At 46.3% G+C, this 72,089-nt stretch overlaps 1 protein-coding gene across 1 annotated transcript in view; it reads right to left on the reverse strand.

The window, feature by feature from the left end:
• Window positions 1–1,347, reverse strand: part of LOC141059018 (uncharacterized) — a 3,703-nt gene extending 2,356 nt beyond the window's left edge. The window contains exons 1-2 of the mRNA XM_073555226.1: window positions 1,288–1,347; window positions 803–968 (exon numbers count right to left, since the gene is read on the reverse strand). Of these exons, the coding sequence (XP_073411327.1) occupies window positions 803–968; window positions 1,288–1,347 (226 nt within the window). The remainder of the gene's footprint in view (window positions 1–802; window positions 969–1,287) is intronic.
• Window positions 1,348–72,089: the final 70,742 nt, after the last annotated feature.

Raw genomic sequence — 72,089 nt, forward strand, 5'->3', positions numbered from 1 at the left:
TAAACCCACATGTATCATCAGGATCAAGAGTGAACCATAAAAAAGACACCGCATTCAATACACAATGTGTACACTATTGAACCTGAGGAAGCATGTGTGTTTACTGCAAGCAGATCTCTTGCAGTAAACCCACATGGATCATCAGGATCAAGAGTGAACCATAAAAAAGAGACAGCATTCAATACACAATGTGTACACTATTGAACCTGAGGACACGTGTGTTTACTGCAAGCAGATCTCTTGCAGTAAACGCACATGTATCATCAGGATCAAGAGTGAACCATAAAAAAGAGACAGCATTCAATACACAATGCGTACACTATTGAACCTGAGGACACGTGTGTTTACTGCAAGTAGATCTCTTGCAGTAAACACACATGTATCATCAGGATCAAGAGTGAACTATAAAAAAGACACAGCATTCAATACACAATGCGTACACTATTGAACCTGAGGACACATGTGTGTTTACTGCAAGCAGATCTCTTGCAGTAAACACACATGTATCATCAGGATCAAGAGTGAACCATAAAAAAGAGACAGCATTCAATACACAATGCGTACACTATTGAACCTGAAGACACATGTGTGTTTACTGCAAGTAGATCTCTTGCAGTAAACACACATGTATCATCAGGATCAAGAGTGAACCATAAAAAAGACACAGCATTCAATACACAATGCATACACTATTGAACCTGAGGACACGTGTGTTTACTGCAAGCAGATCTCTTGCAGTAAACACACATGTATCATCAGGATCAAGAGTCAATGCAGCATCACACAACAGAGAAATACTTACTGAACGCCTTTTTGACAGTTGCAGAGGCGCTGTCCCAGCCTATCAATGCTGCAGCCACTTCAGTCCATAGCTGCCGGGTCACCACAATGTCCTTGTACTGCTGGTCACAGCTGTCCCACAACGGCACACGCTCCTGGACAAGGCTGATGAGTTGCTCATTGTCTAGCTAGACGTCCTCATCCCGTTGTGGAACCTAGAAAAGAAATACATTTAGAATCTTTGCATTTATGGAGAGTGGTGATGGAGAAGAAAAAAAAAGGGGGAGAAAAGCAGGACAGAAAAACCAGAATCCAAAATTTTTTTAAAAAAATAAAAAATTAGGAAAAAACTTTCCTATCGTGCGTCTCCTTCCCGCCGTGCTTTGTGTACACTGCTCCGGCTGCTCACACTCACTTGGCTGGTCCGATGCTGAGGTCTGTAAAAGAAAAGAAATAATGAAACATTTGGACAGGCAGGTATACTTCACAAGACAGCAAACTACTCACCTCACGCTCTGCGTCTGCCAGTTCTTCTGCTGCTGGTGAGTATTCGGATCCAGAAGACATTCTCGCAAAAGAAAAAAATAAAACATTACTGCACATTATATATTTGAAAGCACAGGCTCACAGAAAAATTATACTCACATTAAGCTGCTGTGTTCCAAAAGATGATCTCTGGCTGGGTGGGTGTCTTTTCTTCTTGCAGTATGTCTGGAGAGTGATGAGGTGGCACTACAAAGCCCTTCTTTTATCTCCCTTGCTCCCAAACAACGCTTCTTGTTGAGGGGCTGGATTTAGACAGTGTCTAGACATTGTTTACTCTGAAATCGCACGCGCTCGCTAAGCGCTGACATACGCACTATACAGCGCACGTCAGCGCGCAAATAGACTGTAATACTACTTTTTTGCGCATTGCGTGTGCTGACGCGCGCATGCCCATTTTTAACGACGTTGGGCGGACCAAAAATGCAACATGTAGCGTCCGGCGTGTCTGATCGCAGACATGGAAAAATGCGCAGCGCACTGAAACGCTGAGGCCTGCGTGCAATCGTTAGACACTGCGCACGCCATTTTAAATATAGGGGACAAATGCGCGTGCGACCGATAGCGCACAATGCGCTGCGTGATAAAACGCAAATGTGAAACCAGCCTAAGTAAGGAAAAGAGTTGTTTCTGAGTCAGTGATGATGAGAATGCTTTTATAAGCACCAATTGCGTTAGGAATAGCCCCTTAGGGGCAAGTTTGAAAAATTGATACCTGAGTGAATTCTTCTAAAAGAAGCTTGGTGTCTTATTATATCGCACACAGGAATGTGGATGCGATCTCTTCTTTGTGTCTGTCTGTCTTTGTTGCACGTGCACTTTTAATAGCAATCTCAGTGTTTTAGCATCTTATGAGGGGCATGCGCTGCCCCAGAAATCCTACTCCAGTCAGGCACTTCAGTAGTATTTCTCATGCATGAATCGCCGCCCTGCCATGGCTCCTCCCAATCTCTGCCTATTTTGATGGAGCTGATTCAAACTGGTGCTAAAACGCCAACAGTTGTGGTCCCCATTATGCAAAAACTTTGCGACTACAAAACCTCTACACCAGTTTTCTGGTCCCATAAGCTCAATAACCTTATTAATGAAGGCAACCCGTATTCACCGTTGATAGATGTGTCCTTACAGAGCGGGACTATGAATTGTTGGCATGCAGGCAAATATGTGAAACATTTAAGCATTTATTAGGTCGATATCCTCTAAACATACTATTTGATATATCAGACTATATTCACAGGTTCAGTAGTTATTTTCATTTTTGGATCTGTATTGCGATGAGAAAAAGGAAAATAAAATGATCCAGTACAGGATTCATTCATTCAAATGGGGATGGAAATGCCCAAAAATGTCTTGTGTTTGACTGCAGTCCAGCTGTAATTCACATTAAAATCTATGGGAAACAAATCATCTATATATATTGTGGTGTAGCAACCATTGAGTCCTCTAGGGGGCGTTGTGTGGATGTCCCAGTAGAAAGGATGAATGGCAGAATACGGAATGGCCGTTTTGTATCCCAAAGTGGGTGGCTTTGAGATGGAGACTTATGTGTTGTTCAGCAATGATATTGCTGAGGTGTTGTTTCAATGTGTAAGGGAGAAGTCTCCAGGTAACTAGAGAGGGGCGGGGACCTGGTTACCTACAAACCCACCTGGGGGTGAGTTTAAAGCACTGTTGGAAAGAGTGTGTAAATGCTTGAAGGACCTGTGATGAGGTCAGTCATGTGACCCGGTGGGCGTGGCTATGAACCATATAATGTGGCCAGGGTAGGTCACAGGTGGTGAATGCTTGGACCCGATTGGTCCAGTGTGGAAGGTCCCACTGAGATGGGGCTTCCTGCCTGACAGCACGTGTGGATGCTGTATTTAATGGCTGCAAGTGCCTGATAGTTCCTTGGAGGGAATGACTGTCTGCAGTATGGAGAAGCAGCCATGAGAGAACCCTGACGGGGTGAGATATAACTGTGGGGCTGAAAAGCCGGCGTATTGGACATAGCTAACAGAGTGAAGCTCTGTCATGGACACTATGCCATTTATGGTCATGGTTTATGATGTTTAATAAACCACATGAACTATACTGGTTTATAGAAAACCTGTGCCGTGTCTGATTTTGTGGCTGCCAAGCAAGTGATCCCCTACTTAAATGACAGCACTACCTCACAATATAAATGCATTGTCGTGTCTGTCTGTAACCGAAATCGCGGGCTTCTGAATGGTCGCGGCCGCCAGGCCGCAACCAATCAGCGACAGGCGCAGCTGTTTGCCGCGACCAATCAGCGGCAGGCACAGGCCTTAATCTGTAAAAAAGAGAATTAAAATAAAAAAAAGTTATTCTCACCTTCCGACGGCCTCCTGTCTTCTTTCCACGCGCCCGACCTCGCGTTCCCAGTAATGCTTTGCGGCTTAGACCGCTGATGACGTCACTCTCGTGAGAGCGAGAAAGAAGACCGACGTCACTCTCGCGAGAGCGAGAAAGGAGACCGACGTCATCAGCGGTCTAAGCCGCAAAGCATTACTGGGAACGCGAGGCTGGGCGCGTGGAAAGAAGACAGGAGGCCGTCGGAAGGTGAGAATAACTTTTTTTTTTTATTTAATATTATTTTTGTACAGGGCCGCGGTAGTGATTGGTCGCGGACAGAGGGCCGCGACGCTGATTGGTTGCGGCTACACGGAAAGGGGGGTGAGGGGACCATGCATATCAGGAAATGGGGGTGAGGGGACCATGCATACCAGGAAAGGGGGGTGAGGGGATCATGCATACCAGGATTGGGGGGTGAGGGGACCATGCATGCCAGGATTGGGGGGTGAGGGGACCATGCATACCAGGATTGGGGGGTGAGGGAACCATGCATACCAGGATAAGGGGGTGAGAGGACCATGCATACCACGAAAGGGGGGTGAGGGGACCATGCATACCAAGAAAGGGGGTGATGGGACCATGCATACCAGGAAAGGGGGGTGAGGGGACCATGCATATCAGGATTGGGGTGAGGGGACCATGCAAACCAGGATTGGGGGGGTGAGAGGACCATGCATACCAGGACTGGGGGGTGAGGGGACCATGCATACCCCAAAAGGGGGGTAAGAGGACCATGCATACCAGGATTGGGGGCGAGGGGACCATGCATATCAGGAAAGAGGGGTGAGGGGACCATGCATACCAGGAAAGGGGGGTGAGGATACCATGCATACCAGGATTGGGGGGTGAGGGGACCATACATACCAGGAAGGGGGGGTGACGGTGAGCATACATACCAGAAAAGGGGGGTGAGGGGACCATGCATACCAGGATAGGGGGGTGAGGGGACCATGCATACCAGGATTGGTGGGTGAGAGGACCATGCATACCAGGACTGGGGGGTGAGGGGACCATGCATACCCCAAAAGGAGGGTAAGAGGACCATGCATACTAGGATTGGGGGGTGAGGGGACCATGCATATCAGGAAAGGGGGGTGAGGGGACCATGCATACCAGGATAGGGGGGTGAGGGGACCATGCATACCAGGATTGGCGGGTGAGAGGACCATGCATACCAGGACTGGGGGGTGAGGGGACCATGCATACCCCAAAAGGAGGGTAAGAGGACCATGCATACTAGGATTGGGGGGTGAGGGGACCATGCATATCAGGAAAGGGGGGGTGAGGGGACCATGCATACCAGGATAGGGGGGTGAGGGGACCATGCATACCAGGAAAGGGGGGTGAGGATACCATGCATACCAGGACTGGGGGGGTGAGGGGACCATACATACCTGGAAAGAGGTGTGACGGTGAGAATACATACCAGGATTGGGGTGTGAGAGGACCATGCATATCAGCAAAGGGGGGTGAAGGGACCATGCATACCAAGAAAGGGGGGTGAGGGGACCATGCATACCAGGATAGGGGGGTGAGGGGACCATGCATATCAGGAAAGGGGGGGTGAGGGGACCATGCATACCAGGATAGGGGGGTGAGGGTACCATGCATACCAGGATTGGCGGGTGAGAGGACCATGCATACCAGGGCTGGAGGGTGAGGGGACCATGCATACCCCAAAAGGAGGGTAAGAGGACCATGCATAACAGGATTGGGGGTGAGGGGACCATGCATATCAGGAAAGGGGGGTGAGGGGACCATGCATACCAGGATAGGGGGGTGAGGGGACCATGCATACCAGGAAAGGGGGGTGAGGATACCATGCATACCAGGATTGTGGGGTGAGGGGACCATACATACCAGGAAAGAGGTGTGACGGTGAGCATACATACCAGGATTGGGGTGTGAGAGGACCATGCATACCACAAAGGGGTGTGAGGGGACCATGCATACCAAGAAAGGGGGGTGAGGGGACCATGCATACCAGGATAGGGGGGTGAGGGGATCATGCACACCAGGATTGGAGGGTGAGAGGACCATGCATACCAGGATTGGGGGTTGAGGGGACCATGCATACCCCGAAAGCGGGGTAAGAGGACCATGCATACCAGGAAAGAGGGGTGAGAGAACCATGCATTCCAGGATTGGGGGGTGAGGGGACCATGCATTCCAGGATTGGGGGGTGAGGGGACCATGCATACCCCGAAAGGGGAGTAAGAAGACCATGCATAACAGGAAAGAGAGGTGAGAGGACCATGCATACCAGGATTGGGGGGTGAGAGGACCATGCATTCCGGGATTGGGGGGTCAGGGAACCATGCATACCAGGATAGAGGATTGAGGGGTAGCATGCATATCAGGATTGGGGGTGAGAGAACCATACATATCAGGATTGGGGGGTGCATTATTGCATTATTATTAAATCTTCAAAAATAAACTGCATATATATTCTAGAATACCCGATGCGTTAGAATCAGGCAACCATCTAGTAATACATAGTTATCCGTAGAGAGATCCGGTTATTATCACTGGGTATGTCCAGAACACTAGAGGTGTGAGAGGACCATGCATTCCAGGATTGGGGGGTGAGGGGACCATGCATACCCCGAAAGGGGAGTAAGAAGACCATGCATACCAGGAAAGAGAGGTGAGAGGACCATGCATACCAGGATTGGGAGGTGAGAGGACCATGCATTCCAGGATTGGGAGGTGAGAGGACCATGCATTCCAGGATTGGGGGGTCAGGGAACCATGCATACCAGGATAGAGGGTTGAGGGGTAGCATGCATATCAGGATTGGGGGTGAGAGAACCATACATATCAGGATTGGGGGGTGCATTATTGCATTATTATTAAATCTTCAAAAATAAACTGCATATATATTCTAGAATACCCGAAGCGTTAGAATCAGGCAACCATCTAGTAATACATAGTTATCCGTAGAGAGATCCGGTTATTATCACTGGGTATGTCCAGAACACTAGAGGTGTTTAGAATCACCTGATGGTGAAAAAACGGAAATTAATTTGTGCATCCATTTTTCTTCTGTTTTCTAACGGATCCAGGTTTTTAAAAATATATACTGTATACAGGATCTGTTATAAACCGATGCCATCTGGACATGTGAACAGAGATTAATGCTAAGTACTAGAGTGGGTGGTCCTATGTTAAAAATCGCTTTGATTTGGGGGTACTGGGTAGTATGGTGAATTCTGCCTTTTTTATGTATTATTAACAACGACAGTCCATGAAAATGACATCTGAATGGGTTAATATTTTTACCCATTTCATGGGCGCTGGGTACGCAGACCCCCCACAGAGGGCGCTTTATACATTACACTTTGGACTTAATGGACTGAACATTTACAGAGATGTCAGGACTTCTAATTACAGCTGTTAGAGCACATTAGAGTAGGAGGGAAGAATGGGAAATGAAGAAGGAAGGAGGGCAGGGAGCTGGAGAATAATAGTTCAGGCGCTGAGAAAGGTAAAGGGCAGGGTGTGGGCAAGAACTGGAGGAAAATGGGACATTAAAGGAAGGGCGTGTCAGGCAGAAAATGAATAGAAGAAACTAAACAACTCTGAACAATATTAGGCTTCATTCACACATGGGAGAAATATGCAATGCAGTGTTGGGTTATTCTCCAATATGTTCATTAATTCTAGGGAAAATATTATCGTAATACAATGTGTGATGGAACAGGCCACTATATCACCGTAATATCTCCTTAAACTTGGAGGTCATATTGACCTATAACAGACTGTGTACACGAGGCCTAAATGTGACCATACACATCAGACGGCTAGCGGTCAAAAGTTCTTTTGGCTGCCAGTTCTCTCCACCTACTCCCCATATGCCCGCTCACAGCTAAGCCTGGGCGTGTTATGCATGGGGAGAGGAGCGTAAGCAACAACCGGACACCCCTTTGGTGCCAGCTTATCTCTTAGGAGAACGAAAGGATCAGGCATGATCAAGTCAAAGGCCCCTATACTCAACCAGTGGTTGGCTGGTACACCAAGATCAACAGGTTTGGCTGATTTACTCCAATGTGTAGTCTTTAGGTTGTCCGTAATTTAAAGTTCCATCTATGTTTTTCTGCCCACAATAAAAAGTGTAACTATTACTTTCTTGCCTAAATCTTCCACATTTCTTGGTCACGCAGTAGTTTAGGTTTGGAGATTTGTCATTGAATTACGAGATACAATTGCCTTTCTGAAGATTTGAAGAGCTAAGAGAATCCTATGGAAGCGGTAGAAAAGGGCATATTGGCTGTCACCTTGCTTTGCAGCAGATAGAACCGTAGAATAGAATCAACGTGACAGCGGAGAACAACTCAAGTTATATTATATTTACTGGTGATTTTTATTTATTTTTTTAGAGGTAGAGGGAAAAATGTGACATGATAATAGATGCCGGGGGCCTTTTTAGAGTAGCAGAAGTTGAGGAATGAGGGAAAAGAGGAGTAATACGATGCTGGAATATCTGGTAAGGTTGAGGTATTCCGAAGAGATGGAAAATTCTCATTCATTTGTGCGGTAATTCACTTTTCACCTCCAGTCTGGAGATCTAATTCCGATCCAATAATTGTAACTAGCCAGGAAAGAGCAGCAGAGAGAGGGCAAGAATTAAATCAGTAAGGAGCACTCATCTCCCCCTCTCCCTGAATGTTAATAGAGGCTCAGTAACTCTTCACTGACTGCAGCCTGTGCCAGGCAAAGCCGTAGAGAATTCCCCGGTGCCGATATTCATTCTCTCTTCTTGTATTCATCTTTATCATATTTCTCCAGCATTTTTCTTCTTAGTCATATCTGCTTTGCATCACTGCTAGAACACTGTGCGTAATATCGATTTCCGTGATGATAAAAATCCCTGCCATGCAATTACTCATAATGATATAATTATGATAATATAAATACCATATTAAAAAAAGCCAGCAGGGGCATTTCTGAGGGAGGGGGCAACAGAATATGTGCCAGGAGCACTCCAAGTGGCCACAATGCCCTAGCCATAGCATTAGCTTACCCTATGGGATTTCGGTCTGATAAGCCATGGCTTTTATGATTATTTTAAATTGCCGAGTCTACTAAAATATGTTCCAGCATAGCATATGACTAGTAGTGTACGGCTTACTCCATATCTATGTTTTCCCAGAGAACCTTTCCTTACCAGCACCTAAGCTGTTCCAGCAATATCGGTACCAAGTCTGCCAGGGATTGGGTGGCACTGTTATGCAAAATGGGCACTAAGGCCAAACAGTGGCCGCTATTGGACTGCTGCAATTTCAATTCTTCCAGTTGTCCAACATTGTTCCAAGGGAAGTGAATGTGCAGCAGCCAAATAATGGCCGCTGAATAGCTGCAGGGCTTATATGGCATATCAGTGTCCAGCAAACCCCGGTAGACCTGGTGATGATGATGCTGCCGTAACGTTGCTGGTGAGGGTAAATTATTTATTTTACGATGGGGACTACTTTACCTGAAAGGGGTTTTCCAGATAATGGACTACCCCCTTAAATAGTAAAAAAATACCAGAGAGCTGCAATATTTATTGTGTGAGACTGCATGCTGCGAAAGGGGATGAAGAGTAGCAGACTGAGACATTTAGATAGGATGCAAAGAAAGATGGGGCACTCACCACTTCGCATTAAAACATTACTTTATTGCAATTTCCAGGAACAGACAAAGTGGAGACATATGTGACTGACAGCCGTTTCGCATGAGAATCATGCTTCCTCTGTGGCTCAGAAGAAACCGCAATAAAGTGATGTTTTAACGCAAAGTGGTAAGTGCCCCAAATTTGTTTGTATCTTATCTTCAGCTGGCTTCTTTCATGGTGAGTGTCACTGAGGCATTCATTTGCTGCAAATATGTGATACCAAAAATTATTACTGCTTAATTGTGCAGGATGTGAATGGGAGTAATGCCGAAGCCTTGTTTTTCTACAATTTGAGAGTGAGAGTGAGACATGTAATTGGCTCCAAGAACACAGCACAGATGTATACAGGGCCCTCATTAGGTTGTACTGCTACTATTATTATTATTTATTTATAAAGCACCATTGGTTCCATGGTGCTGTACATGAGAAGGGGTTACATACAAATTACAGATATCACTTACAATAAACAAACTAACAATCACAGACTGATATAAAGGGAAGAGAGGACCCTGCCCTTTCGGGCTTACATGCTACAGGATGGTGGGGAAGGAGACAGTAGGTTGGGGGGTTGAAGCAGCTCCAGTGATGATGAGGCGGTAGCTCCAGTAGTGGTGAGGAGGCAGCAGGGATCATTGCAGGCTGTAGGCTTTCCTGAAGAGGTGGGTTTTCAGATTCCGTCTGAAGGATCCGAGTGTGGTTCATAGCCGGACGTGTTGGGGTAGGGAATTCCAGAGAATGGGGGCTATTCGGAGAAATCTTGGAGGCGGTTGGGTGAGGAGCGAATAAGTTTGGAGGAGAGAAGGAGGTCTTGGGAGGACCGGAGATTACGTGAAGGAAGGTATTGGGAGATTAGTTCAGAGATATATGGAGGAGACAGGTTGTAGATGGCCTTGTAGGTCAGTATTAGTAATTTGAATTGGATACACTGAGGGAATGGGAGCCAGTGAAGAGATTTGCAGAGAGGAGAAGCGGAGGAGTAGCGAGGAGAGAGATGAATTAATCGGGCGACAGAGTTGAGGATGGACTGGAGAGTTGCGAGGGTGTTAGCAGGGAGGCTACAGAAAAAGATGTTGCAATAGTCGAGGCGGGAGATGATAAGGGCATGCACAAGTAATTTAGTAGAGTGAGGGTTAATGAAGGGACGGATTCTGGAAATATTTTTGAGCTGGAGGCGACAGGAGGTGGCGAGAGCTTGGATGTGCGGTTTGAAGGACAGGGCAGAGTCAAAGGTTACTCCGAGACAGCGGACCTCCAGTACGGGGGAAAGCGTGATGTCATCAATTGTTATAGAAAGGTCGGGTAAGGAAGATCTGTGAGATGGGGGAAAGATGATTAGTTCAGATTTGTCCACATTGAGTTTGAGGAAGCGAGAGGAGAAGGAGGATATGGCTGATAGGAGCACAAACGTATACGGGGCCCAAATCCAACCACCTGCTACTGCTATACACCAGTGGCTAGATAGGGGTTATAAAGCTTCACATGTGTAAATTCATATGCCCAATTAGCATTAATAATAATAATAATAATAATAATAATAAATTTTATTTTTATAGCGCCGACATATTCCGCAGCACTTTACATTTCAGAGGGGATTTGTACAGACAATAGACATTACAGCATAACAATAATCACATACAGTAGATTATAACAAATATCAAGAGGAAAGAGGGCCCTGCTCGCAAGCTTACAGTCTATGAGGAAAGAGGTAGACACGAAAGGTGGGTGGTAACAGTTGCCCTGATTGTATGGACCAGCCATAATGTTAGGTGTGTGACAGTACGGACACAGAGGGCTAATGGATGCATAAAGCATGTGGGAGAATGATGCGGGGAACCTGGTTATGGTAAAACTTTTGGCTCTGCCATACAGGGATAGATTAATGTGTTGAGGTGGTAGGCCAGTCTGAATAAATGCGTTTTCAGGACACGCTTAAAATTGTGGGGATTGGGGACTAATCGTATTGACCTGGGAAGTGCATTCCAAAGAATTGGCGCGGCACGTGTATAGTCTTGGAGACGGGAGTGGGAGGTTCTGAATACTGAGGATGCTAACCTCAGGTCATCAGCAGAACGGAGGGTGCGGGTAGGGTGGTATACTGAAACAAGGGAGGAGATGTAGGGTGGTGCTGAGCCATGGAGGGCTTTGTGAGTGAGGGTAATAAGTTTATACTGAATTCTGGAATGGATGGGTAGCCAGTGTAATGACTGGCACAAGGTAGAGGCATCGGTGTAACGATTGGTGAGGAATATGATCCTGGCTGCAGCATTCAAGACAGATTGGAGAGGGGAGAGTTTGGTAAGAGGGAGACCGATTAGAAGAGAGTTACAATAGTCGAAACGAGAATGAATAAGAGAAACAGTAAGAGTTTTTGCAGAGTCAAATGTAAGAAAAGGTCGAATTCTAGAAATGTTTTTGAGGTGCAGATGACAAGAGCGAGCCAGTGATCGAATATGGGGGGCAAAGGAAAGCTCGGAATCAAGTATGACCCCAAGACAGCGGGCTTGTTGCTGGGGAGTAATAGTGGAACCACACACAGAAATGGCAATGTCGGGTATAGGTACATTAGTAGAGGGAGGAAACACCAGGAGTTCAGTCTTTGACAGGTTCAGTTTCAGATATAGTGAGGACATGATATTAGACACAGCGTTTAGACAATCGCCGGTGTTTTCTAGAAAGGCTGGCGTGATGTCAGGAGAAGAAGCGTATAATTGGGTGTCATCAGCATAGAGATGGTACTGGAAACCAAATCTACTGATTGTTTGACCAATAGGGGCAGTGTACAAGGAGAAGAGGAGGGGGCCTAGAACCGATCCTTGGGGGACCCCAACAGTAAGGGGAAGATGAGAGGAGGAGGAACTGGCAAAAGATACAGTAAAGGAGCGGTCGGAGAGATAGGAGGAGAACCAGGAGAGAACGGTATCCTTGAGGCCAATGGAACGGAGCATAGTGAGGAGAAGCTGATGATCCACAGTGTCGAATGCTGCAGAGAGATCCAAGAGAATTAGCATGGAGTAGTGACCATTTGATTTAGCTGTTAGCAGATCATTAGAGACTTTAGTGAGGGCAGTTTCGGTGGAGTGTAAAGAGCGGAAACCGGATTGGAGAGGGTCGAGAAGAGAGTTTTCTGAGAGATAGCGGATAAGACGGGAGTGGACCAGGCGTTCCAGGAGTTTAGAGATGAAGGGAAGATTAGAGACAGGTCTATAGTTAGCGGCACAGTTTTGGTCGAGGGATGGTTTTTTAAGTAGTGGATGTATGATGGCATGCTTAAATGAGGAGGGAAAAATACCAGAAGAGAGAGAGAGGTTAAATATTTTAGTTAGGTGAGGGGTGACAGCAGGGGAAAGGGACTGGAGGAGCTGTGACGGAAATGGGTCACTGGTGCAAGTAGTTGGGTGAGAAGATGCAAGGAGCCTGCTTACTTCTTCTTCTGTGACTGGTTCAAAATCAGAGAGTGAGTTAGATGCAGTGGGGGAGGGAGGACAGTGCATGGTATGAGGTGATTGGGAGATAATTTCCTGTCGGATCTGGTCAATTTTTTCTTTGAAGTAATTGGCCAGATCGTCAGCTCGGAGCTCCGTGGTTGGGGCCTGTACTCTTGGATTGAGTAGAGAATGAAAAGTGTCAAAGAGACGTTTCGGGTTATTGGACAGTGAGGTGATGAGGGTGTTGAAATAGGTTTGTTTGGAGAGGTGAAGGGCAGTATTGTATGTTCTAAGCATAAACTTAAAATGGATGAAATCTTCGGGTAGATTGGATTTTCTCCACAGACGTTCGGCGCACCTGGAGCACCGCTGCAGGAAACGTGTTTGCACCAGGTGCCAGGGTTGTCGCCGTCTGCGTTGTGGTGTTCTATTTATAGGGGGTGCCAATTCATCCAGGGCAGTTTGAAGTGTTTCATTGTAATGCTTCAATGCAGAATCAGGACATGAGAGGGAGGAGATAGGGGCCAATGAAGACTGCAAGTTCTTCATAAGTTTCTGGGTGTTAATGGCCTGTATGTTTCTATAAGTCTGGACAGTGGGGGTGACCTGAGCAGCCTGGCAGTTCTTGATAGAGAATGAAAGAAGATTGTGGTCAGAGAGCGGGAGAGGGGAGTTTGCAAAATCATCCACTGCACAAAGCCGCGAGAAGACCAAGTCGAGGGAGTTTCCGTCTTCATGCGTTGGAGAATTAGTAAGCTGCGAAAGTCCAAATGAGGAGGTTAGAGATAAAAGGTGAGTAGCAGATGGTGAGAGGGGAAGAGCAATGGGGATGTTGAAATCTCCCATGATGAGGGTAGGGATGTCACAGGAGAGAAAATGTGGAAGCCAAGTGGCAAAATGATCCAGGAACTGATGGGAGGGGCCGGGAGGACGATACACCACCGCCACTCGCATGGAGAAGGGGGTGTAGAGTCTGACGGCATGGACCTCAAAAGAAGGGAAGACAAGTGAGGGTACTTGAGGGATAACCTGAAAGGTACATTTTGGTGATAGGAGCAGACCAACGCCTCCACCAGCTCTATTGTCTGATCTTGGGGTATGAGAGAAGTGAAGCCCCCCGTATGAAAGAGCAGCAGCAGCGGTAGTGTCTGACTGCTGGATCCAGGTTTCAGTAAGAGCCAGGAGGTTAAGAGAATTAGAAAGGAAAAAGTCATGAATGAAGGAGAGTTTGTTACACACTGAGCGAGAATTCCAAAGTGCACAATTAAGAGAGACAGATGGCATGCAGGGAATATTAATAAGATTAGAGAGGTTTCTGAGTGTAGCAGTCGGGAGGTTTGACTTTCTATAACATGGGGGACCAGGGTTTGGAGCAATGTCTCCTGCGACTAGGAGAAGGAGGATAGAAAGAGTGAGCAGATGGTTAAGTGATTTGTGAGAGCGTCTCTGATGTTGAATGGTGGGACTGACTGGATCTGTGCAATTTAACAACGTGAAAAGAGCATGAGTGCTATACATAGGAGAGGAAAGAAGCGAGGGGCCAATGTGGATGGAGTGTAGAGAGTTAATGCCAGGGCGGTGGATGTGTGTGAATGCAGCGGCCAGGATTAAAATTACACAAATGCATATGGTATATATTTGTTGTACTCCAAATGTACAGGGAGTAGATGTATATAAATGTCTTACCTGTCTCCTGCCCTGTCTAACTGCCATGTTATAACTGCCAGTACTTTGATAAACTGTACTTGGATAAAGTGTGCATAAATGCCCCCTGCATAAATGCTATCCCCAAGCTATGTCTGAATATATAGGAGGATAAGACTTAGAACTTAGCATTCTGTCCCTCTCGCCATTCATTAAACTGTATATAGGGCAGGAGCTTGAGAGTCTACATAAAGATCTTATTATAGCCCTGCATTGCACATCAGTGGATCATTATACTTACGAAGTATAACAGCGTTCCTCATATGCCCAACTAATGTATGCAATAAAGGACGAAGTTGAAGCATATACGTAATAGGGTGTTCATGAGCCATTACCATTTGCCTTTATAGGGTAAAGATATTTATAAGGTAGCTCTGTAATCATAAAACATACATTGTCCTAAATATAGGGAAAAAATGAATGTCATTTTCTTTATGCTGTAGTACGCACCAAGGATACATATTCCCTTGCTTGTTCCATTAAAATAATGGGAGCTTAGCCAATAAGTCTATGAAAATGTAGAGAATCATTATCCATGAGATACTGCGCCTCTAACTACTGATCCTCTCTTCTGCTTCTATCATCACTTTGCCATTCAGCATCTGTCTCTCCATCTCATACTCTCATTTACTCTTTTCCTCACTCTCTATTTTCTGTCTCCTGGCTCAGGGGAAATCAGCTTCGTTGGTCGGCGCTCTTCTTGCTAGCAGAGCAGCACCGGCCATCATGCGTAACGCGCGAAGAGTTCCACTCCGGTGAACATAGAATTAAACTGGCCAGAATTGCAAGTTTATGGAAAGATACATTTATCAGGAGCTGACTGTCAACATTTCACATTCACGTGTATTCATACGATGCCCTTAGAGTGATCCATATGGCAAAGCTTGCTAATCTGCCTTTCCACAAAGTAGGGCCATCACCCATCCGAAGCTGACACACACAAAGCTTGTCACTGACTTGTCACCAACACGTAACGTGTAGGCGCTGCGCCATCATGTGTCACATAACATAACGATGGCAGTTATCACATCACAAATAAAATCACATTGGATATGCATCCTTGAGAGCCCATGTCAATAGGCGTGTACAGGTCAGTGAGTGCAGATGACGTAGACTTTCCTACACCACAACTTCTTTGATCATGTCGCACATTCCCAATGAGAGCATCTTCCACTGCTGACAACTTTAAGAATTACTGTAAAGAAAAGTCTGAGATCAGCTCAAAATATGCAAGTGTTGGTTGCTTTTTTTGTTGTTTGTGTTAATTTACTGGTTAAATAAAGAATTAATGTTTTAGACCACCCAGTGCATTGAAAGTTTAGAGACCCAGCACACATTCCAGCAGAGTTGCTCTTGAGAATTGTTCTAAATTCTAATATTGCAAAGTGCTTGTAAAAACATGCAAATATATAATTTACATCTTATTAAAACTACTCTGTTTTCAAGATCGGAAAGATTTTTAATATTATTGTGTACTGCTCATTGTCTAGGTTACTGCCCACCTCGGCAGTCCCATCAGAGGTGGCCATTCTTGACTAGGATTGCAGCACTTACAACCTCTTTACTTTAGAGCTTGTAAGTGCTGCTCTGAAACTGAACGGATCACTGTATCCAAGCATTTCATTCCTCCTGTGCTCCGCCGTAGCTGCTTCTGCTTACAGCTTGGAGGAGCACACGTTTCAGGCCAGAGACTCAGTCCGAACCCTCAATCATCATGAGCTCAGTGCCCCTCAACAAAAAGAAAGTTGGTAGGCAGAGAAGTTGAGGCAACCCCTTTAAAATGCTAGCCAAGCACCTATGATTAACGGCCACATTTCCTCCATAAACAGTGTCAGGCAGAGAGTATATGCCTAAAGTGTCATACAATGAGTGCGCCTCTATACGGCATCACCCAGAGAGGCTCCCCAAAAATAGTGTAAACCAAGGGGTGCTCCCAGTAAACAATGTAATCCACAGAATGCCCTGATACAAAGCGTGAACCATGTTGTGAATAATTGACAAAACATAGCAGTGTCCTCATCAATAGTGCCAGCCAGTACATTAAAATTCAAGCTAGGTAAATCAAAAGCAAGTAGCTAACACAAGTAGCCAGTCTTTTCCTCTACCATTAACAGTTCGTAACCCCAAAAGACCCATATCCACTTATAATCCAGATTAAATCAATGTCTGATTAGTTCAATGTGAATTGTGAACCATTCCTTTATCCCCCTCTCCTTGTGGCTAATGTTGGTCTACATTTTACTATATGCAATGATGTCTGCCTGCTCGGAAATCTAGGTGATGAGCAATATCCCAGTAATCATATACTTTACAGTCTGACTGTCGCAAGGGTGAAAATTCTGTAGCATAAAGGTGTTAAAACGCCAGCACCTTGCTTTCACGGATACCCAGGGATATATGCAATATCAGGCTCCGTCTAACAGTGCCATACCATATATAACAGGTACAGCGAGGGCACTGGTAGCGTTGTCTTCCCTCTCAAACTAGCTGACGAGGCTTTTTTCTGGGTGAAGCTGTGAAATTATTTTTCTACTTGAACAGTTTTCAATTTAGATTAAGAAAAATTTGAGACTCCACGTCAAGAGGCGTCAGTAACTCAACCAGGACTGCCTGACACAGAGCGAGGGAAGGAGGAGAGGGAGGGAATGAGAGATAAAAGGAGAAGAAGATTATGGAAAGGATGGGGAGAGGCGATTCAAATGAAAAGGGAAATTTGAAAAATAGATGGAAATGAAGAAGAAGGGGAGGCTAGGGCAGACTATTAAAAGAGGCAGAGGAGAATATGAAACTAGGAATGTTCATCCACATAAAAAGACTAATATGAAATAAGTTGGTGTCTTAAAAGGTCTGCCTGTCGTAAATTTAGGTGTAATGAGGCAGCAGAGAGGGGTCCACCATCTGAGAACCCACTATATTAGCTAAAGCGGATACCTTATTTTTATACCTCTATTGTCACAAGTATTAATTGAAAAGAATGATAAATGAAAGTCTATAATGAATTTCCATAAAACTTCCCAAGCAGATAAAATCTGATCATAAGGCTTCTAGCAGTAATATCTTGTAACAACCTGATAGGTCTTAAATGTACTTCCTTGCAAAACTTGGCATCTATGGATCCATAACTCTTCTTGAAGACCTCTATTAAACAGAAACATGGAAAGATAGGAAGTACTCTAGGCCTATGGCTATAATCATCATGGACCCCGTGCCAACAAACATAGCTTTAAAATATGATATACTGATTTGAAATTTAGTGTATGAATCTGATCTATATTTTTTATTTTTGGGGGGAGGGGAGGTGGTGTGGTTGTCCCTTTATGACTGAGTTCAATGACCAATCCACCCCTACTCAAAACACCCTTTTTATTTACTATAGAGGGCCACTCACTTTCTCAAAAATTTTGAGTTAAATGCCTTGTAAAAATCTCTGCACTCCCCTGATTTTTGCCTCCTTCTTTTCCATTCGTTGCTCTATTGCAGAGATATTAATTTTGTATCTTATGCGGCGCACTATGTGAAATCTCTGCTTTGCTGTCCAACTGTGCATTTCTTCAGTCTTCTCTGTTGAGTACGCTTTCACTTCTCTCTTACAGATAGATCCTGAGGAAGAAGAGTGTGTGTACTTCGAAACACATTGATTAAATAAGCGCTTGAATACAGTTTATGACTTTGGATCCTCATTTCTGAGTAACAGCAGCGTAAAAAAATTCAAGTCTTTTACCAAATGTTCTGTACCAGTCGGATGATCTGCAGATCTCCAGCAGTTGGTTATACATACTCCTTCATTTTTGTGTGATCACAACTCTTCCATGTTAGCATAACCTATTATTTTGTTAAATTTTTTTCTAGGTAAGAACGTATCACAATTTTTTGCGCCCCAGCTCCTTCATATACAGTATATCTGCAATGGAGTAACGTAGCACAAAACAGAAGATTTGCTGAATCAGAAGAGGTTGGAGATTTTTACAAGATTTTCAATTATTTTCTTCTAAAAGTGACAGGACCTATTTAGCTCACACTATGCCACACAAAATTTGTATGAGAAGTCAAGACTGTTTTTGTGATATGTATAACATAAATTAGAAATCATAGCAGAAATTTTTCATCATGAAATTTTTTAAATCAGTTCTGCTTTTGAATGCTTTGATTTGTGCCAAGTTGGTTTATAAATTTGGGGCATTTTTATATTTAACATTTCTGTTACATATACAGTTGAAACCAGAAGTTTACATACACTATATAAACAGACAAATATGCATGTTTTTCTCAAGATCTGACATGAAATCAGAATATACCGTTCCCGTGTTAGGTCAATTAGGATTACCATAATTATTAATATTTGCCAAATGCCAGAATAATGAGAGAATGTTTTAAGGTATTTTTATTACTTACAAAGTTAAAAGTTTACATACATTTCATTAGTATTTGGTACCATTGCCCTTAAATTGAGTGACTTGGGTCAAACGTTTGGGATCTCCTTCCACAAGCTTCTCACAATAGTTGGTCAGAATTTGGGCCCATTCATCCTGTCAAAATTGGTGTAACTGATCCAGGTTTGTAGGTCGCTTTGCTCCCACCTGCTTTTTCAGCTTTGCACATACATTTTCAATAGCATTGAGATCAGGGTTTTGTGATGGCCACTCCAAAACATTGACTTTGTTATCCTTATGCCACTTTATTACCGTTTTGGCAGTATGCTTTGGGTCATTGTCCATTTGGAAGACCCATTTACACCCAATCTTTAACTTCCTGGCTGATGTCTTGAGATGTTGCTTTAGTATTGCCATATAATCTTTTTTTCTTATGATGCCATCTATTTTGCGAAGTGCACCAGTCACTCCTGCAGCAAAACAAACTCACAACATGATGCTGCCACCACCACTGTGTTTCACAGTTGGGATGGTGTTCTTCTCCCTTTTTTCCTCCAAACCTAACCATGGTCATTATGCCCAAAAAGTTAAATTTTAGTTTCATCAGACCACAGGACATGTCTCCAAAAATTAAGGACTTTGTTCCTGTGTGCATATGCAAACATTAATCTGTCTTTTTTTATTTCTTTTGGAGTAATAACTTCTTCCTTGCAGAATGTCCTTTTAATACATGTTGATACAGTACTCGTTTCACTGTGGATATCGACACAATCTTACCAGCTGCCGCCATCATCTTCACAAGGTCTTTTGCATTTGTCTTTGGGTTGATATACACATATCAGACCAAAGCATATTCATCTCTGGGACACAGAACTCTTCTCCTTCCTAAGCGGTATGATGGCTGGACATTCCCATCTTGTTTGTATTTGCGTGTAATTGTTTGTACAGATGAACGAGGCACCTTCACCTAGGTATGTTGAAATTGTACCCAAGGATGAGCCAGACTTGTGCAAGTCCACAATTCTCTTCCTGATATCTTGGCTGATTTCTTTAGACTTTCCCATGATGCTACACAAAGAAGCAGTGTGTTTCAGATATGCATTAAAATACATCCACTGTTGTATAATCTCCAAAAGCAGAACCAAAGTGACTGCACTAGAGAATTTCTTTATTCACCATTACTCTGATGAGCGGTCATTTTTTACTGACTAACCAGTATTCATATCCAAAGCGGGGTGCTCAGCAAAGAAAATACAAGTCTATTCTTAAGTTCCAACAAAAATAATGCGGCACTCACCAGATGGATTAAATATTCCAAAGTTCTTTTTATTTCATCTCGGTGAACACGAGACTTTGTACAGGATTTGCGAGTTAGGGAGGCATGCAGGGAGTGTGCAGGTGGACGACGGCCGTTACGTGCAGCAAGTGCTTCAATGGGTACAGGTGTCACCTTAGCGAAGAGCACTGGATGAATGTGATCCCAAACATTATGTAAAATGTTCCCAATAAAAGCTTCAAATCAATCCACAAAAAAGTAACTCTTACTCAGGTCTGTCATCTGTTAACGGAAATATAGGGGACTTCCACATTACTGGTATACAATGTCTCTGGAAAAGCAAAATGGCTCCTCACCCTAAAGAGAAATTCAGCAAATTCTGCGCTCTGAACTCCAAATGCCCCCTCTTCTGAGCTCCACCGTGTACCTAAACCACATATAGCATCCACATTTTTGGCAATTCTGAGGCAATGAGAGTGCTCCTAACTTATGGGTTCATGTCTGAGACTGAGACCAAAGCTGATGCAAATAAGTATATTAAGAAGTGAAACAAAACTAACAGAGCACTTCCTGCAATAGTAATGAAAACACAGCACAATAGAGAATGATGCAAGTGAAACAAAACTAACAGAGCAATTCCTGCAATAGTAACGAAAGCACAGCACAATAGAGAAATGTCCAGTGAAATTGAAGAGCGGAGCGCAACCGCTAATATGAACCAGTCCAACTGTAATATGACGCCGGTGTGCACTAGGCACTAAATGTGAGAGTCCAGCAGTATATATGAGAGGAAGCACATGACCCTTAAAGAGGAAGTCCAGCGATATTATGGGTGAGCGCGCACACCGCATTAACGTGTAGAAGTCCAGCAATCATATAGGTGGAAATGCACACGGCACCTAGATGTAAAAGTCCAGCAATTCACATGAGTAGCATTAACAGAGGAAGGTCATCACATGTGCCTTTTGGGCTGAAAGTCCCGCACAAGTCCAGCAATGCAGCCCACACAAACACAGACCAAGAGGAGATGGTGATGTCAGGATTCCTTACTGGCCACAGCAGTTCCAGAGGCAAACAGCTCCTCACTAGAAGTCCAGATAGCATTGTGACATGGCACCCTTAAAACAATTCCAGCAAAATCTTAACTCCAATATGGCACCTCTTCCCTTATGAGCTTTGCACTGTGCCTCAAAAGTAGTATTCCCCCACATATGGGGTATCATTGTACTCAGGAGAAATTGCACAAACAATTGTATGGTGCAATTTCTCCTGTTACCTATAGGAAAATAAAAAAATTGGGGCTAAAATAACAGTTTTGTAGAGAAAATGTGATTTTATTATTTTCACAGCTTAACGTTATAAACCTCTGTGAACCACTTGGGGGTTCAAGGTGCTCACTACACATCTAAATACATTCCTTGAGGGGTCTAGTTTTCAAAATGGTTTTGTAAATTTTGTTGGAAAAAGGAGAAATCGCCTTCTCAACTTTTAACCCTTATAACTTCCTAACAAAAAAAATTGTTTCAAAAATTGTGCTGATGTAAAGTATGGTAAATGTTAATTATTAACTATTTTGTGTGACACAGTTCTCTGATTTAAGCCATTAGAATTCAAAGTTTGAAAATTGCAAAATTCCACAAATTTTTACCAAATTTCTGTGTTTTTCCCATATAAACACAAGTTATGTTGAAGAAAGGTTACCACTATGATGAAGTAGAATATGTCACAAAAAACATTCTCAGAATCAGTGGGATCCGTTGAAGCGTTCCATAGATATAACCACATAAAGTGACACTGGTCAGAATTGTAAAAATTGGCCTGGTCATTAACATGTAAAACAACTTGGGGTGTAAAGTATTAAAGAATATAAGCAGTGGAAGGTCTGCAGTATACATAGGAGGTACTGTGACTGCTGTATACATCACATAGGAGATGCTTGGGCTGGTGTATATACTGTATATTACATAGGAAACAGGGCCGGTATCAGCTGGAAGTGATCAGTTGTGGAGTAGAACTACACAGCTCAGTCAACTGTATAGTGTCTGGAGCAGAGTATTGCAGATCCCCCTATTTTCCAATCCTGCTGTAATTGGACAACCCCATTAAATCTATAGGATATAACCATCTCACCATATATATCATGTTAGAGAGAGAGAGAGAGAGAGAGTCTCGTGAACAAACATCATCTGTCGATTTAGTTTTCCCCATTTAAAGTTCACACATCACACACTTTTCTGAATCCACTAATGAATTAGTCAAACATCTGAACTAAAACTACAGACAAAACCAGAACAGGATGGAATGAAAGAGCCAGCTACCAAACTTATCCATCATTCTATAAAAAGTCTAGGCCTAAAATCAGGAATTGTGAAAAAACTCAGCAAACTATAATTTGCAAGAAAAAAATCATATTTTCTGGCTTCTTTGTACTGTGCAAAAGTTTTAGGCAAGTGTGCAAAAAATGCTGCAAAGTAAAATATGTATTTTTATCTATTAATAAAATATAATGTGAATGAACAAATGCAAAATTTAAATCAAATCAATAAATATAATGACGCACTTTGCCTTTAAAACAGCATCAAAGCTTCAATCCTTCTAGAGACACTTACACACAATTTTTGTAGGAACTTAAAGGGGAGGTTGTTCCAAACATTTAGGAGCACTATTCTTCTGTGGTTGTAAATGTGCGTGAATCCTTCTGTCTCTTCATGTAATCCCTAACAGACATGCTGACGAGATCAGGGCTCTATGGGGCCCATAACATTACGTCCAGGACTTCTTGCTCTTCTTTACGCTGAAGATAGTCCTTAATGACAGCGACTATAGGTTTGGAGTTATTGTCCTGCTGCAGAATAAATTTGGAGCCAATCAGATGCCTCGCTGATGGTGTTATATTATGGATAAGTATCTGCCTGTATTTCTCAGCATTGAGAATACCATTAATCTTTGTCTAATTCTCTGCTCTATTTGCTGAAATACTGCCACATACTGGAAAGAAACCTCCACCATGCTGCAGACCCCCCTTATTATACCGCTCTACATCCCTTTGGTGAACAAACTGCCTTCTTATCAGTCCTGAGAACCTGTTGCCATTTTTCTGCATCCCAGTTCCTATGTTTTTATACATAGTTGTGTCACTTGGCCTTTTTTCCATGTCGAAGGTATTTGGTCGCAATGAAAAATAGTTCTTGCCAGACTCCAATAATAGATGGATGGACCTTGGTCCCACAGTTCTGAGCTGATGCACTGCTTTAGGATTTCAAAGGGACATGAGCATGATGTGTCTTTCATCTGCTACACTAAGTTTGCTTGGCCAACCATTCTGTCTAATGTAAGGATTGGCTCTGGTAGGTAATGGCAGGGCCGCAGTAAAGAGGCAACACACAGGCTTAGAGTCCAACTTCAGTGGTTTAATAACAATTTTAAACAGTAGGTTAGCAGAAAGTAAAGAAAAACCACAGACATACTCCAGCTTGGAGAACCACTGGTCTCAGGCTCACCCAGTGGCGTAGCAACTGTTTGTGGCGCCCGGGGCGGTCGAAAAATTTGCCGCCCCTTTGGTCGCTGATAATCCGGAAGAATCCGAAGAGCCCACACTACACTCAAAGATCTAATTTTAAGTCTACTACTAACTCTGCTGTTATTATTTCTAAATTTCTAGACTTTCATCTTCTTGCAGTTCTCTCTCTCTATATATATACAGTGGGGAAAAAAAGTATTTAGTCAGTCAGCAATAGTGCAAGTTCCACCACTTAAAAAGATGAGAGGCGTCTGTAATTTACATCATAGGTAGACCTCAACTATGGGAGACAAACTGAGAAAAAAAAATCCAGAAAATCACATTGTCTGTTTTTTTTTCATTTTATTTGCATATTATGGTGGAAAATAAGTATTTGGTCAGAAACAAGCAATCAAGATTTCTGGCACTCACAGACCTGTAACTTCTTCTTTAAGAGTCTCCTCTTTCCTCCACTCATTACCTGTAGTAATGGCACCTGTTTAAACTTGTTATCAGTATAAAAAGACACCTGTGCACACCCTCAAACAGTCTGACTCCAAACTCCACTATGGTGAAGACCAAAGAGCTGTCAAAGGACACCAGAAACAAAATTGTAGCCCTGCACCAGGCTGGGAAGACTGAATCTGCAATAGCCAACTAGCTTGGAGTGAAGAAATCAACTGTGGGAGCAATAATTAGAAAATGGAAGACATACAAGACCACTGATAATCTCCCTCGATCTGGTGCTCCACGCAAAATCCCACCCCGTGGGGTCAGAATGATCACAAGAACGGTGAGCAAAAATCCCAGAACCACGCGGGGGGACCTAGTGAATGAACTGCAGAGAGCTGGGACCAATGTAACAAGGCCTACCATAAGTAACACACTACGCCACCATGGACTCAGATCCTGCAGTGCCAGACGTGTCCCACTGCTTAAGCCTGTACATGTCCGGGCCCGTCTGAAGTTTGCTAGAGAGCATTTGGATGATCCAGAGGAGTTTTGGGAGAATGTCCTATGGTCTGATGAAACCAAACTGGAACTGTTTGGTAGAAACACAACTTATCGTGTTTGGAGGAAAAAGAATACTGAGTTGCATCCATCAAACACCATACCTACTGTAAAGCATGGTGGTGGAAACATCATGCTTTGGGGCTGTTTCTCTGCAAAGGGGCCAGGACGACTGATCCGGGTACATGAAAGAATGAATGGGGCCATGTATCGTGAGATTTTGAGTGCAAACCTCCTTCCATCAGCAAGGGCATTGAAGATGAAACGTGGCTGGGTCTTTCAAGATGACAATGATCCAAAGCACACCGCCAGGGCAACGAAGGAGTGGCTTCGTAAGAAGCATTTCAAGGTCCTGGAGTGGCCTAGCCAGTCTCCAGATCTCAACCCTATAGAAAACCTTTGGAGGGAGTTGAAAGTCTGTGTTGCCAAGCGAAAAGCCAAAAACATCACTGCTCTAGAGGAGATCTGCATGGAAGAATGGGCCAACATACCAACAACAGTGTGTGGCAACCTTGTGAAGACTTACAGAAAACGTTTGACCTCTGTCATTGCCAACAAAGGATATATCACAAAGTATTGAGATGAAATTTTGTTTCTGACCAAATACTTATTTTCTACCATAATATGCAAATAAAATGAAAAAAAAACAGACAATGTGATTTTCTGGATTTTTTTTTCTCAGTTTGTCTCCCATAGTTGAGGTCTACCTATGATGTAAATTACAGACGCCTCTCATCTTTTTAAGTGGTGGAACTTCCACTATTGCTGACTGACTAAATACTTTTTTTCCCCACTGTATGTGTATGTATTAGCGTGATGACCCTACTGAACCTCCACCACTGCCCTGCCGAGAGCTGCACCATAAAACAGTGTAAGGAGACCCACGTGTCTTCCCCCTGCACAGACCCACAGTACACCCCCTACAGAGCCCTCATGTTCTCCCCTTGCACAGCCCCCCTCCCCCGTGTACCCCCCTGCACAGCCCCTCCATGTCCTCCCCTACATAGCCTCCCCATGTACCCCCCAGCACAGCCCCCCATGTCCTCCCCTGCACAGCCCCCCATGTCCTCCCCTACACAGCTTCCCCATGTACCCCCCTGCACAGTCCCCCATGTCCCTCCTACAGAGCCCCCCCATGTCCTCCCCTGCACAGCCCCCCCATGTCCTCCCCCTACAGAGCCCCCTCATGTCCTCTCCCTACAGAGCCCCCCCATGTCCTCCCCCTACAGAGCCCCCTCATGTCCTCTCCCTACAGAGCCCCCCCATGTCCTCCCCCTACAGAGCCCCCTCATGTCCTCTCCCTACAGAGCCCCCCCATGTCCTCCTCTGCACAGCCCCCCATGTCCTCTCCCTACAGAGCCCCCCCATGTCCTCCTCTGCACAGCCCCCCATGTCCTCTCCCTACAGAGCCCCCCCATGTCCTCCTCTGCACAGCCCCCATGTCCTCTCCCTACAGAGCCCAACTCTTTTGCATAATATCAGCTATATGAAGATGTAGGCAATCCAACTCCAAGGATTAGGGAGCCTCAACTTTAGAATTAGTAAATGGGGGAGAGGGAGTAATTACCTAGATGCCGCCCCCTGTAGCATAACTTTACATGATGGAATGAAATTCAAGGGGCAATCACATACCGCGGTGTCTCCCTCCCCTCACAGACATCATGGGCAGGCTGGGCAGCGCTTCCCGCCGTCCCCCTCACTCACCGGCTCCTGTGTCCCGGGATCCGCTCCTCCTGCGTCACCTCAGCCACACGCCACGTGTTCTTCTGGTAGCTCCGACCGAACAACCAGCCCCGAGCGGCCAACACCTCCGCCCAGCACCGGCTCAGGAGCGGAAAGCAGCCGGGGCTCCGAGTCCGAGTCCAGCAAGGCAGTGGCGTAGAAGGTAGAAAGTGCCTGCACTGTGCCTCCGCCGAGTCTGCGCTGTTCTCCCAGTCAGAGGAGAGGAATTGAATTGCTGCTGCCGCGCCGCCCCCACACACGTGCCGCCTGGGGCGGACCGCCCCCCCGCCCCCCCCACGCTACGCCACTGGGCTCACCCTTGCATGGGACGGGCTTAACTAAGCGGCTGCCCTGTCAGCGGCGTCCGCCAGGTGCAATTCCCAGGGTTGTTTTGAGTCTTGCCGCTAAAACTTTACAGCACGGGTATTTCAACAAAACAAGTTCAGGCTAACTCCAGCCAAGTTCCTCCTATCTTACACACACACTCACCATGTGCCAAACAACATCTCCATTACATAACCCATAACTCCACCCACAGGTGAGGTACACATCACATGGGCTGATCACGTGGCCGTGACATCATTGCAGGTCCTCCACTTTAGGGAAAATCCCGGCCAAACTTTATCCTGCTGGGAGAAATGTATCTCCAGTCCCATCCAGCACTACACCCTTTGCTGTACCATACTTAGGTCCTCACTGATATCCATTTCTTGTTTTCCTCAATGTTGAAAAATACAGGCAGATAATATCCATCATTTTTTTTTCTTTTTCCAAAATCATATTTATTGAAATTTTAAATAGTTAAACATGAAAACACATCAATTCCGCAAACAGTGCAGAGTAGATTAATAATACATCAAGAAAACAGACATACAAACGTAGGAGCCAAGGAATAAGGGGGGAAAAGGGGGTAGGTACACCTAAGTATACGACTGTAAATTACTTAGATCAAAGGTCTTAACAGAAACTGATCTGCTAAAGTGCAAGTTCCTCAATATCAAAGTGGCATATAAGCTAGACACATAGCAGGGTTCATCGCGGGCAGGGAATATCAGACCCTGAATCGAAGTAGCACAAGCATCATCACGGTGGATTGAAGGAGAGACTGCTACCAAGCCATGGTTCCCAAATCTGGGACTTTTTCTTTTTAGATGACACAGATAATACCAGAGCCCTTTCGTATTGGCAATGAAGGTTCATCCTGTCAATCACAAATTGTATGGTCGGAGCGCTGGCCACTCTCCATTTGGATGCCACTGCCAGTCTAGCGGCTATAAACAAATGTGAGAACACTCCTCTCAACACATACGGGATCTCATCCAAACCGATATGCAATAAAACCATACTGGGTTGTAAGGCCATCCGGATCCCAGTTACCTCAGCTATCACGTCCTCTAGGCTAGCCCAAAAAATAAAGTAATTTCGGGCACGACCACCACATGTGGCTAAGTGTCCCCAACATACCGCAGCCTCTCCAACACAATGGGAAGCACTGAGGGCCAAAGCGAGCAACTTTAACTGGGTAATAGTACCAGCGTAAGTGGACTTTTTTCAATTGTTCCAGATGGTTTAAGCAAGAGGAAACTCTCCGAACCTCTAACACCGCCTCCCGCCACCCATCAGGCGCTAGGGTGACCTGCAAGTCATCCTCCCATTGTCTCATGAATTGCAGTTTAACCTCTGGGTCAGGATCATTCAGGGCTCTATACAAGATAGATATATTGTGAGTACTAGGTCCGGGCACCAGGAAGAGGCCATTTACTGTACGGTCTAGGTTAGAATTAAAGAAGTACGACGGTTGTGTAGTGTGTATAAGATGTCTTAGTTGCAAAAACTGATAAAATCTATGTCGATAATATCCATCATTAAATACCATCAGGGAGGCATCTGAACAAACGCCTTGCCAAGTTCCTCCAAAAACTGTTTGCAAGTGTAAATAGAATTGATACTTTGATGCTGTCTTGAAGGCAAAGGGTGGCAATGTGAGCAGGTTGCGGGAAGCAGTGACAGGCAGGAGACAGAGCAAGGGTTAACTGGGTTTTAGTCAACAGTGAGATACTCCACGCAGGGAGGTAAAGGGTTAAACAGGGAATATCAGTTCATTGGTGAAATTGTGGGTAGGGTTAAAGAACAGTGAAGACAGTAGAGACAGTTCTTGTGGGGTTAACTTATCCTATCCACTGATTCTCAGGCAGTGGATGTTGTGAATCGGTGATGGCGCCAACAACGGTTGACGTGGCGCGTGTCCACGTAGGTCCTGGAAATAACAGTGATCTGTCTTCTGGCGGCAGTGGTTGGTCTCCTGTACCTTCTGCTGAGCGACTAGTCCATGTACCAGTGTGGCGGGAAGGATGGAAGCCACCGCACGGTCTGAGCCCACCGTGGTCTGGCAATAGTATACTGGGGAAGCAGAGCGCTGATAGCAGTTCCACTCTCGGTCTCTCTCAAGTGGCAGCAGCGTGATACTCACGGGCCCGGAGCACTCAGTTTCTTGCTTTGTCACGATCAGCGGGCGTACTGCACGTCTTTTCTCACAAGTTCTGCTGGCAGCAGCGGAGATGCTCTGGCGCGGGCCTGCGTTGTGCCGGTGCTCGAGGGAAGGAGTGCTCACCCCTGTCTGCTGCGCGCTGTCTCTTCCCGCCAAGTCTCTGGCAGGCTTAAAGTCAGAGGCCGGGTAACTGCCCAACAGTCCGGGGAACCAACACACAGGTAGAATATAATACAGCTTCTTACCTAGCAGAGAGAAGCTGAGGCACCACGTTGATGCAGGAAAGCCGGATCCAGGACCTGTGAGGAGGGCAGAGCGATAGGGAAGCGCTCAGAGCCCGCAGGACCTCCAGTCACGTGACCGCGCATCAGAGGAGGGGGGCGGAGTAACTGCAGAGCTCTAACAGTGCTGCTGGATACAGTAACACAGGAGCGTCACAGAGAAGTCAGGCAAACAATAGCGTCATACACGGGGCGGGTGGCAAAGTACAGGAGGGATGCTCAGTAGAGAGGTCAGACGTAGCCAAGGGTCACACACAGAATGGGCAGCGCGGTACAGGAGGGGAATTCAGGAGGGAGGTCAGACGTAGCCAAGGGTCACACACAGCACGGGCAAAGAAAGTACAGAATCAGCAAACCAGAGACGTAAGCAGTAACCGAACGAGATCCAACACCAGGCAGACAGACAATGATTGGCGTGAAGCACGGACAGGACAGGGTCAGGCACACTCAGATAGGAGTATAAACGACAGGGGATGGCTCTCCCCTGATGCTATAAGAACCCTCCCCAGATCCACAGAGAGGCTCTCCATATTAACTCCTACACCACCTAACCTGAACGCTCAATAAACCATGACAGTACCCCCCCTTCAACGGGGGGCCTCCGGACCCCCAGGTCTCTCCGGATACCGAGCATGATACGCCCTAACCAGGCGGTCCGCGTGCACCAACCTGGCTGGTACCCACAACCGATCCTCTGGACCGAACCCCTTCCAATGAACAAGATACTGCAAGGAACCACAAAACCATTGGGACTGTACAATGTTTTGCACTTCAAACTCCATATGACTGTCCACCAACACCGGAGTTGGTAGAGAACCAGGTTCCTCTACCACCGAGCCTACTGGTTTGAGTAAGGACCTATGGAACACATTGTGAAGTTTCAAGGATGAAGGGAGGAGTAAACGATATGCCACTGGGTTGATTACCTTGGTTATCACATAGGGGCCAATGAACTTATGCCCCAACTTGGCGGAAGGTAACTTTAAGCTTATGTTTCGCGTAGAAAGCCATACCTTGTCCCCACATTGTAGTGTCTGACCCGGATCCCTCTTCTTGTCTGCAAAATGTTTGTACTTCTCCTGTGCTTTGGACATGTTCGCACGCACCTTAGCCCATAGATCACTTATCCTGCTGACAGAGTCCTCAGCCCCTGGACAGTTTGAATCCAGGCGTGAGAACTCCCCAAAGTGAGGGTTCAATCCATAATTAATAAAAAACGGTGACCTACCAGTGAATTGATTTATTCGATTGTTGAAGGCAAATTCCGCCGACGGTAAGGCATCACACCAGTCATCCTGTAACGTGGAAGTCAAGCATCGGAGGATCTGTTCCAGCGACTGATTGGTGCGTTCAGTTTGTCCATTGCTCTCTGGGTGGTAAGCTGAGGAGAAAGATAGAGATATCCCCAACTTCCTGCAAAAAGCCTGCCAAAATTTAGCTACGAATTGTGCCCCCCTGTCGGAAACAATGTTAGTGGGTACACCATGAAGGCGAACAATTTGAGAAAGGAAGTGTCGTGAAAGAACCTCTGTTGACGGTAACTTAGTCATGGGTACAAAATGTGCCAACTTGGAGAATCTATTCACAATTACCCACTCTACTGTATTACCCCGGGATGGAGGGAGATTAGTGATGAAGTCCATGGACAAATGAGTTCAAGTAGAGTTGAGCGACTTTGGTCGGATCGGGTTTCATGAAACAAAATTTGTTTCAGATGAAACTCGTCCGACTAGGGCAAAAAAAGTCGGAGTTTCGTCCGAAACCCGACCCCATTGCAAGTCAATGAGGAATAAAAGTCGCCATTGAGTGGATGAATGTCATCTCGGAATTGGTAAATGTACCAATTCCCCGGCCGGCCGGCAATGAGAGCTCTTTGAACGTGCGCAAACCCCACATGCAGTGACATGTTTCTTAATCTCTGCATACATTAATGGCCACCAAAAAAACTCTTTTAACTGCCTCACATGTGGCTGTAATACCAGGATGAGCGCCTAATTTTGAGTCATGGAATTCTCGTAGGAGATTAGAACGCAAGTGTTGTGGGACAAACAATTTATCAGCGGGTTTGGACCTTGGAGCCAAAGATTGAGCCCCCATAATCTCCCGCTCCAGTTCCGATGACAGCTCCGATATCACCACCCCGGGTTGAAGAATGGATGACGGCGTATCGGGGGCAGACAATGGTTCAAAACTGCGTGATAATGCATCGGCTTCCACATTTTTAGACCCTGGACGGAACGTAATAGAGAATTGAAATCTGGAAGAAAAAAAGTGACCAACGGGCCTGTCTGGGAGTCAACCTTTTAGCAGTTTTGATATATTCTAGATTTTTGTGATCAGTGATAACCGTAATCGGATGTTCTGCCCCCTCCAAAAAGCGTCTCCATTCTTCAAACGCCAGCTTGATTGCCAGAAGCTCTCTATTCCCAACATCGTAGTTTCTCTCTGCCGGAGAAAACTTCTTGGAAAAAAAAGCACAAGGTCTAAGGTTAGTCAGAGTAGCTGGACCCTGAGACAACACAGCCCCTACCCCCACCTCAGAGGCATCAACTTCCACAACAAATGGCAAGGATGGGTCTGGTTGCACTAGTATTGGAGCAGACATAAAACAATTCTTTAAAACCAAAAAGGATTGTTTCGCCGGGAGAGACCAATTTTTGATATCAGTCCCTTTGCATGTGAGGTCGGTGAGAGGCTTCACAATCTGTGAAAAGCCCTTGATGAATCTACGATAATAGTTCGCGAATCCCAAGAAGCGCTGGAGTCCCTTCAGGTCCTGAGGTTGGACCCACTCCACAATGGCTTGCAACTTCTTGGGATCCATTCAAAACCCCTGTGGCGAGATTATGAGCCCCAAAAATGCTAGTTCTTGGACAAAAAAGGTACATTTTTCAGGTTTGACAAATAATTGATTTTCCCTGAGACTTTGAAGTACAGTTTTCACATGCAACAAATGAGAATCTTTGTCAGTCGAGTAAATCAGAATATCATCCAAGTAAATGACTACAAAGTGGCCGATGAGGTCCGCGAACACCACATTGATAAAATTTTCAAAGACAGCTGGTGCATTAGTGAGGCTAAATGGCATCACTAGGTTTTCAAACAACCCCTCTGACGTGAGAAAAGCAGTCTTCCATTCGTCCCCTTCTTTAATTCTTATCAAATTATAAGCCCCTCTAAGATACAATTTAGAGAACCATTTTGCCCCTGAGAGTTGGTTACATAAATCTGGAATCAGGGGTAGGGGATAGGTATTCCTGACAGTAATTTTGTTGAGTTCTCAGAAGTCGAAGCAGGGACGCAGGCCACCATCTTTCTTTTTAACAAAGAAAAACCCTGCCGCTACTGGGGTTGTGCCGTTGAAGCCACGGCATGCCCAATACCAGCCCTGCTGGCAGGTTGTCCATGACAAAGCATTTCATCTCCTCAACATGGGGGGGATCAATACACAAACAAAAACTGTTAGAAACATAATGAATCCCCGAACGGGTGAAGGGGGAAGAGTCAATGGCCACGATTTTCAGAGGGGTCTCCAACCTGATTGTCCCTATCTTGACCCGGGAGACGACACTGGAGCTGATCAGATTAAGTGATGAACCGCAATCCACTAAAGCTGTAGAAACAAAATAATAACTGTCTACTACCAGTTCGACTTTAAGCAGAACTTTAGGGCATGAGGAAAAAAAGTACCTGAGAGTCTGAGCACTTGATCACTACTCAGACCTAGTAGTTTCCTATCGGCTTGGAGGACGCTGGACACACTGGACAATCTCTCCTCCAATGTCCTGGTTCCCCACAGTAGAAGCAGAGTTGCTTCTCTCGGCGGCGCTTCCACTCTTTCTCTCTGACCAAGGTGGCGCTAATTTCCATGGGCACTGGACTAGCCTCCACCTCTTTGCTGCCAGAAAATAAGGACGTTTCGGAATGCATAACCCCTCTGGCTCTCAGCCGGCGGTCCATCCGCACGGCTTGGGTCATGGCATCCTCCAGGGTGTCAGGAGGTGGATGCAGGGCCAAAGCATCCTGAAGGCGTTCTGACAGGCCTCTACGAAATAGTCCCCGGAGAGTGGCATCATCCCAGGAGACTTCTGCTGACCACCGCCGGAACTCGGAGCAGAACCACTCCGCTGAGTGCCGACCCTGACGTGCGCCCATCACCATGTCCTCAGCCAAGCGAACCCTGTCCGGTTCGTCATAAATGCGGCCCAAGGCCTCAAAAAATGCATCCACAGTCATACGTTCTGGGGCTGTGGGGGCTAGGGAGAACGTCCAGACTTGTGGGGCACCCCGAAGTAGGGAAATAATCACCCCCACCCTCTGAAATTCTCCCCCAGACAAACGGGGTCTCAGGGAAAAGAAAAGTTTGCACCCTTCCCTGAATGCCCTGAACTCCCTTTTGTCCCAAGAAAGAGAGTCCGGCAGTTTAACCGGAGATTCCGGGGAAGTAAGTGACACGTCGGGACAGAGCGCCCCCTGTACAGTATTTACCAGCTGCTGCTGGGTATGGGCCACAGAGCGCTGCTCCACATTTAATTTCTGGAACATCTGCGATAACTGTTTCACCTCGTCTGACAATGCTTTCATAGGATCCATGACGCAAGATGTGCTTCCCACACTCACACACCTTTCGTTCAAGGGCAGGGGAGTAGAACAGTAACGGTCGTTTATAATGTCAGGCTTAAAGTCAGAGACCGGGTAACTGTAACAGTAACCGAATAAGATCAAACACCAGGCAGACAGACAATGATTGGCATGAAGCACGGACAGGACAGGTCGGGCTCACTCAGATAGGAGTATAAACGACAGGGGACGGCTCTCCCCTGATGCTATAAGAACCCTCCCCAGATCCACAGAGGGGCTCTCCATATTAACTCCTACACCACCTACCCTGAATTCTCAATAAACCATGACAGTCTCCCTGTTCCTGCGCACTCACTGGCGCCTCAGAGACTTAGCCACGCTCCCTGTTGCTAAATGCAAAGGTTGGTCCGGTTCTCTAAGCTTTCCCCCTGACAACAGAGGAGACAGCCCCAACAGTTCCAGACCCCGCGCAAAACAATTAAACCTGGTCCGGTCCTTCTTCTTACTTTCTACCGGTGTGGGTTTCTGCCAGATTGCCTGGTATCATCCCATACTCCACAGATACACAGGGAGCATAGTTTGGAAGCCCTCTAAAAATGATTGTAAAGCGCAATGTGAAATATATTGGTGATAAAAAAGCAAGTATAATAAAGAACTAAATCAATTTCCATCTATCATAGTTTGTTAAAAATGGACCTTCAAAGGAATCTGTTAGTAAGATGAGCCTGTCCAAAACTGCATAGATGGGCATGTGGAGCGCCCGCCAGGGCAATGGGGATACTTGGTACCGGGCCGCTTTTTAAAGGGATGTGTCACAGCGGCAGTGACCCGGTTTGTGGCCCTGGGCGTCCAATAAAAGGGGATATATTTACAGGGGATGAAAATAAAGAGTTTGTAAAGTGTTTGTGATGCCACCTGTGGTTTCTGGTCAGAAGTGACCAGCGCTGCAGTGCAGCTCTTCTGGGACTGATGGTGCGATGCAGCAGAGTTGGAATAGCTCTCCACAGGTAGAGCTTTGTGTCCCAGGGCAGTAGTTGTTATTAAAGATCTGATGCTTGCTGATGGTAGATGTAATAGAATACAATTGTGGCACACATAATATATGTGGAAACCATGAGGAAAAATGGTTATCCTTCACAAAATATTTATAGAGGTATTATATAGGGGTATAGACCACATATATATATATTATTAGTGCTAAGACTAATAAGGGCAACTGCAACTATAATATAGAACAAACTGGAAGTCCCACGGCCGCGCTAGCTGTCTGTCAAGCCACAGACTGCCTCCCCTGTGATGTAACCGGAAACACGCGGGCCCCACGTGATCCAGCGTCATACAATAGGAGGAGCCCACTGCTGGGCTGAAAGACAGTGCGCGTGCACATGACATGGGGTGCTCCATCGTCCAACCTCTTCCTGGGGCTGTGGGAGAGGGACCTCTTCCTGTCCGACAAACAGGGGTCGATTGAGCGGGTCCAGTTAGGGCACGCTATATCGACGATATCTTCTTTGTCTGGCAGGGCACCTCCACCAACCTCTTGCAATTCATAGCAGTCTTGAACATCAATGATCTGAACATTCGGAAGGAGCTGTGTGCTCCGAAACGCGTGTCGGGGACAGGCCGATACCACTGCTTCCACTGCTCCCAGGTAATGACACCTTATACATAATGATTTGGTACATATTGCACATGGCACTTATAATATGAGCATTTGGTCTGTGACTTCTATGTTATGTGAAGGGGTTTTGCTGCAGCGTCTGAATTTAATTATGGGCATTTGCTATGTGATGATTCTTTTAATATAATTACTTACAGCTGCATTTACAACATGGTCATTTTTGACCTCCCCATAAAATAAAGGTGCCTATTTTATTCCTTTTGCACTTGCATCTGTGTATGGGGTTAATTACTTTGGGGCTGTGCTGCTAAGACATCTGGCCTTTTTGCCATTGGGCACGCTTGTTTTATACTCCCTTCAATTCTATACACTGTATTGTCCAATTTTATAATTTTATATGTATTACTAATAAAATATTGTTTTTTATGGATTTTCTACTGCATGTGCCATTGTTTGACCTTGATATAAATATATGTATAATGCTCCCTTCATCTACGGCCCTTGAGGAGCAGGTAATATGCCATACTGTTGACTCTTTAGCTGCTGATTTTGATATGAGCACTTTCTCTGTGATTATCTGTGAGGTGCATGCCATTCATGAGTTTTTCTATTGCTGATTTTGATACATCTTTCAGGCAATATGCCATGCTGAAGACTCAGTTGTTGGTTTTGCTAAGAGCACTTGCTCCATGATTGTTTTTACATTCTATGCCACCGAGAAGTTCTCTCACTATGGTTCTGATATACCTGCCCTAGGATTATATAAAGGACTATTAAATGATTTAAGATACATGTTTCTCAGGGCTGCCTGTTGTGAGGCTGTGTGTGTGGCTATCCGGTCCTTGTTTTTAAACAGCAGAAAAAAAGGCAGCATCACTTACCTGCCCAGGCCTAAGAACAAATGCACTACAGGGTGCAGCCAGCCCATAAAGCAAGATGTTAGCAACACAGGTGCAAAATACCAGATTAACAGCCACTCTCCACATACCCATTCCTGGAGGGGGTGACTGCCTAGTATAAAATTGCACAATAAAGGCCCGCATAGGGCGCTGTTCACACAAAGGAACTACACAGTGTCTGACTCACAGCCTATTAGTCACACCCCTACTATTCGACTAGGCGGGCTGGCCAGCACACCCTCAATGCATCCCAGTGTGAACACCCCTCATACGAGACCAAAAGTGTTTGGGCTCAGCTGCACCCTGAAAATAATATAGTGCAAAAAGTACACAATTAGTGAGGTATTAGCTGATATTTTGGCCAAAATACTTGTGCCCGTAAACTGCGCCAAAGTTCCCCACGCTTACGGGTCCCTACACTAAACTAAATAGCAAAGCCACTAAAGAAGACTCAAGGTTTCCAAAAATACCTGCCCTAGGATTATATAAAGGGCTATTAAATGGATTTAAGATACATGTTTCTCAGGGCTGCCTGTTGTGAGGCTGTGTGTGTGGCTATCCGGTCCTTGGTATGCCATGTGCGCACGCTTTGTATCCCCTGTATCCCATGCACCTTATTGTCCATGTTTTATAAAGCGTTACCTAATAAAATTCTGTTCTATGGGACTTTTTTGACTGCTTGTCTTTTTGGTTTGTTCTGATGGTAGATGTAGCAGTGCTGAGTGAGTGTGGAGGCAAGAATTCAAAGGTCACAGTTGGGTGCAGTTCCAAAGCTTTACTCACAGTTCTGTCTGCAGTACAGGTGCCCGCTTGGTGCCATGTCCTTCAGGTGAGGGGCTCAGTCAAGTTCCAGGCAGATGAAGAACACTTTTCCAGTACTCCCTTCAGTATATGCCTCTCCTGGCCATCTCACTGTGTTGCTTTCTCGCCTCTTCCTACACAACACCTCACAGTCAGTGTCCCAGGACAGCAGCCATGGACCTTGTCGGATAACGTGCCCAATGCATTCCCTTGCTCCTTTCTGGCTGCCTTTCCAGTGAAGATAACTGTGGTTAGTGGCTGTGACCCCTAAAGTTGCCACAGCTGTCAGCTTGCTAGCTGAGTCCTGTTGTCCACTCTACTAGGCTAGGGGCCGAGACCCTTCTGCGACCTGATCCCTCCACCTGACGGCCATCAGCGTGGAACGAGCCCCACGGGTGGCCTACGCTCTGCCCGTGCCTCTGGGATCCCTTCCCTCTACAGGGAGCTTTCTTTCAAACTACTCCGTCCAGCTGCTCCTCCCAACCGGGAGCTGCTTTAACTACGTCCTTCCACTTCTCCCCCTAGGGGAGAACTGCCCTTCACTTCCTTTCAGGTCTCCCACTCTGAACCTAAGCTCCACCCACCTCCCAACACCCTTTCCTATCCAGCAGAGATGAGATCATCCTCCCTTAGGGTCCTTCCAGGGTGCCCTGCTGCTATAAGTGAGTGTTGGATGCAGGTGTAAGAGTGCTGTCAGGTGCCCCCACCTTACCTGGTAGTGGGATACTAGACCTCTGGATGAGGTGCAGTACCTCTGTTGCGACTGAACCCTCAGGGGCACCACACATGCACGTCTTTGAAATTTAAATCTATTGACACCATTGTGGTGCCCCTGAGGGTCCAGTCGCCACAGAGGTACTGCACCTCACCCAGAGGTGTGGTATCCCACAACCAGGTAAGATGGAGACACCTGACCATCATTCCATCCCACATCCCACACACACACGTAGAATAGCAGAGCACCCTTTATGGCCCTTGCTTGGAACACGAAGGGTGTTGGGGGGTGGGCGGAGCGTAGATTCAGAATGGGAGAATTGTAGGAAGTTAGAATAGATTCCCTCAGAGGGAGGGAAGGAGACGGACGTGTCTTGTGCAGCTCTGGTCATCAGGAGTTGCCGGACTGAATAGCTTGACAGAAAGCTCTCTAAAAGGAAAGTTGGTTCTTCTTGAGACACGGCTGGAGCGTACTCCCCGTGGGGCTCATTCCTTGCTGACGGCCGTCAGGTGGAGGAAGAACCCTGGTCGCAAAGGATCACGGCCCCTAGCCTAGTGAGCGTACTTCAGGGCACTACTAGCAAGCCGATAGCTGTGGTGACTTTATGGACCACAGTCCCTACCAGTTATTCCAACTGGAAAGGCAGCTACATTGGATCACAGAAACGGAAGGGCATTGTCTGACAGGATTCGCAGCTGCTGGCCTGGGACAATAATTGTGAAGTGCTGAAAAGGAAGGAAGGTGGAAAGCAGCATATTGTGTGGAGACGGCCAGGAAAGGTACATACTGACAGGGAGTGCTGGAAAGGTGTACTTCATTTTACCTGGAAGTTGGCCTGCCTCAACTGCCCTGGGATTACAGCTCTGCCTGTGGAGAGCTTTACAAACTCTGCTGCAACCTACCATCTGTCCCAGAGAAGCAACATTGCAGCGCTGGTCACCCCTGACCAGAATACCACAGGTGGCGTCACGAATTCATACAGACTCTTTTCTTATTTAATTTCACCCATTCTATATGACCGCCAGGGGCCACGGACCGGGTCACAGCCACCGCAACACTTCCCCTTTAAAACACCGGCCCGGTACCGAGTATCCCACAGCCCCTGGGGCGCGTCACCATTATTTCTTGTATCTTTTGATGCATTCAGGAAAAATTAATGTTTTCATTCATACACAAATGATGTGTTAAGGGCTCTGGGTGTAACAGAGCACTTCACGATTGTTTGTCTCCCAAAGTTGTTTCCGCGCTCAGCACCAGCGTCTTTAGCTTGATTGATAGCTCACTGTCTGATTTCCTTTTCTGGAGCCTGATGTCACACCGGCAGTGAGCTATCAATCTAGCAAAAGATGCTGGTGCTGGGCGGAAAATCACTTCAGGAGGCAGAGGTCCATATATGCAGTTTTTGGGATTGATCTTACTGACTGATCTCATTTAGCAGTGACATTCTTTGCTTGTTTTGAGCAGATTGCCGGGGCTTAGAGCACATGGGGGGCCCACTCACCATCAGGGAAACCGTCGCGCTATGAGGACCCAGTGCCAGCGCCCGCAAGTGGGCCCCTCTAACTGCTTGCTCAGGGCCGCAGTACATGCAATACTTACCTCTCCCATTCATGCGCTGCGGCGTCTTCCGTGTCTTCTGACTCTGACGTTTCAGGTTAGAGGGTGCAATGACACCGCGTCTGTGCGCCCTCTGCCTGAATAGTCAGTGCTGAGGTCCAGAAGACACCGACGCTGAGGAGTCCGGGGCAGAGCAGCGGCCAGCAAGGAGAGGTGAGTATTTTATTTTTTTATCTTTGAAGCATTATGTGGGGCCCCTCATATACTGGAGCATCATATGGCACCCAATATATATGGAGCGCATCATATACTGGAGCAATATATTGGGCCCATTATATACTGGAGCATCATATGGGGTCCATCATATGCTGCAGCATCATATGGGGCCCATCATATACTGTATGGAGCCTTATATGGGGCTTGTTATGTATGGAGCCTTATATGGGGCTCATAATGTATGGAGCAATATATGGGGTCCATTATTCTGTAAGGTGTATTAGATTGGGTCCATTATTTTGTATTGAGCAATATATGTGGTTCATTATTCTGTATGGAGCAATATATCGGGCTCATTATACTGTTTTGAGCATTATATGGGGCTCATTATACTGTATGGAGCAATATATAGGGCTCATTATACTGTATGGAGCAATATATGTGGCTCATTGTTCTGTATGAAGCAATATATGGGGCTCATTATTCTGTATAGAGCATTATATGTGGCTCATTATACTGTATGAACCAATATATGGGGCTCATTATACTGTATGGAGCATTATATGGGGTCCATTATTCTGTATGAAGCAATATATGAGGCTCATTATTCTGTATGGAGCATTATATGCAGCTCATTATTCTGTATGAAGCATTATATGGGGCCCATAATACTGTATAGAGGACTATACTGTCCGATTTCTGAGCTATTGATATCACTCATGTAAAGTAAGAAGTGAAATCTTTAGCGCAGTACTATACCTATATTTCTCTGCCGTATCTGTCCCTCATAAATTAAGGTATGTTTTTAAGTTGCTCACTGGTACTTCTCCGCCTGGGGCCAATGAAACCCTGGAGCCGGCCCTGGTTCTGACCCTGCTACTCTCTTCCTCCCTCAACTTCTCACAGTCTTCCCTTCATTCTTTCTCTCTCGGATTCCCTAACTTTACAGCGGTCTCTTTATGGTGGTTGATTGTAGCAGGATGTCTCTGTATATTTCAGCGTCTTTCTATAATGGGAATGGGGATGTCTCTCTCCAAGATGATTGCCAAGTAATTGCTATGTGTGGGCCAGGGGTTAATTGAGGTCCCGGATGTGAGTCTCTTATATTGAAGGTGTCATTGCTGCATCTCTCCTCCCTCTTCTCTCTCGCCGTGCTTCGAATCTCTCCTCCTATTTTGCGCCTTGAGCTTTTATCGCCTCTCAGATTTCTATAATGTCATTGCTTTTTCCTTCCCATCATTCACCCTTCATTCTCCATGCACTCTCCAATCTTTTCTTCTCTCACTCATCATCAGTTGTGCAATTAGCACGTCCTTTTTTTCTTCTTCCATTGTGCTCAGATCCCGCCTTGGACACAAGAGCTGACTGTTTGTCATTCAGAGTCCTTGGGCATCAGTGTTTGGAGAAAGGCTGGTACACCAGGGTTAAATTCGCCAGGCTGTGGCTGTCGGGAGGAATTTACTTCCCTGTGTTTAAACCGAGTGGGACATTTATCACTTCCTGCTCCAAATGGGTTTGTGTCACTGGCTGGCAGCTGCAATAAGTCACCCGCCCTGCTCTGCTTGCTTGGCCCATCTGTCACTGTCACCCTTGGGCCAAGAGGGAACCCAGCCCCTGAGCCCGCTGCTGTCAGGGCATCATCTGGTCTCAGCTGAACACATGACTGTCTGTGCCGCACTCTATTCTGTAGCACATAGGATTGGCACCAGTTAGGCATGGCTGCGTCTCATTTGTCCAATGCTCGGTTCATAGACGTGGGCCGCAATTTTATTAGGGTGGGCTGATGAGAAATGTCATAACTTACATAGGATGACTAGTTATTGTCGGTGGGAGTCTTTGCATCCGAGCAGAAGGGAAAAGAACAATTCCATTTTTTGTCTCCAACTATAAATTGGCTCCTGTGCCATTATCGCTGTCCAGATTTTAGGATTGGAATGTGTCTCGGCACAGCGGGTACAACTCCTTGGCACTGTAACATGGCATTGGCACAACAGCATATTCGATTTGTACCGTCTCAAGACATAATTTGAAGCTCCGTTCTGGGTTAAAATGCAAAATGTATCATTTATAATGCAGGTCTCCTCTTATGGACCAAAAGGACCTTATGGACCACCTCAGATTCCAGTGTTTGGCACCAAGAAACCTACAGTCGCCTTTCTGGTACTGATGCTACATGGACATTCCTCCCGATAGAACATATGCTTCATTTTCCTAGTACAGATTGACTATGGCATGGTGGCATCATATGCCTCATCTTTAGCTGGCGGGCACAGGAGCTCTTACGACGCCTCCATCTTTTCTCTTCGGTCCTCCTTATAATTTATCCATTTTTTTCCCCTTCTTCCACTTCCCACCTGTTGCATTGCTTTCATCCCAGCCTTTTGCTTGGCCGTCTGCTCCTATTTATCTCCTTCTGCTTTCTGTGCTCAGTGATAAATCTCCTTCATTTAAAGGCATTATCACTGTGTAACAGATCAGCAGCAGACAAGGGCACAAGGGGCAAACTGATAAGTATCCTGTGAATGTCATATAGCAGCCATCAGAGTAGAGTGGTTACATTCACTGACAAAATGCAGCCTGGCATTTGTCCTAGTCCACGATTTTAACCCTTTGCACAATAGGTCATTTTCACTTTTTCCGTTTTAACGTCTTACGTTAACTTTAATGTTGTGGCTCAGCTCAGCAGTTTAAAATGTGCCAACCCTGCCCCTTTAAATGGTTCTGTAAGAGTAGATGGTAGCACAATAAACTGTCTCTCCATCCCCACTGGAAACACATACTGCATTATTGTCAGCCATCTCACCTGCATAGTTGGCATTGCCAATCTTTTCATCCCATGTGTATTGCTGGTTTATCTCCAGTATAGTCAGTTTTTCATCAAAGTATTACTGTGTCTGTGTACATCTGCCAGCTCTCAGGAAGGACTGGCGCCAATCTGCTCATTACGTGTGAATACTTTACCAACGAGGATAAACATTCTACAACTGCTTGCACAAAACTCATTGAAACTGTCTATATATGCACGGTATATTTATATATCGCCACTTGTATAGGAAATTTTCATCACCTATACTATTGGACTGGATTATCAGCATATATTAAAAGGGTTTAGACAGGTGTGTGATGAAAATGTGCAGTCATTTTGACTGTAGACGACTAAATCTACATAGCGTGCACACGGCACACTGTCACGATTCTCTGGGCGGTCAAGTAACCGAAATTATGCGATGTACATGTTTCCAGCCACATTCCAACTAGTCTTGAGCAACTTTGCTCAATACAGATGAACTGAGTTTTGCTCAGCACGTCTAGATGTGAACGCATGTTTGCAAATCACATACTTGCATCCAGATAGAAACAGCAGTAAAATATAGTGGCAGCCTGGGCTTTCTTAAATACAACTTTTCCAAGCATTAAGCTTTAGTTCTCCTCATACGCAGGGCAAGATACATACAGTGGGTGGGTTACACATTAATATGGTTGACAGCTGTGCCAATTCTGCTAGCGTCTAGTACTGCAGAGCGATCGTGACCTCTGCTGGTTATATGAGGAACACACATTGTGAGACATTACTATTTGGCGTTTCTCGGTCAATGACAGGTTTCTATACTCTCAACATTTTGATAATGACATAAAAGATAACAGGGTGTCTAAGCTTTCTGTTATTTATTAGTTCAGAGGATACAATTCTCAGAAATGCTACATTCATCTGGATAACACGACATTCACCTTTACAGTCAGCACAGAATCCTAAACGGGTTGCTCCTTATTGATAATCTCTTTGTAAGTAGAGATGAGCAAACTCGTTCGGAAAACGTTCGCCAACCTCAATCGGCACGAATGTAGCACGTTTTTACTCAAAGTCAGCAAAATTCGGTCCCAGTTGGGTAAATCATCGCGTTTCCACTAATGCTTTTGTATGACTTTGGCTAGGATCGTGGTGCTGTGTGATGAGCGGGGGGGACGTGTTTGATGAGGGGAGGGGATGTGGAGAGGTTAGAAGAGCTATGGAGGTTAGTGAAGCGGTGTACTCTTTTTTTTATTCCCTTAACTTTATAAGTGTTGATTCCAGCAGCCAATCAGGGCTCAGAAGCCATCCAAAATGTCATGATTCAAGGTCTTCTGTGATTGGCTGCTGAAGCCGCTCCTGATAGTGCTGCAAGTGAACTTGTCAGCAGGGGTGAACCTAGCCTCTCTGCTGCCTGAGGCGAACAGCAAAATGACGCCCAAACACACAAAGTAGATTTTTATATCTATCCTGTAAAACTGAGTACAACAATGGACATTTTGATTTAGATAAATAGAAAAAAAAAACGTGTCCAAACACAAGGATGTCAGCCATCACACGCACATACAAGAACAACACAGAAGTATCCAGAACAAGGGCCATTAATGGCAATAGTTGGCCTGGCACAGGGCCGGACTGGGACAAAAAAGCAGCCCTGGCACACAAATCCCACCAGCCAACAAACTATTAGCTTACGTGCACACGGTGCGGATTCTGCTGCGGATCCACAGCGGATTTGGCTCTGCGGATTTCCAGCAGAACTGCATGTGATGTACAGTACCATTAAAGGCAATAATAATAATAATCTTTATTTATATAGCGCCAACATATTCCGCAGCGCTTTGGTGCGCTGTTTGGTGCGCATATTCCTCTGTGCACATGGTGCGGATTTTTCCGCGCAGATTTGCTGCGGATTGAAAACTGCAGCATGTCACTTCTTTTGTGCGGATTTCCTGCAGTTTTCCACCTGCTCCATTCTAGAAATCCGCAGGTGGAAAACCGCAGGGGAAAATCGCACAAAAACTGCACTAAATCCGCATTAAAACCGCACTAAATCCGCATTTTACCTGTGGATTCAGCAAAATCTGCACGGAAAAATCCGCAGGAGAATCTGCATCGTGTGCACTCAGCCTAACACTCATCAGCCCCGATCAGTGAATTTTTGCTATACTTTGTCGACCCCTCATCACTCTCTTAAAGGAGTTATTTGAAGAGCCACATGTGAATGGCACCACAGTGCGTATGATTGACCACAGCTCTATTTACATGGTGCTCTTCAAAGCTACGTTTCCTAGGATCCTTGGGGTCCCAGCGGTCAGATCCACAACAAACAAAGTCATCCCCTATCCCCACATAATGCTCCATACAGTATTATGGGCCCCATATATTACTGTATACAGTATAAGGGGCACCATATATTACTTCATACAGTATAATAGGCCCCATATATTACTTCATACAGTATAATGGGCCCTGTTCTGCCTTCAGGCACGCTGACACGTTGTGCACTCCAGCATACAGCATAAACTACAGCTCTGTCTTCCAAAATAAACAGACTGTTCTCTGTAGTGTAACTTGTTTATTGGTAAAGAGTATAGAACATGCGGTAAAACTATAAGAATACAAATGACATGCATAAGTATTGGGCATATGATCACAGCTAACACAAATACAGAAGCATTCAGTGTGATGCAACCTACATAGAAAACACAGGCGTCTAATTACATCTCTGATAAACTTTCTGCACACACTGCATTGTAAGAAAGATTAAGCTTACCAGATATGCTTTACCTGGATAATGAACTCAAGTTGGAGAGTTAAGATGGAGGATAGGTAAACACATGCATCCTATGATATACACAGAAGCAAAATGGCCCTTCTTTGTCCCAGAATACATTGCTTCCTTCCCACAAAGCATTGCTTCAATCCCATGTGCATTGCTTCTGTTAAAGTCACAGAGTGAAAATGTTACCAAAGACACTGCTATAAATTCAGCCACCACTAGATGGTGCTATAACAAACCCAGCATATAATACAAACATTCTTTGCCCTATTCAGAGGGCAGAACACTCCCCGCTTGGCATTAACTAATGCCACTTCATTTTCCAGGTTTAGAGCGGTAAAGGCGTGCTTGCAGTGGTGCCAACCTTTACAAGACTTCTGACTGGTGGGTGATGTTGACTTGTAAGACTGAGCCACATGAATTAAACAAGCAATGGCACGAACAAGCGAGGTCCAGGTAGAAAACCTGCTGAAATGGTAGGATTTGAGGTGATTGTTTGAAGTCACCGTACTTAGAGCGGATACCTGAGGGCGGATCTTCATCTGCATCTACCAGTTCAAAGGTGTCTGATTCATCACTGTAAGACATTGAACGGCATAAGAATGCAGGGCCCGTAAACCAGGTTGTGTCCTTAAGGTGTCCAGATTCAACGGATCTAGTCACGTGGTCCACAGGATTGTGGTGTGTGGACACATAGTGCCACTGTTTAGGTCAAGTGATCTCCTGATCCTTAGCACCCGATTGCTGACGTAAACATAAAAGCGTCGAGTTTCGTTGCAAATGTACCCAAGCACTACCTTGCTGTCTGAGTAGAACTCAACGTCCGTGATTTCCAGGTCAATTTTTGTCGAGATAAGTTCAGCTAATTCTACTGCTAGCACAGCCGCACAGAGTTCCAGTCTGGGTATTGTGTGCTCCTGGACTGGCGCTAGTTTTGTCCGGCTCATAACAAGCCTTACATGGCACTGATCCCTTATGTCAGTAGTTTTCAGATATGCTACTGCTGCAATCGCTTTGGTTGAGGCATCGCAGAAGATACAGAGCTTTTGAGTCTTGACTTCTGTTGATGACACTGAAGCGTATGGTCGTGCCACTTAAATATCGGACAAGGCTTCTAAAGATTTCTTCCATCTTACCCACAGATCTCTCTTCTCCACGGGAAGTGGATCATCCCATTCAGACATCTCTTGGGTGAAGTCTCTCAACATCATTTTACCTTGGATAGTTACAGGGGTTACAAATGCTAGAGGATCGTACAGGCTGTTTATCACGGATATGATGCCTCTACGTGTGAAAGGTTTTTCTTCTTCGCTGATCCGAAAGGTAAATGCATCTCTCTTCAAATGCCAGAGCAAACCAAGGCTCCATTGCATGGGAAGGGAGTCCGTGTCCAAATCCAAGTCTTTTAGATCAGTTGCGTAATCTTGAGTGGGAAAAGCGGTCATTATTCTTTGGCTGTTGGAAGCAATTTTGTGCAGCCTCAAGTTAGACAAAGCGAGCATTTCCTGTGTCCTCTTTAGGAGACAGACCGCCGATTCATCTGTGGGTGTGGATTTCAAGCAGTCGTCCACGTAGAAATCCTTCTCCACAAACAATCTAACATCCGACCCATAATTTGCCTCGCCCTCTCTGGCTGAATGTCTAAGACCATAGATGGCGACAGCAGGGGAAAGGCCATTCCCGAAGATGTGTACTTTCATCCGATATTCCACGATGTCCTTGTAGGGGTCATTATCACGGTAACAGAAAAACCTCAAATAGTTTCTATGTTCTTTTTTGACAAGGAAGCAATGAAACATCTGTTGTATGTCAGCCATGAATGCCACTGTATCTTTGCGGAAGCGAAGAAGTACTCCTAGAAGTCTGTTGTTGAGGTCTGGGCAAGACAAAAAGACATCGTTTAGCGAGACACCTTCATATCTGGCGCTTGAGTCAAATACTACTCTTATCTGACCAGGTTTCTTAGGATCAGTTTTAAAAGGAATAAATTTATGGACTTTTGTGCGCTCCTTGACAAATTACCACATCAGAGTTGTATTGATGGATTAACCATTTAATTCCCAACGCGTTTCGAAGTATACAGCACTTCTTCTTCAGGGGATGACATATATGAATAGATAGAGCTGTCTCCGGGTATATACATACAAAGTTTAAAAATTGGCGCCAATGGTCACATGCTATGCGATACAGAAGTCAAAGTTCACATAGATGATATTGCATAAAAATATATTATTAGTTAATCCATGGTATATAAAATCAATCAATCCTTTAATTTCAGATTGGTTCGTCCACACCATATATGGCCGCTCATGTTGCCATTTGTTGTACTTGATAAAGACCTTATGGTCGAAACATTGTATCTATTTTTGGCGGAATAAAAGAAATTTACCTCTTCACCTGGAGTGGATGCTGTTCCCCTTTCGTCTTTTGATGGCGAAGGTGTCTCTAAGGCGGGATGGGAGTTGTACCTTCTTTTCAGTGGAACGGTAGCTGTAGTCGACATCTCTGTGCTGGACGTCTACTCGCCTATGGTAGTGAAGCTTGGGGTTGGATCGCTGGTAATCGGCATGGACTGATCGATATGATGCGCCAGAGCTGTCATCTACGCCGGAATGTTGATGGACGTACTCTGCGACGCGTTGTGCTGTATCTTGCTGCTCTAGATCTGGTCCGAGAATGTTGCTGCTTCTTTCATAATCAGGATCTTTCATAGCTTCCAAATACTCTGCTTTAGCTATTGCAGCTGCTGTCTCTTTGTCTGCCGCAAGTCTTTCTAGCTCTGCTTGCAAACATGCAGTTTCCGCTTCTCTCTCTGCCTGCAAACATACAGTTTCGACTTGCAGGCGTGCAGCTTCCGCCTCTCTCTCTGCCTGCAGACGTGCGGTTTCGGCTTGCAGACATGCAGCTTCCGCCTCTTGATCTGCTTGCCTCAGCTTTTGATGCATCTGTCGTTAGGCGAAGGAGGATCTCGCTTTGGCTGGTTCGGCCTCAGCGGGAACGACAGCAGCTAGCTCTGCTAAGGACGACCTGCTGGAGATTGCTCATGACCTTGTTTTGAGTGAGGATGTACTTTTCCGAGACATTGTGCATTTAGCTGAGTACTGCTTAGTAGTGTTGAGCATTCCGATACCGCAAGTATCGGGTATCGGCCGATATTAGCTGTATCGGAATTCCGATACTTAGTTCCGATACTTTTTTCATATCGAATACCGGAATCGGAAGTTCCCATAATGCTAGGAGCCCGCTCGATTTGATTCAGCCAATGGGGATCCTCAGAAGTGTGGGCATATCCTGTTAGGCATGTAGGCATGTTAACTACTGGCATGGCTGTGATTGGCTGCTGAAATGATGTCATGATGCACTATAAAAAGCGCTGCAGCAGCCATTTCTGGTCACTCTGCTGTGAATTCAGTTAGGGACAGGCTGCTGTTGAAGACTGTGAGGGACAGTTAGAAATAGCGATTCCACAAAACATATAGTGCTTAACCCAGGCTACATAAACCACCACTGTAGCTTGCTTTTCCCTAGCAGCGCTGTTTTCACAGCTGTCTGCAAGGGCTGTGTGAGTGCAGACCCACGCTGTGTAGTGTGTCCTGCAGGCACGTCTGCTTGTAGGCCGGCCAGCGTGTGTCTCTGCCTCATACACATTTTTCTTTTATTGCTGCTTTTTTTTCTCCTGTATAGTGTGCTTCCATACGTATCCATATACGTTGGTTGCAAACACTAAAGGAGTGGACAGCGGAGCCTTTCAGCAGCCTTTCAGTGCTATAGCCCATTTCTCTGCACTGTTTTTGGCTGTCTGATAGGTCTCTCTGTGTGTGAGTGCAGCTCACGTTGCAGTGTGTTCTACAGCCACCGCTAGCTGTAGTCCGCTCAGCGCGCGTCACTGCCTCATACATAGTCCTTTTTTTGCAGCAAATTTAGCCAGATTTTTGCTCCTATATTAGTGTGCTTCCAACCGCATCCATTGTCATTGGTTGGTTGCAAACACTATATAGGATTAGATAGAGGAGCCTTTTTGCTGGCTTGTGCCCTTCAGGGCCAGCCAGGCTAGTATCACCCTATTTTTTGGAGCCTCATCAATTGCATTGTAGGTTAGCTTCCTGCATTGTAATCGCTCCAAAAAGTTTGTGATACTATAGCTTTCAAACTTTGGTCACATCCTTTCCTTTCCCCCCACCCAAAAAAAAAAAGGAAATAAAGTTCACCAAACACTCCACTTTACAGTTGTCTAGGCCACATTAGATCATATTAAAGTGTAGTACACACACTCTTAGCCAAATTAGTGTTTGTTATACTGGTTAGCAGGTGTTCAGGAATAAGAACACTAAGCCACCCTTTTTTACTTTTCTGCCTATCTTTATCAGTCTACCAAGATGAAGAAGGCAGGGAGTAAGGCACGTGGTCGTGGCCGTGGAGTTTCAGCAGGGAGAGGACCGGGGGATTCAGCAGGGAGAGGACGTGGGGATTCGGTATCTGCTGCGGCCACCAGTGACCCGGCATCCCCCAATTTTACCAGGCAACAGTCCTTCATGCGCAGCTTTGTAGGACCTCGCCGTACCCCACTGCTGCGTGACGAACAAATTGAAGCCGTTGTCGGATGGATGGCAGCTAACGCATCCACTTCAATGACTTCCGTATCCTCCCAAGGCCAGAGCACTGAAGAGCAACCATCTGTCTCTTCACCACCTGCCAAATTGCCCAGGCAGTCTGAGAGCCCTGGACAGGAGCCATCTCAATCTTTACTTCTGTTCTCAGAATCTGTTGGCTTGGAAAGAGGTGGCCAGCCAAGCAGCATTCTAGAGCGTGAAGAAGAGGGAGTATGCAGTGATGCGCAACTGCTTTGTCCCTCTGAATCTGAAGAGGCGGGTGGGCCAGTGCCTATGGTCAGCACACCTCAGTATGCATCAGATGATGATGAGACTCAGTTGCCAATTTCTGGTGCGTACGGTGCTGGCGAGACAACCCAGGACCAGCCGGTGCTTGAAGAGGGGAGTGGAGATGAGGAGGTCCTTGACCCATCATGGCGTCAGCCACAGGAAGGTGGTGGGAGCAGCTCTGAGGAAGAGATTCCCCGAACGGCCAAAAGAGGAGGGAGAGGGCGGGGGCAGACTTGGTTGCCTGTAGCCTCCACTTTGGCACCCGTGAGGAGCAATCCTCTTCCAAAACACAAAACGGGCGCTCCCAGGACTTGCAGTGCGTGGTCTTTTTTTGACACAGTTACAGATGACATTTGCTTTGTCAAATGCAAGCTGTGTCATCAGAAAGTGAAACGAGGCAAAAATGTGACCAACCTCAATACCACAAATATGTGGAAACATGTGCGTACCAAGCACGAGGTGGAGTTACACAGACACACTGAAGATGTAGGCCAACCTTCAGCAGCACCTACCACCTCTTCAGCTCGTGTTGGGGCCTCTTCCTCCAGCTCACACACAGCTGGTTCGGCTTCCTCACTGGAACGCCATGGAAGAACCACTGCCACTGTTGTCCAGAGACCCAGTGAAATTCCACCCACTGAACCACGTTCGCAGTCATCAGCACCCTCCCAGGCCACTCACCAGCAATCGGTAGCACAGGCATGGGAGAAAAAGCGGCCATACTCGGCAAACCATCCCCGAGCACTGGCTCTGAATGCCGGCATTGCCAAACTACTGGCCCTTGAGATGCTGTCATTCAGGCTGGTGGAGACTGACACATTCTGGAACTTTATGTCATTGGCAGTTCCACAATACAATGTGCCCAGCCGCTTTTATTTCAGCAGGCAAGCTGTCCCTGCCCTGCAAAAGCATGTGGAGGAAAAATTAAAAATGCGCTACTAAATGCCGTCAGTAGCAAGGTCCACCTGACCACCGATGCGTGGACCAGTAGCCATGGACAGGGACGATACCTTTCCCTCACTGCCCATTGGGTCAATGTTGTGGAGCCGGGTACAGATCTGGAGAGTGGCTCTGTACGTATTCTGCCAACTCCAAGGATTGCAGGAATGCAGTCTGTACATATTGAGTCCTCCTCCTACTCTAGTTCCTCGGAATCAGCACTGCGTGAGCCTGTTAGGCCAGATATGAGCACAGGTGTGGCCAAACGTCAACAGGCCGTCCTTAAATTAATTTCTTTGGGGAATCGGAGCCACACAGCACAGGAGCTCTGGAATGCCATCAAGCAGGAGAGCGATGTGTGGTTTGTGCCAGCGAATCTCCAGCCAGGTTTGGTAGTGAGTGACAATGGCCGAAATCTAGTGGCAGCTCTGGGCCTAGGCAACCTCACTCACATACCATGTCTGGCACACGTGCTCAATTTGGTCGTGCAGAGCTTTCTGAGGGACTATCCGGATCTTGATGCACTGCTGCACAAGGTTCGCCTAGAGTGTGCTCACTTGCGGCGTTCCAGCATGGCAAGATCGCGCATTGCATCTCTGCAACGCCGATTCCGCCTGCCAGAACATCACATCATATGTGACCTCCCCACCAGGTGGAATTCAACGTTACATATGTTGGAGCGGTTGTGTGAGCAGCAGGCAGCAGTAATGGAGTACCAGCTGCATCAGGCGCAAACAAGTCGCACTGTGCGCCGGACACACTTCACCACCACTGAGTGGGCCACTATGAGGGACATCTGCCAAGTTTTGCGTGCCTTCGATGACTCCACGCGGATGGCCAGTGCAGATGATGCACTAATCAGCATGACTGTCCCCCTCATCTGTCTGCTTCAAAAAACCTTACAAGCACTAAGTGAAGAGGTTTTTGAAGAGGTCGAGGATGAGCAGTCAGAAATGCCATCTGCTTCTGGCAAGTCTGCGCAACGTGCTTCCACACAAAGGCCCAGGCAGGGGACACTTAGTGAGGAGGATGACGAGGAGTCAATGGAGGAGGAGGAACACATCTCTCCAGAGGAGGGAGGTACACAAGGCTCTAGTAGTCAGTGTGTACAGCGAGGGTGGGGTGATGCTGAGCAGGCAGAGATGCTGCCTCAAGCTGGGGACAGCGTTTCCGGTCCAGTTGGCAGTCTGCAGCACATGGTTGATTTCATGCTGCAGTGCTTGTTAAATGACCGCCGCATCGCCAACATTCTCCACACGGCTGATTATTGGGTGTACACCCTCCTAGATCCTTGCTACCGGGACAACTTACAAAGCCTCATACCACAGTTGAACCGGGAGCGAAAAATGCGGGAGTACCAAGAAACACTTGTGCAGGCCATCATGTTCTCCATTCCCCCCACAAGTGTTGCTGGTAGTGCTTTTCAAACCAGCCATGTGGGTAGAGGCAGTGGAGGAAGCTCTGCACAAAGAGGTAGCAGAGGCAGTGCCGCAGGACAAGGCAAGGCCAGTATGGCCCAAATGTGGAAAAGTTTTGTGGGACCACCACAAACGGCTACACCATCACAGACGGCTCCAGTCAGCAGGAGGCAACGTTTCCGTCAGATGGTGACAGACTACTTGTCGTGCCCTGTTAGTGTTCTCCCAGACGGCTCTTCCCCGTTCAAGTATTGGGTCTCTAAGCTGGATACATGGCCAGAGCTTAGCCAGTATGCATTGGAGGTGCTGACTTGCCCTGCTGCCAGTGTATTATCGGAACGTGTCTTTAGTGCTGCAGGTGGTGTGGTAACAGACGGTGGCACGCGACTATCCGCCGATAATGTTGACCGGCTTACTTTTGTGAAAAGGAACAAGGCCTGGATCTCACCTGAATTTGCCAGTCCTCTTCCAGAATAAATAATTGGCTGGCAACAGGATCCAGGTCTCCTGTTGTGTTCATGTTTCTATGACCTGAACTTTATTTCCTGGGCTACAGCAACGCCCGTTGTTGCTCAGAAGTGCTGTCCGCACAGACAAAACACTCGCTCATGTGTAAGTGGGGTTCGGTAACGTCAGCTGATCCCCTGCTGTGTGTACGGCAAACTCTCCTGCTGCCTACAACTTCTGACTACCTCTGATTTAATATGTTCTCTGATTTGCCCTCTGTCTCCACTCTGTTTTGAGTATTTCCTCCGGCCTACAACACCGCCTGTTTCTGCTCTCAAGTGCCTTCTGCACAATCCACACTTGTTCCTGTGGTACCTGGGTCCTGTAACATCTGCTCATCTCCAGAGTTGAGCACGGCAATGTCTCCTGCTTTGTCTACATTCCCACTACTTGTAGTGGAAATGTGGACAGAGCAGGAGACATTGCCTGACTCACCTCTAGGGAGAAGCTGCTGTTACAGAACCCCAGTAACACAGGAACAAGTGTGGGTTGTGCAGACGGCATTTCAGAGCAGCAACTGGCGTGGTTGGAAGCCAGAGGAAATACTCGAAACAGAGTGAAGACAGAGGCCTAATTGGAGTACGTTGACAGTTAGTAGTAGTCTAGAAACAATCGCAAACTGCCACCAAGTAGGCATCGGCCTACTACCTGATTTTCCCTGGGCTCCGACACCGCCAGTTGGTGCTCAGAAGTGCTGTCCACACAGAAAAACACACTCGTTCATGTGAAAGTGGGGTTCGGTAACGTCAGCTGATCCCCTGCTGTGTGGAGGGCAAACTGCTGCTGCCTCCAAATTGTAACTACTTCAGATTTACACCTGGCTCCAAGTAGGCCTCGGCCTACTACCTCATTTTCCCTGGGCTCCGACAACGCCAGTTGGTGCTCGGAAGTGCTGTCCACACAGAAAAACACACTCGTTCATGTGAAAGTGGGGTTCGGTAACGTCAGCTGATCCCCTGCTGTGTGTATGGCAAAGTGTCCTGCTCCCTCCACAGTCAAACAACCTCAGATTTACACCTGGCTCCAAGTAGGCCTCGGCCTACTACCTCATTTTCCCTGGGCTCCGACAACGCCAGTTGGTGTTCGGAAGTGCTGTCCACACAGAAAAACACACTCGTTCATGTGAAAGTGGGGTTCGGTAACGTCAGCTGATCCCCTGCTGTGTGGCGGGCAAACTGCTGCTGCCTCCAAATTTTAGCTACTTCAGATTTAAACATTCTCTGATTTGGCCTCTGTCTCCACTCTGTCTCTAGTATTTCCCCTGACCTCCAACACCGCCAGTTCCTGCTCACAGTTGCCGTCCACGCATTCCACACGTGTTCCTGTGTTACTGGGGTTCTGTTACGTCAGCAGATCCCCCAATGTGTGTCCGCCACTGTCTCCTGCGCTGTCCACCTTCCCACTGCAAGCGGTGGGAATGTGGACAGAGCAGGAGACCGTGGCAGACACACATCAGGGGATCTGCTGACATTACAGAATCCCAGTAACACAGGAACACGTGTGGATTGGGCAGACGGCTACTGTACGCATAAACTGGCGGTGTTGGTGGTCACGTGAAATCGTGGAAACAGAGTGGAGACAGATGCCTAATTGGAGCACGTTGACAGTCTGTTGTAGCCTACAAACAATCTAAAACTGCCACCAAGTAGGCCTCGGCCTGCACCCTGGTTCTCCCTGGGCTCCAACAACGCTAGTTGGTGCTCGGAAGTGCTGTCCACACAGAAAAAGACACTTGTTCATGTGAAAGTGGGGGTCAGTAATGTCAGCTGATCCCCTGCTGTGTGGAGGGCAAACTGCTGCTGCCTCCAAATTCAAACAACGTCTTATCTTAAACTGCCTCCAAGTAGGCCTCAGCCTACAAAATGACTATCCCTGGGCTCCAACATCGTCAGTTGTTGCTCGGAAGTGCCGTCCACACAGAAAAACACACTTGTTCATGTGAAAGTGGGGGTCAGTAACGTCAGCTGATCCCCTGCTGTGTGGAGGGCAAAGTGTCCTGCTCCCTCCAAAGTCAAAATACCTCAGCTTTACACCTGGCTCCTAGTAGGCCTCGACCTGCACCATGATTGTCCCTGAGTTCCAACAACGCTAGTTGGTGCTCGGAAGTGCTGTCCACACAGAAAAACACACTCGTTCATGTGAAAGTGGGGTTCGGTAACGTCAGCTGATCCCCTGCTGTGTGGAGGGCAAACTGCTGCTGCCTCCAAATTGTAACTACTTCAGATTTAAACATTCTCTGATTTGGCCTCTGTCTCCACTCTGTCTCTAGTATTTCCCCTGACCTCCAACACCGCCAGTTCCTGCTCACAGTTTCCGTCCACGCATTCCACACTTGTTCCGGTGTTCCTGGTGTTCTGTAACGTGAGCTGATCCCCCAATGTGTGTCCGGCACTGTCTCCTGCGCTGTCCACCTTCCCACTGCAAGTGGTGGGAATGTGGACAGAGCAGGAGACATTGGCAGACAAACATCAGGGGATCTGCTGACATTACAGAACACCAGTAACACAGGAACACGTGTGGATTGGGCAGACGGCTACTGTACGCATAAACTGGAGGTGTTGGTAGTCACATGAAATCCTGGAAACAGAGTGGAGACAGATGCCTAATTGGAGCACGTTGACAGTCTGTTGTAGCCTACAAACAATCTAAAACTGCCACCAAGTAGGCCTCGGCCTGCACCCTGGTTCTCCCTGGGCTCCAACAACGCCAGTTGGTGCTCGGCAGTGTCTTTGGCATGGGGACTCCCTGTTGCCCAGCCTGGTTCCAGCACGCCTGCTGTTTCCGGGTAGTGTCAAGGTCACTATGCCACCAATCCGTTGTCCTGTCATCTTGCGGCCGGGTTAGCCGACTCTACGGTGCCTGCAGTTTAGGTGACTCCTATGTGGGCTGCGGGAACTGCCACTGAAGGCTGGATCTGTAGTGCCAATGGGACATGGACCCCCTGTAGGACTGTGGGTTTCGGTAACTGCGGCCGGCTTGCGGCCTGGCTACTTTGCTTTCAATGGGTACCTTCTGCTACCCACCCGGGTTCCAGCACCGTCAGCTGGTTCTCGGCAGTGTCTTTGGCACGGGGACTCCCTGTTGCCCAGCCTGGTTCCAGCACGCCTGCTGTTTCCGGGTAGTGTCAAGGTCACTATGCCACCAATCCGTTGTCCTGTCGTCTTGCGGCCGGGTTAGCCGACTCTACGGTGCCTGCAGTTTAGGTGACTCCTATGTGGGCTGCGGGAACTGCCACTGAAGGCTGGATCTGTAGTGCCAATGGGACATGGACCCCCTGTAGGACTGTAGGTTTCGGTAACTGCGGCCGGCTTGCGGCCTGGCTACTTTGCTTTCAATGGGTACCTTCTGCTACCCACCCGGGTTCCAGCACTGTCTGCTGGTTGTCGCCAGAGCCTTTGGCCTAGGTGCCTCCATCTCGGTATCCGAGGTCCAGCACCGTCAGCTGGTCCTTGGTAGTGCTTTTTAGCACAGGTACCTCCTGCCTAGTAACCGTGGTCCAGCACCGTCAGCTGTTCCTCGGTAGTGCCATTGGCTCTTGTAGCTTTTGCTACCCATCTGGGTTCCAGCACCGTCAGCTGGTTCTCGGCAGTGTCTTTGGCACGGGGACTCCCTGTTGCCCAGCCTGGTTCCAGCACGCCTGCTGTTTCCGGGTAGTGTCAAGGTCATTATGCCACCAATCCGTTGTCCTGTCATCTTGCGGCCGGGTTAGCCGACTCTACGGTGCCTGCAGTTTAGGTGACTCCTATGCGGGCTGCGGGAACTGGCACTGAAGGCTGGATCCGTAGTGCCAATGGGACATGGACCCCCTGTAGGACTGTGGGTTTCGGTAACTGCGGCCGGCTTGCGGCCTGGCTACTTTGCTTTCAATGGGTACCTTCTGCTACCCACCCGGGTTCCAGCACTGTCTGCTGGTTCTCGCCAGAGCCTTTGGCCTAGGTGCCTCCATCTCGGTATCCGAGGTCCAGCACCGTCAGCTGGTCCTTGGTAGTGCTTTTTAGCACAGGTACCTCCTGCCTAGTAACCGTGGTCCAGCACCGTCAGCTGTTCCTCGGTAGTGCCATTGGCTCTTGTAGCTTTTGCTACCCATCTGGGTTCCAGCACCGTCAGCTGGTTCTCGGCAGTGTCTTTGGCATGGGGACTCCCTGTTGCCCAGCTGGGTTCCAGCACGCCTGCTGTTTCCGGGTAGTGTCAAGGTCACTATGCCACCAATCCGTTGTCCTATCGTCTTGCGGCCGGGTTAGCCGACTCTACGGTGCCTGCAGTTTAGGTGACTCCTATGTGGGCTGCGGGAACTGGCACTGAAGGCTGGATCCGTAGTGCCAATGGGACATGGACCCCCTGTAGGACTGTGGGTTTCGGTAACTGCGGCCGGCTTGCGGCCTGGCTACTTTGCTTTCAATGGGTACCTTCTGCTACCCACCCGGGTTCCAGCACTGTCTGCTGGTTCTCGCCAGAGCCTTTGGCCTAGGTGCCTCCATCTCGGTATCCGAGGTCCAGCACCGTCAGCTGGTCCTTGGTAGTGCTTTCTAGCACAGGTACCTCCTGCCTAGTAACCGTGGTCCAGCACCGTCAGTTGGTCCTCGGTAGTGCCATTGGCTCTTGTTCCTTCTGCTACCCATCCGGGTGCCAGCACTGTCTGCTGGTTCTCGCCACAGCCTTTGGCCTAGGTGCCTCCATCTCGGTGTCCGAGGTCCAGCACCGTCAGCTGGTCCTTGGTAGTGCTTTTTAGCACAGGTACCTTCTGCTTAGTAACCGTGGTCCAGCACCGTCAGTTGGTCCTCGGTAGTGCCATTGGCTCTTGTTCCTTCTGCTACCCATCCGGGTGCCAGCACTGTCTGCTGGTTCTCGCCACAGCCTTTGGCCTAGGTGCCTCCATCTCGGTATCCGAGGTCCAGCACCGTCAGCTGGTCCTTGGTAGTGCTTTTTAGCACAGGTACCTTCTGCTTAGTAACCGTGGTCCAGCACCGTCAGTTGGTCCTCGGTAGTGCCATTGGCTCTTGTTCCTTCTGCTACCCATCCGGGTGCCAGCACTGTCTGCTGGTTCTCGCCACAGCCTTTGGCCTAGGTGCCTCCATCTCAGTATCTGAGGTCCAGCACCGTCAGCTGGTCCTTGGTAGTGCTTTTTAGCACAGGTACCTTCTGCTTAGTAACCGTGGTCCAGCACCGTCAGTTGGTCCTCGGTAGTGCCATTGGCTCTTGTTCCTTCTGCTACCCATCCGGGTGCCAGCACTGTCTGCTGGTTCTCGCCAGTTTCTCAGCCTTCTTGTACCTTCTGCTACATTTCCAAGATCAAGCTTTTTGAAATTGTCTTTGGTAATCCTTATTGATCTCCATGACGATGACCCTGATGATGACGACCCTGAAGACCACACCAAAGAAGACCAGAAATATGACCCTAAATAATAAGACCAAGAGGACAAAGAACATGAAGACAACCACCAAGATACAGAACAAAAGACAGAAGAACAAGAAGCAGAAGAAGCAAAAGCAGAAGAACAGAAAGCAGAAGAACATTAAGCATAAGACAAAAAATCAGCATAGAAGAAATGAAAATTATAAGCAGAAGAAGACTAAGCAGTAAATGGGGGTGAGTCCGTTCCTCCTCATGGTGCCCCTGGAAAATGCCTGCTGCTGCAGGCCAAACTGAACGCGAACAAATCCTGTTGTAAATCTTTTGTGACAGGCAGAACGTAAGGTGTAATCTTATAACTTTTATAGATAAGTACTACAGGAATGTCTGTCACCATAAGAAAATGAAGAAAAAGAAGAATAGGAAGAAGATGAAGAAATAGCATATGAAAATTAATAATAGCTGAATAAGAAGAATATGAAGAATGGAAAAAAAAAATTAATGGGAAGAAGATGAAGAAGAAGAAGATGAATAAGGTGAAGAAAAAGTTGATGAAAAAAATGCTACTGCTGCGGATCATGAAGGAGAAAGTGTGGGAGAAGTACAAAAGAAGGTGAAGAGCATGGAAGTTGTGAAACATACATATCTGACTAAATATAAAAAAGGTTAACATAGTCAATATCTTTTTAACTCCGAACGTCTTGAAAAAAAAAATTGTAATTAATGCTATGCCATGTGATTTGAATAAACCACTATGCTTTTAATGTCTCCTCCACCAGTAGCGTTCTGCGGCTGTATGGCGGCTGCTGTGATACCCGTATGCGGGGCAGTGTGGGTGTTAGCGATCCCGTACAGTCTATGCAATTACCATGTGCGACCAGCGGTCTTTTACTGAGCCCTGGGCTCTTGTCTCTGCGGCTGTGTGGCGGCTGCTGTAGTACCCGTATGCGGAGCAGTCTGGGTGTTAGCGGTGCCGTATAGCCTGGGTAATAACCGCTTGCGACCAGCGGCTCCTTAAGTCTTATTCACTATCACAGGCGTCTAGCATCTGTTTTACTGGGCCCTGGACTTGTCTCCTGCGGCTGTATGGTGGCTGCTGTAGTACCCGTATGCGGAGCAGTCTGGGTGATAGTGGTCCCTTACAGCCTGAATTCACTATCGCAGGTGTCTGGCATCTGTTTTACTGGGCCCTGGACTTGTCTCCTGCGGCTGTATGGTGGCTGCTGTAGTACCCGTATGTGGAGCAATTGGGTGTTAGCGGTCCCTTACAGCCTGAATTTACTATCGCAGGTGTCTGGCAATCTGTTTTACTGTTCTGCCTTCAGGCACGCTGACACGTTGTGCACTCCAGCATACAGCATAAACTACAGCTCTGTATTCCAAAATAAGCAGACTGCTCTCTGTAGTCTAACTTGTTTATTGGTAAAGAGTACAGAACATGCGGTAAAACTGTAAGAATACAAATGACATGCATAAATATTAAGCATATGATCACAGCTAACACAAATACAGAAGCATTCAGTGTGATGCAACCTACATAGAAAACACAGGTATCTAATTATATCTCTGATAAACTCTCTGCACACACTGCATTGTAAGAAAGATTAAGCTTACCCCAGATATGCTTTACCTGGATAATGAACTCAAGTTGGAGAGTTAAGATGGAGGACAGTATAACACATGCATCCTATGGTATACACAGAAGTAAAATGGCCCTTCTTTGTCCCAGAATACATTGCTTCCTTCCCACAAACCATTGCTTCAATCCCATGTGCATTGCTTCTGTTAAAGTCACAGAGTGAAAATGTTATCAAAGACACTGCTATAAATTCAGCCACCACTAGATGGTGCTATAACTAGCCCAGCATATAATACAAACATTCTTTGCCCTATTCAGAGGGCAGAACAGGCCCCATATATTACTTCATACAGCATAATGGGCCCCATATATTACTTCATACAGCATAGTGGGCCCCATATATTACTTCATACAGTATAATAGTCACCATATATTACTTCATACAGCATAATGGGCCCCATATATTACTTCATACAGCATAATGGGCACCATATATTACTTCATACAGCATAATGGGCCCCATATATTACTTCATACAGCATAATGGGCCCCATATATTACTTCATACAGCATAATGGGCCCTATATAATTATTCTCCCCATACCCCGCTGCTCTGGTCTCCTCAGTGTATTCTGATCCTCCGCACTGCTTGACACAGGGACATCATTAACTTTACATATATAATTGTCCACTTGGACCGATAGTAATAGTGAGTTGTTTGAACCCTGTTGTCTGGGGCTGGCCCACTTTATGGGGGTGCTCAGGGCATATGATTATACACCAGTAAAAAGTATGAGAGGCTCAATGTGACCAGTGCCACCTAGTTTCCTACCCCTCTTATTCTACTGGTACTGTGGGCACACTCACTGGTACTGAGGAAAAGAAAGAACAGAGAGAGAAAAAAGAAAACAGAGAGAGAAAGAAAGAAAGAACAGAGAGAGAAAGAAAGAGGGGAAAGAAAGAAGAGAGAGAAAGAAAGAGGGGAAGGAAAGAAAGAACAGAGAGAGAGAAAAACAAAAAAAGAAAGATTAGAGAGAGAAAGAAAGAGCAGAGAGAAAGAAAGAAAGATTCTTTAAAGATACTATAGCAGCCCAGCTCCTACTGTAATGCCCACCTGAGCCTCCCGATGCAGGACATATCATGATCCGCTCACATGGCTGGCATCCCTGAGTCCAATGCGATCCCGCTGTCCGTGCTGTTGGAGGGGGACACGTTGATGGATCTGAAGCATTCCCTGATGTGCCTGCATGGTTCTGTCACAATCTCCTCCCGAAATTACCTCATTTCCGGTCAGCTTCTAGCACGTCACTTCCGGTGGAACGTCACGTGCGAATTTTAAAGTGCTCCTCGGGGCTCCGCCATGTACTCCTGTGTCCGTTGGAAAAGTAAGCTCCCGGCTGGGGCAATGGGGCAGACTCTCTCTCAAAATCGGGACTGTCCAGCTGGGAGGTATGAATGCTTCCCACCATACACTTTGTACACGTATGGCTCTACACACCTCATACACACACGGTTCCGCTTTTTATGCCTCATACACACATGGCTCCACTCTGTACACCTCGCACACACGGCTCCACTTAGTACACACATGGCTCTACTCCGTAAACCTTGTTCACATGCGGCTCTGCTCCATAACCTTTTACACACGTGGCCACGTTCTGTATACATTGTACACACATGGCTCCACTCTGTAAACCTTGTACACATGCGGCTTTGCGCAATACACCTCGTACACATGCGGCTCCGCTCTGTACACACACGGCTCTGCTCCGTACACTTCGTACACAGGGCTTTGTTTTGTACGCCCCATACACACGCGGCTCCGCTCCGTACACCCCGTACACTAGTGGCTCCGCTCTGTACACCTCGTACACACACGGCTCTGCTCCGTACACCTCATACACACGCAGCTTGTACACATCTCTGCTCCATACACCTCGCACACGTGCAGCTCCGCTCCATACACCTCACACACACATGGCTCTGCTCCGTACACCTCGCACACGCGTGGCTCAGTACACCTTGTACACACATGGATCTGCTCCGTACACCTCGCACACACGCAGCACCGCTTCATACACCCTGTACACACACGGCTCCGCACATCTTGCATACACATGGCTCTGCTCCGTACACCTCACACACAAGCGGCTCCGCTCTGTACACCTTGTACACACATGGCTCTGCTCTGTACACCTCGCACACGCTCGGCTCCGCTCCGTACACCCTGTACACATGCGGCTCTGCTCCGTACACCTTGTACACACATGGCTCTGCTCCGTACACCTCGCACACGCCCGGCTCTACTCCGTACATCTTGTACACACATGGCTCTGCTCCGTACACCTTGCACACGTGCTGCTCTGCTCCATACAACTCGCACACGTGCGGCACCGCACCGTACACCTTGAACACACATGGCTCTGCTCCGTACATATTGCACACACGCGGCTCCGCTCCATACACCCTGTACACGCGTGGCTCCACTCCATACACATTGTACACACATGGCTCTGCTTCGTACACCTCGCACACGTGCGACTCTGCTCCGTACACCTCGTACACGCGCGGCTCCGCTCCGTACATCTTGTACGCACATCCTCTGCTCCGTACACCTCGCACAGGCGGCTCCCCTCAGTACACCCTGTACACGCACAACTCCGCTCCGTACACCTTGTACACACATGGCTCCACTCCGTACACCTCACACACAAATATAAGAAAAGAAACACGAAATAAGGAGAAACAGCGAGATTTACATTATATTAGGATAATGCTATGAATAAAAATAGTATATCGCCGGAGAATGATGGACTGTTTAAAGGACAGTCGTGTTACAAACACCAAATTTACACAAAGAAAGACGACCAGAAAGTCCCAGAAGGATAATATATTTTATTACGTCATTATAGAAAATAGTTAAAAACCATTACATAAAATTAGATAATACATATACTGAACAAAAAAAGGGGGGTTACGCTACCCAGGTATAAGGCATAAAAAATGTACCAAAAAATGTATAAACAATTGGTGATTAAGCAAAAAAGATAGTGATATATATAATAAATAATAAACAATATACTGTGCACAAACACCCAAAAAAAATTAAAAACCATAAACACAAGTGTAAGCCACTACCACAATGAAACCTATGAATATCAAAATATCAAAATAGTGCGTCTGTGTGATAAGGCTAAAAAAGGACACTATATGTGTCACCGTGAATTAAGGTGTCTAGCTGACCAGGAAAGGAAAAATGTTGCAAAAATAAACATACAAATAAGTGAAAAAACATATATACAACCTCTCCTGGTCTCCTGGGGAAGCAACCCGGTCCCGACGCGCGTTTCGGCGCTAAGCCTTCATCAGGGGGTGGCATCTCACAAGGAGAGGTGAGTATAAATACTGGCGCTAACCAGTAAAAATGTGGGTGTGTGAAAAACAAGCCAATCATTATAAAGTGCATATGCGAAAACATGCAAGCGTCATCGCGCAACTGCGCAGAAGCACTGACAAAATGCTGGTAACCCAGAACCGGCATTCAGTATTGAACCGGAAGAAAATGTCCGCCAACCGGAAGTCGACGTTACCTGGCAACCAGGCGCTTAGATTATCATGTGCCTGGAAATTAAGCCAACAAAAGTCATCATAATTGCTGAGGGACGACAAATCCCATGACCAACGGGACAGTGACAAACCTTTAAAGGTAACATTACTAGACAAAAAATCCGTAAACCGGAAGTGACCGTTACCCGGCAACCAGACGCCTAAAATATCATGTGACCAGGGCGATGATGTCAACCTAAAAAAGCGTCATAGTTGCTAAGGAGCTGGTGGTCACATGTACAGAACAAAAATGAGTGGTCTAAATATAACCTTGCCACGAAACCGGACATATGAATTGTCATATAAAAAAACCATATCACCAACACTAGAACCATACAAATTGGCAGGTAAAAAACAATCATAGATCCGGAAAAAGTTTTCTTAATCACTCATAGCAAGCGATACCTTAGCCGGACCATTACGGCTACCAGGTCATCCTAGACAGTTATATAGCAGACAACTTAGAACGGACATATGACAGAAATAGACAAGCATAAAGGGCATACCGCACACATCTAGACCGCAGCAGAAACCGACGCACATAAAGCAGGGGAGGCGGGAGCACAGGGGAGGGCGCGTCAAGTCGCAAAGGCGGCAAAAAACGCGACCCCACCAGGGCAAAACCGCATACCACCGCCACATGTGCGTACCTGCATAGGTCAGGAAGGTGCGACCCATACCAATAAAAATGAATAAATCATTGATAAACATAACATGCAAAAATATTAATGAAAGCCCCATATAAAGTGATACCCAGTGTATATATAAATAAAATAAAGTGTACAAAAATACATATATCAAACATGCCGTATACCGAGTAAAGATTAATAACAACCATATAAATCTTGATATCACATGTTAACAATTATATATTATATTCGACTCAATATATTAAAACACAAGACATTCGGCTGATTCCACTCTTGTGTTCCAGCTTGAAAAGTTCCATGTGGAGGAACAGGCCAGAAGTACAATGTTTTTGAAGCCTTGCCCTAGATTGTCATAAATATAGATAAACAAAATTAAAAAATATATAAAAATATATATAGTATAATACGTCCGTCAGCATATACGCATAATATCACATATCATACCCAAATATCAATTTAACATTAATGAATAAAATATATAATAAAAATGTCTCCAACAGATACACACATAGAGTAAAATCAGTATATATATATATATAATGAGTTTCAGATAAATGGAATAAAACTATTGTTTTCATTGAGACCATGTGGTTGGACTGTATTTAAAGTCCAAATCCACCTGGTCTCACGTTGTCCAAGCTTACGACTGACATCCACACCCCTAATACTGGTGGGTAACATGTCAATCCCACGGAAATATAATTTAGTACTATCACAGTTATGATGTTGTTTAAAATGCCTTGGAATTGTTTTTAGGGCATTCACATCATTTTCCGTTGCTGCAGCTTTAATACCTAAAATGTGCTCCCGAACCCTCACCTTAAATTGCCTTGTGGTCATACCCACATAAATTTTCCGGCATGGACACATTGCAAAATATACCACTGCTTTCGTGGTGCAGGTAATGTGATGTCTAATCTCAAATATACGTGTTTCACCTTGATTAAAAAATGTTTTAGTTCGTTCTACATTGACACAGGCAACACAATTGCCACACGGGAAACATCCAAGATCTTTTTTTGGAAAATTGTCCAAAAAGGTAGGTATCGATGCCGGTGTATAGTGACTTTTTACTAATTGATCACGCAAATTGTCTGATCGCCTAAACGTAATCTGCGGCCTATTTGGAAGATAATTGGCCAAAGTTGAATCAGCACATAGAATAGGCCAAAACTTATTCAGACATTCTCTAATCTGCTCAGCTTGAGCATTATATTTGGTAAAAAATCTAACCTTATTCGTTGTCTCCTTTTGTTTGTTGGAATATAACAACGAGTTACGTGACGAATGTTTAGCTCTTAAATAGGCACGTTTAACTGTACGGTGACTATACCCCCGAGCATAAAACCTTGTTTTTAGATCAAGTGCCTGCTTTTCAAATATTTCATCAGATGAGCAGATTCTTCTCAACCGAAGAAACTGTCCAATAGGTACTGCTCTAATTACTGATTGTGGATGGGCTGATGATGCATGCAGTAATGAATTGACTGCCGTTGGTTTACGAAAAATATTCGTCTGCAGCAAATTTTTCGAATCACGTCTAATATTAATGTCAAGGAAATCAACAAAATTGGAGTTTGCATTGTAAGTTAATCGAATATTCAAATCATTATCATTGAGACTCTTCATAAATGCATCCAATGTCTCAAGAGAACCCTGCCAGATCAAAAAGATGTCGTCGATGTACCGTGCCCAAAAGAGAACACGGTCAACCGACGACAGCCGATCCGACAGGAAGAGGTCCCTCTCCCCCAACCCCAGGAACAGATTGGCATAAGATGGTGCAAAAGATGCGCCCATAGCTGTACCCTGGAGCTGCTGGAAGAAGGACCCCTTAAAGGTAAAAAAATTGTGGAACAAAGAAAACTCCAACAGTTGCAAAATCAATGACACCATACTCGTTCCAAGGCCAGAAGACTCTAGAAAAAAGCGACTTGCTTTTAATCCATCGCTATGCCTTATACTAGTATACAGTGATTCTATATCACAAGTCACCAATATAGTATCATCATCCATATGTAGTCCATCAATCTTTTTTAATATATCAGCAGTGTCTCTCACATGAGAGGGGAGACATTCAACTAATGGCTGTAATTTACTATCAATATAACGATTCACCTTTTCTAAATAATTACCTGTCCCCGATACAATCGGCCTACCAGGTGGGTTCCTCATATCTTTATGAACTTTAGGCAATAAATAAAATGTAGGAATAATGGGTTCAGGGACTTGCAAAATTGTATAGAGTTCTTTAGATATAACACCATCGTTATAAGCCTGTGTTAGGATCTTGGACAACCCAAGAAAAAAACTACCAGAGGGATTAAATGTCAGTTTTTTATAACATTGTTGATTATTTAACTGACGGAATGCTTCTTTTTCATATAGTTTAGTTGGCCATATAACTATATTTCCCCCTTTATCAGACGGTTTAATAACAACATCATCCCAACATTGAAATTTAGATAATGATTTACGTTCCTCACCTGACAGATTGTCATTCTTCATATGTCTTGGAATCGCCTCCAGATCCTTAGAGACTAATTGGACGAATAAATCTACATTGGCACATGTTGAAAGAGCCGGAAACTTCCTAGATTTGGGGCGTATAGATGCAGGAATTCTATCATTCTCAAGAGTATCGTGTTCAACTGCCAGTTCTTCAAGGGTTCTTAAAGCCTCCTGCTCCGTTTCTGTAGGAAACATTTCATGTGAAGTCTGATCATGAAAATGCTTCTTAAAAATTAATGACCTAGCAAAGATATGTAAGTCTTTGATAACAGTGAACAAATCAAAATCCGATTTGGGAGAAAAAGACAAACCTTTTGACAATATATGTAGATCAGTCACAGTTAATACATGCTCACTCAAATTAATTACCTTCAGTTCATGTCTATCATTGCTTGGTGAAATCCCATTACTCCTTTTATAGGGAAGTTGTCTTTGTTCACGGTTACGTTTAGGTCTACTACGGAATCTTGTCACCATATTAAAGGAGGCAGAAGAAGAACTGGCAGATGTGTCACTCATAGATGTAACTGATGATGTAGACGGAGTCCTTGAGAATCCACGATTCTGTTTAGACTTTCTCCATCTATATACATTATTAGATTGGAAATCCTTCAAATCACGATTATATTTATTCAACTGAGTCTCCTGTATATTTTTGACAATTGTTTCCACAAATTTATCCATACTGCCATTCATCTCTTGAAATTGTTCGGCAGACAGATCAGATTTAGCTTGCTTGAGTAATTCATCCAAATGTCTGTCTAGCTCAATCAGGGTTTTTTTATTAGAATCAATCAACATTTCCATAAACTTCCTAGATGTATGATTACAGAGTTCTTCCCAGATTTTAATGAAGTTCTCATCATCTACTGGGTACGATGGGATAATCTTAATACGCAGTCCCCTAGGGATTAGCTGCTTAGCGATATAGTTCTCCAAAAATCTCATATTCCACCAAAGTCTAGTTCTTTTGGACAACAATTGCTTAATAGAATTATCAAAATCCACTTTCCTCTGACCATTAGAGTATTGAGCATCTGCTCCATTATTAAAAACTTGATTAATCTTGCCAAGCCACGTGAGTTCACTGGCTTTATAGTCCATCTCCTTAATAAACCTGTGCGAAACACAGCAATACAAATATAAGAAAAGAAACACGAAATAAGGAGAAACAGCGAGATTTACATTATATTAGGATAATGCTATGAATAAAAATAGTATATCGCCGGAGAATGATGGACTGTTTAAAGGACAGTCGTGTTACAAACACCAAATTTACACAAAGAAAGACGACCAGAAAGTCCCAGAAGGATAATATATTTTATTACGTCATTATAGAAAATAGTTAAAAACCATTACATAAAATTAGATAATACATATACTGAACAAAAAAAGGGGGGTTACGCTACCCAGGTATAAGGCATAAAAAATGTACCAAAAAATGTATAAACAATTGGTGATTAAGCAAAAAAGATAGTGATATATATAATAAATAATAAACAATATACTGTGCACAAACACCCAAAAAAAATTAAAAACCATAAACACAAGTGTAAGCCACTACCACAATGAAACCTATGAATATCAAAATATCAAAATAGTGCGTCTGTGTGATAAGGCTAAAAAAGGACACTATATGTGTCACCGTGAATTAAGGTGTCTAGCTGACCAGGAAAGGAAAAATGTTGCAAAAATAAACATACAAATAAGTGAAAAAACATATATACAACCTCTCCTGGTCTCCTGGGGAAGCAACCCGGTCCCGACGCGCGTTTCGGCGCTAAGCCTTCATCAGGGGGTGGCATCTCATCTGCTCCGTACACCTCGCACACACGCAGCACCGCTTCATACACCCTGTACACACACGGCTCCGCACACCTTGCATACACATGGCTCTGCTCCGTACACCTCACACACAAGCGGCTCCGCTCTGTACACCTTGTACACACATGGCTCTGCTCTGTACACCTCGCACACGCTCGGCTCCGCTCCGTACACCCTGTACACATGCGGCTCTGCTCCGTACACCTTGTACACACATGGCTCTGCTCCGTACACCTCGCACACGCCCGGCTCTACTCCGTACATCTTGTACACACATGGCTCTGCTCCGTACACCTTGCACACGTGCTGCTCTGCTCCATACAACTATCCACTCTGTAAACCTTGTACACATGCGGCTTTGCGCAATACACCTCGTACACATGCGGCTCCGCTCTGTACACACACGGCTCTGCTCCGTACACTTCGTACACAGGGCTTTGTTTTGTACGCCCCATACACACGCGGCTCCGCTCCGTACACCCCGTACACTAGTGGCTCCGCTCTGTACACCTCGTACACACACGGCTCTGCTCCGTACACCTCATACACACGCAGCTTGTACACATCTCTGCTCCATACACCTCGCACACGTGCAGCTCCGCTCCATACACCTCACACACACATGGCTCTGCTCCGTACACCTCGCACACGCGTGGCTCAGTACACCTTGTACACACATGGATCTGCTCCGTACACCTCGCACACACGCAGCACCGCTTCATACACCCTGTACACACACGGCTCCGCACACCTTGCATACACATGGCTCTGCTCCGTACACCTCACACACAAGCGGCTCCGCTCTGTACACCTTGTACACACATGGCTCTGCTCTGTACACCTCGCACACGCTCGGCTCCGCTCCGTACACCCTGTACACATGCGGCTCTGCTCCGTACACCTTGTACACACATGGCTCTGCTCCATACACCTCGCACACGCCCGGCTCTACTCCGTACATCTTGTACACACATGGCTCTGCTCCGTACACCTTGCACACGTGCTGCTCTGCTCCATACAACTCGCACACGTGCGGCACCGCACCGTACACCTTGAACACACATGGCTCTGCTCCGTACATATTGCACACACGCGGCTCCGCTCCATACACCCTGTACACGCGTGGCTCCACTCCATACACATTGTACACACATGGCTCTGCTTCGTACACCTCGCACACGTGCGACTCTGCTCCGTACACCTCGTACACGCGCGGCTCCGCTCCGTACATCTTGTACGCACATCCTCTGCTCCGTACACCTCGCACAGGCGGCTCCCCTCAGTACACCCTGTACACGCACAACTCCGCTCCGTACACCTTGTACACACATGGCTCCACTCCGTACACCTCACACACAAGCGGCTCCGCTCTGTACCCCTTGTACACACATGGCTCTGCTAAGTACACCTCGCACACACGCGGCTCTGCCACATTCAACCTGTAAACCCCCCTGACCCCACACAAACTTAATCATCCAGCACCATGGCAACCAGCACAGCACAGCAGAGTCCTGCACACACCGAGATCTGTGCCACAGGACCTGTGATGAGGTCACAGGAGGGGAGGATTCAGGGGTCACATGATCAGGGGACCCTGACTCCTTCCCTCATGTGTCCTCATCAATTACAAGCCTCTGCAGGCTACCGCAGCACCAGCGTGCAGAAGAGGCTAAATTGTAGGTGCTGTGGGTAGCAGAGCGCATAATACCGCCCCCTGTGCACAGTCTGTCACACACAAACACAATGAGTGACTCACCGTCACCGCAAACACCATTGCAGGAGCACGGCGTCGGCACCACATGATCTGATTGCAGGGGACTGCGCGTGCCGCTTTGCCCCCCCGCCTTCAGAGACTGAGCGCCGCCTAAGATAAATTCTCAGATTGACTCATGGATGATACGGCCCTGCTTGTCAGCAATATAGGATATTGGGGTGCAACCTGGAGGGCCAATTAGTTACTCCAAATCGTTTGTGATATAACTGTGTTTCAGTGGCAAATCAGGTCAGAGTTGCACTTAAAAATCATTAGGCCTAATATTGGGGTGCAGCCTGGGGGGCCATTTAGCAAATCCAAATCGTTTGTGATAAAGCTGTGTTTCAGTGTGAAATCAGAAGATCAGATTTCCACTTAAACATCATTAGATAGATAGTGTGCCTGAACAACACTGTTATAAGAAAATAAATGATTGTGATTGTTCATTTAGTGACTGGTGACTAACAGCTGTGGGCCTAAGTTTGTGAAACAGCATATTGCAAGAGAGGAAGGCTTTTTACAACATGAGTGGGCAAAAGCGAGGTCGTGGTGGAAGGGGGAATAGGCTTGGTTTTCAACGTGTACATGGGTTAGATGTTAATGTTAATGAAAGCTCAACTGAACAAACACCGTCTCGTCCTATCCAAAGACCACTGACAACATCTGTTACTGGACCATGGGTGGAGGTGATCCTGATGAGACTGAGATACTAGAGGCGAAAGTGAACTGTACTGTGGTGTCAGGGCAGGAAGAGGAGGAGGAGGGAGACTCTCAAGGTGAGGAGTGTGAGAACAGAGAGCTGAGTAGCTCAGCAGAAGAGGTGAAGGAGGAAGATGAGGAGGTTACGTTTCATCTTCCCACACAGACACGAAGTGATGCAACCTCAACAAGCTCTGGCCAGCACGGGTCATAAGCATGCAGTTTGCAGGGGCGGCAAGGGTTACCGAGTCTGGGGGGGTTAGACCACAAAGGATGACCCAACACACGTTATCTGTCAAATTTGCAAAAAAAACCCTGTTCTGGCAAAAAAAATGAAATAATTTGACAACTACATGTTTGAACTGGCACTAAAATGCAGAGTAGCGGGTCTCGCCAATCACAAGCCATCCCATCAACCCCATCTGCTGCTTCTTCCTCGTCCTTTACCATGCCAGGTCTTTACACACAGGTCTCCGGCTGCAGAAATTCCATTTATTTACCCCCTACAGTTGGAGTGAGTGAGAACGTCAGCTGTTACGGATGTGAACATGACTGCTGCTTTTGTGTCACCTGGCACAACACATCTTTCTCAATCCACCATAACATCTCCACCTGCACCTCACTCACAGTCCAGCAGTTTGTCCTGTTCTCCGTACTCCACCCTCTCTCTGCGCAGTAGCCAGCCCTCAGTCCCGCAGTTGTGGTGAAATAAAAGAATGTTTCCTCCTTCACATGCCAAAGCTAAGAGCTCGAACTCCACCATCTCCAATTTGTTGGCCATGGAAATGCTGTCTTTATGCCTGGTGGATACAGACGGTTTCAGAAAGTTGATGTCCGTTGTAGTCCCCCAGTACCACTTGCCATTACTTCTCTAAAAAAGCTGTGCCTTCGCTGTACCAGCATGGCACCGACAACATCATCCATTCCCTGAAAAAATCTGTCTGCCAGAGTGCATTTCACCACTGACACCTAGATGAGCAAACATGGGCAGCTGTGTTACATCTTACTGACTGGGCACTGGGTGACTGGTGGCTGTGGGGGCAGGCAGTCAAGGGGCTGCTCCACAAGTCTTTGAATCCCCAAGACTTGCCGGACAAACCTCTGTATCTAACAGTTCCTCCTTTGCTTCTGGCTCCTCCACCTCCTCTAGGGCCTCCACCTGTGCCCTCAACCTCTCCCTTAAACCAACACACGTTCCAACAGTGCAGATAGAATCCCTCCCCCACCTCTGTACTGCGCAGCCATGGCTCACCACAATCCGACAGTGATTAATTTAATAAGCCATGGGGATCGCTGTCACACA

Source organism: Dendrobates tinctorius, unplaced genomic scaffold (genome assembly GCF_039654945.1).
Source record: "Dendrobates tinctorius isolate UK_male_01 unplaced genomic scaffold, ASM3965494v1 ptg000223l, whole genome shotgun sequence".
In the NCBI taxonomy this organism is placed as follows: domain Eukaryota; kingdom Metazoa; phylum Chordata; class Amphibia; order Anura; family Dendrobatidae; genus Dendrobates; species Dendrobates tinctorius.